The following is a 72089-nucleotide window of genomic DNA, read 5'->3' on the forward strand; positions in this document are numbered from 1 at the left end:
AGTTTTTTTTGTGTGTTCGATTTTTTCAAAAAGTGTTTTTTTGTGAAGGAGAAAAAAAGAAAAAAAAAAAAAAAAAAATGGGATGGAAGGAAGACCGAGAGGTGAAGGACAGGGAGGAGGAGTGTCTCCTAATGGCCAGAAACCCAGGGAGATATAGCCAGCCATCGGAGTTGTGCCCCCTCTGCGACCAGAAGCATTGATTTGCCAACTGTTCCTTCCGCTATTATGAAGAGGAGGAACTAGTGCTCAGAGGGGGGGAGCATCCAGCGCCCAGAAGGGGGGAGCCCGAGCATCCAGCGCCCAGAAGGGGGAGCCCGTGCATCCAGCGCCCAGAAGGGGGGAGCGCGAGCATCCAGCGCCCAGAAGGGGGGAGCCCGTGCATCCAGCGCCCAGAGGGGGGGAGCGCGAGCATCCAGCGCCCAGAAGGGGGGAGCCCGTGCATCCAGCGCCCAGAAGGGGGGAGCGCGAGCATCCAGCGCCCAGAAGGGGGGAGCCCGTGCATCCAGCGCCCAGAGGGGGGAGCCCGTGCATCCAGCGCCCAGGCCTCCAGTAGCAGAGGAAGAATACCTGCTGCCTCTCCCTCCGCCACCTCCACCAGCAGAGGGTGAATGCCTGCTGGTTCTGCCTCAACCGCCGTGGGAGGATTGCTTGCCCCTCCCACCTCCGCCAGCAGAGGGTGAATACCTGCTGGTTCCGCCTCAACCGCCGTGGGAGGACTGCTTGCCGCTCCCAGCTCCACCAGCAGAGGGTGAATACCTGCTGGTTCCGCCTCAACTGCCGTGGGAGGATTGCTTGCCCCTCCCACCTCCACCAGCAGAGGGTGAATACCTGCTGGTTCCGCCTCAACCGCCGTGGGAGGACTGCTTGCCCCTCCCACCTCCACCAGCAGAGGGTGAATACCTGCTGGTTCCATCTCCACCAGCAGAGGGTGAATACCTGGTGGTTCCACATCCACCGTCATGGGAAGGACTGCTCCTGCCCTGCTACGCACCGCCCAAGGATGCCTCTTGCTCCGCATCGCCTGGAGCTGCCTGTTGCTCCGCATCGCCTGGGGCTGCCTGTTGCTCCGCATCGCCTGGGGCTGCCTGTTGCTCCGCATCGCCTGGAGAGCCACCAGTTACAGGGTTCGAGGGAGAAGTGGAGCGGATAAAAGCGCCGCGTCTTTTGTTATTGTTTTTTATATTTATAATTTAAAAACCCCGTGAGGATGCATGACTGATCAGCTACTGATTATTTAACTAGCTGACAGTCATGCATCCTTACCAAACACATGCAGACTGTGGCCGAGGGGTAATAAGATAATTAACAGCTAGTTAACCCCTCGGCCAGAGTATAAGAACCTGCAGCTGTCCGTGCTGCAGGGTTGGGGTGTACAGAGAGGAGGTACGGGGAGATAGAGAGAAGACAGAATTTAACAATTGCTAAAACGTGCTGGATTAGCCAGCACGACACTTACTTGTTTGTCTGTTTATTCGTTTGGCCCTCGTGCCCTTTGTTTTGTTGTTGGTTTAAATTTTTTGTTTTTGTTTAGTTTGTTAATAAATCCACGCTGAGTGCCTTTGCATTCAGCTTCACCCGCCCATCCATTGTTTTGATTCAGTTACTTCCTGGTCCGTGACGTCACCACACCTCACCACTGCGAGCCATCCTGCCACAAGGGGTCATAAATGACATCATTAAAAGGGTGTGTTTTGGAATCTACAAAACTGAAGTGAATGCATTGTCTGATGCTCAGTTCTATCAATCTCACTGCAGCCCGGAGTGACGCGACACTGTACAATAGTTCTATTCTTGTATGACAGCAATAAGCATATTTTTGACTTTCACTAATATTGTTTTCACTAATATCAATTTTTCCTTACAGTACTCTGCCAAAGTTGAAAGGTGAGCAACGATAGTGTCTCTCACACAGTCAATTGTCATGCTGTTAGTATCCAGAAAATCAGGAGCATAAACATATCCGAGATTCCACTGCTCAGTCTAGTTTTCCAGATCTCTGCTTTCTTCCGAAATGCTGCAATCTTGTCACTTACCTCAAATATGGTTGTATTACCCCCTTGTGTGGACAGGTTCAGCGCATTCAAAAATGTCTGCGAGGTATCCAAGCATTGTGATCCATATCGTGTCAGAAAAGTTCGCGGTAAGAATGGGATTGTGCACAGAAAGAAAACCCAGCAGCTCATTGCGAAGCTCAAAAACTCTTTCCAAGACTCTGCCGCGAGATAACCAACACACTTCCGTATGAAACAATAATTTGTCATGTTCTGCACCCATTTCTGAACACAGCTTTGCAAACAGGCATGAATTCAACAGTCTGGACTTTCAACAACATTCACAGCTGTCACAGTTGCATTTAGTACAGCATGTAATTCGGGTTCCATTCTCTTCGATTAAGGGCCTGGTGATGCAACATGCAGTGTGTTACCTGTTTATGGCTCGTATTCGTGCTACAGCACCACTCCTATTGCCTGTCATACCGGCAGCACCGTCTGTGCAAACAGCAACACGCTTCTGCCAATACAGAGATTCAGCTTTCATGAAATCATCCAATAATTTGAAGATTTCCTCACCGGTTGTTCGTTCTGGTGACTCCTGACAAAAAAGAAAATCTTCCAAAATTTCCCCCAGCCAAACATAACGAACATAAACTAATAATTGTGCTGCATTACCCTCATCAGCTGTCTCATCAAGCTGAATTGCAAACTGCTCACATGTATGTAGCCTTTCAGTTAGTTGGCATTTTATATCATTTGAAAGCTCTTTAATTCTCCTACTAACTGTGTCGTTAGAAAGTGGTATGGCCTTCAGGTTCTTCGCTGCATCTTCGCTTACCATCACTTCACACATTTCTACAGCAGCTGGAAGAATCAGTTCTTCTCCAATTGTATGTGATTTTTTTACTTTTTGCAATCCGAAGAGCTGTTAAGAAGGATGCTTTCAGAGTTCCGTGAAGCTAGCAACAATAAGCAACAATAAGATGATTACTTCCGGTTTTCAAAACGGCTCAGCACAGGCAAGGTATCAAAATAAAAGTCCCGTATCCAGCACAAAAATATAGTTTATATACATATAGAAAGTGGGGTGAAATGTAATGTAGACACACTGGGGGTACAGAAAATAAAGTTACTTACTTAAGATTTACGTCACTGTAATAGCAACACTACTTTTTATGTCAGGTGTCTAGTTAAAACAGCCGTTTTCCCTGCATTTTCGGGTGCTGGGCACACTCAAGACCCACTCCTGACAAAACTAAAGATTGTGCATCTTTGAAAGTGGGGTGAAATGTAATGTAGACACACTGGGGGTACAGAAAATAAAGATGACACCACACTTTGAAATTGAATTACCTGTGCTTTAATTTGTAAAGTGAATTTTAAGCTAACTAGACTACTGTTAACAGCACTGGGGGGAGAAAAAACCTCATTTCTAATTTGAGGAAATCTCCAGAAGTCCTCGGCTCTCAACAGCCCCCTTCTTCAGGGCATTCTAAAAATATATATAAAAAAATATTTGCACAGGATCAAGTATAACACTGAAGAAGATCAGATCCACGATGTCCTAAAAAACAAAACACTATGAGAACTAGAAAAAACTAAGCACTTGAAATATTAATTTTGAGATATGGAACACAGAGGAACATAACTTTTGATTAATTTTAAATTTATTTATACAGGAATAATTCCTTGGGGGGCTAACTCATATATTAAAAGTTCCCTCATTCTATTGCAACACAGTGCAGTGTGATTACCACCAAATAGCAATGTTTTTGCAAACAAACATACATATACTCCACAACTACGACTGTCAGACTGTTTTTGAAAATGGGAACACCTATGACAAAATTCTAAAGAAAATGTTATGTTAGGAACAACACCATATAGTGCCAGGTATTGCATGGTGACGTATCTTTGTAATGAGGGAAGTATATTTTGAATTTCCTTTTCATACGTCTTTAATGAGTCCATTATATATATTTTTAATGCTGTACATTTCGCCTTGTTTGCATCATGCTTCATATCGATTGCAATAAGTATCCAGTGGGATGACTTTATATTAACAGGAACAAGAACAGTTTTGAAGCACCACCAATTCCTATCATTTTGGGGGGGTTTTGGCAGTACTTCAATGTCATCACAATAGACACTATTCAAATTTTGACTGACAAATGTGGAAGGAATAGTTAACACACTTTTGTTTGTGAAATTACTACTTAAAAGGCACAGGTATGCATCTATAATGTTGTCGTTTAACCAATTTCCATTACGTATTATTTCTATATCCTGGAAGTGGTTGTATTAAGAGTTATTATTAATGTTTTTGGGAGATGCAATACATGGAATGTTTTAAGATCAACATTTACATTCCCACATTTTTGGCAGGCACCATGTTCTTGTTCAGATATATGGGATAATATATATTTTTTAATCCCGTCTTCGGATATTTCTTTTGGTTGTATTAAAAGTAAAGATTTATATTTAACGTGCGCAATGGGCTGTCCTTTACATTTCTTGCAATTATACACAAGCAAAATGTTTAAGTGAAGCAAGTCACTAGCTAAAAAGTTAGCCAAAAGGGTGTTATTTACAAAACATTCTATGAAATCTACTATTTTATCAAAGGGGATATGGTTCAAGGATGATTTTGAAAAATGTTGAGCATTAATTTTTTCTAAGTTAGAAATTGCATCTTTGAAATGACGAGATGCAAATGTTTTGTTTGCGATTATTAATCGGTGATAAGATTCTTTAAATGCTGTTGTGGAATTAAGACACTTTAGCAAAGGCACGTATTCATCTTCTCTAATGTTATGCATGCCCGGTAATTCAGGATCAACATCGGCTACTTTATTAACATCTCCATTACCAGAAACATCGTATTCTATATTACCTGTAGTGGTTTGTTTACAACATTTTAATTTATCAAAAAAATAAATACACGCGCAGTTTTCCTCTTGCTTACTAGTTGGAGAGTCATATGATATATTTAAATCATTCGCACAGATTTTTTATTTATTGTCCGTCATCAGCAAAGCCCAGTAGTGCCCACCTGCTCCGGAACCTCCTGTGTGACACACTATTGAATTGAGATTATAATGTTCTCTCTTTCCATCACTTAAAACTATATGAATAATACCAGAAGCTAGAACCCGGGTGCGCAGTACATTTCTAGGCTGAGCTCGAGGGACATATACCACAATAATGTCGGGAGACGTATTCCACACAGTTTCCCTTTTTAATTTCCCATTGCAGTTCATGCATTTCTGTGATGCTTCCCCGTTCTCCATTTCCTGTTGGAATAATGTATATAGAGAAGTAGGTACATCACCTAATGTGACCCTTACTATGGAATTAAAAAAACGCTTTCCGTGCATAGTTTTGAATAACTACATGTTACACATCTATCAATATATTTTACAGTAACATTGGTTTTTATTTGCAGTGTATTTAACCATGACATTAATGGAAAAACTAAATCCAAGAGGTCGTTTTCTTTTTTAAATGCTAAAGACGAAATAGACGCGCTTACTCCTGTTAACACATTGTGTAGGTCACTGCTGGAGAAGGTACACCCTGGATTTAATGTTGCAAATTGTAATAAATATGCTAGATTACTTGGTATCTGTGTGGTACCAGTGACATACGATTCAGCATATTTTTCCAGTTTTTTCATATTTTTTCAATGTTTAGAAAACATTGTATAGCTGAATTAAACCAACAATTAAGATATTGATTTTGAAATTTACAAACATCAAGTATGCGCTGGGAGTTTAATAAGTTAATTGACCCACATTCTGTTAACTTTGTTTCAACTTTAGAGCAAGTTGTTTGCTAATGAAATGTATTAGAAAATTGACGAACTCTTTTAATTTGCGTTGGTCCTCCTCGTGAGGACGCGTCCCGCTTACATTGCGCATCTAACGCATTTTTACTGTTTTGTGTACCCCTTTCATTAAGGTTAAATACGTTCGTATTCTGAGAAGGTGGATTTTGAAAGGAACGTTTAAGGTTTTTTGGAATAGGTTTCTTTTTATTTCGCCACATTCACACGTTTCTAAATTGCATTGCGCTTTCAATTTAATGTTTTCAAAATGTTCAAGAAGTGGAGATTTAATTTGTGAATTACATTCTAAATCCTCACCCGGAATGCTTCTATTAGAATCAATCACATGTTCTTGTCTGTTTATGTTTTTTACTCTCTCTTTCAGCTTTAATAGACTTTCTGTAACTAGCGGGTTATAGTACCTACTTCCCAGGAGTATACAGATTTCATAAACAACAGCAGAGACCTCAACGAGACAACTGGAATTAGCCAAAATGCTAAATATATACATTCCTACTTTATAACGCTCATCTTTACCGCTATACTGTTTTTTGCAAAATCCACTTGCTTGTTGCATTAAATGACTTTTGCAAGACCTAATGACAGTAAATTTAAGATTGGTGTCATTTGCTGTTCCATTTACAATTTTCCAACAGCGACGAAGGTAACTTTCCATATTTTCATTATTGAATACTTTAATTGATGCCTGAAGCAGTACAATGGACCTGTCGCTGTTTATTTGCACAGGTAACGTATTTTTTTGGAAAATCTTTCTTTCATAATCTCCTATTGTTGTAAGAAGATATTCCACTGCACTTTGTGTGTGCTCTTCGCTGATCACACTATGTAACACAATTTTTGTTCCTGGGTAGTAAGTGTTATTTCCTAATTGCTTATGCCTCAAAAGTATAGAAAATGGCTATTATTCACAACAAACTTTGCTTTTGTGACCAGGACAGTGATATTTTGAAATTTACCTATTTCCAATGAGAAAATGGGCGAATTTGTGTCTTTTCGTTCACATAAAGTCAGAAAAAAAACAACATATGAATCCAAATTAACATGTATTTATACTAAAGTAATACAAAAATGACTACAAAAGATTTAGAAGTGAGTAGTTTTTCGAGATTTACGATTATACTGTAAATCACTTTCACGAATCAGCCCCCAAATGTAGTCTCCCATCATGTTCTCGTTATACTGTCCTTGGTAGCGGCGTTCAAAGTCCAGTATATCCTGGTGGAAGCGCTCGCCTTGCTCCTCCGAGTACGCTCCCATGTTCTCCTTGAATTTATCAAGATGAGCATCAAGGATATGGACTTTGAGGGACATCCTACAGCCCATTGTGCCGTAGTTCTTCACCAGAGTCTCAACCAGCTCAACATAGTTTTCGGCCTTGTGATTGCCCAGGAAGCCCCGAACCACTGCGACAAAGCTGTTCCAAGCCGCTTTCTCCTTACTAGTGAGCTTCTTGGGGAATTCATTGCACTCCAGGATCTTCTTTATCTGTGGTCCGACGAAGACACCGGCTTTGACCTTTGCCTCAGACAGCTTAGGGAAGTAGTCTTTAAGGTACTTGAAGGCTGCCGACTCCTTAGCTAGAGCTCTGACAAATTGTTTCATAAGGCCCAATTTGATGTGCAGTGGTGGCATCAGCACCTTCCGGGGGTCCACCAGTGGCTCCCACTTGACGTTGTTCCTCCCCACAGAGAACTCGGTCCGCTGTGGCCAGTCCCGCCTGTGGTAGTGCGCCTTGGTGTCCCTGCTGTCCCAAAGGCAAAGATAGCAGGGAAACTTGGTAAAACCGCCTTGGATGCCACCATTTTGAAGTCTCCTATGATCTCCCAGCCGTACTCATCATATTTCAAGGCGTCCAGCAAGGTCTTGATGCTGTTGTAATCCTCTTTGAGGTGCACCGAGTGAGCCAGGGGAAGAGACGGGTACTTGTTACCATTATGGAGCAGCACGGCTTTGAGGCTCCTGGATGAGCTGTCAATGAAGAGGCGCCACTCATTCTGGTTACAGGCGATTCCGATTGCCTCGAACAGACTGGTCACATTGTGGCAGAAGCAGAGCCCATCTTGACGGGTGAAGAAGCTGGAAAAAGGTTGGTGACGCTTCCTCTGATCTGCGACTTGCACACTTTCATCCAACAAGTTCCACTGCTTGAGCCTAGACGTCAAAAGCTCGGCATTGGACTTGGTGAGACCAAGATCTCTAATCAAGTCGTTGAGGTCTTTTTGGTTGGGGTAGTATGGGTTTCTCTCCTCAGCTCCACCTCTGAAATTGTCATCTGGATCTACAACGTCTTCCTCGCTCTCTGACTTGCTGCTCTCTTCTAAAGACGGCTGCTCTCTCTCCGGAGGAGTGGGTACGGGGAGCTCATGGCAGTGTGGCACCGGGGCGATGGATGAAGGAAGGTCCGGATACGTGATAGCAGGTGCATTCTTGCCAGTCCGACGTTTGGAAGGGTCCACCATGCAGAAGTAGCAGTTGCTTGAGTGGTCAGTGGGTTCCCGCCAAATTGAACTGAACTGAACCGGTGGGCTTAAGGCCCCTGTATTTATACTACTATTTATATTACTGGAAAGTTCTAGAAAGTTCTAGAAGTTACTCCAAGTTTACTCAGCACTGAATCTATCTGGAATGTTCGGGAAAATAGGTAAATTTCAAAATATCACTGTCCTGGTCACAAAAGCAAAGTTTGTGGGGAATAATAGCCATTTTCTATACTTTTGAGGCATAAGCAATTAGGAAATAACACTTACTACCCAGGAACCAAAAAAAAAAAAAATTGTTACACGGTGTCATAAAAGCTACAGGCACGGACAAATGAGGAGTTACCGGACTACATACTAACAATTCATAATATAAGATTCTTTTCTTCGTAAATTTTAATTTAACAATGCCACCTGTGGCATCCCAGAAAGCAGGACTACTGCGTGTTAATTCATGCCATAACCGTATACCCCCTTCAGTAAAACATATTACTTTAAGTGGGCCCGCTTGTATAATTTGTACAAAGCCTTTAAAACACATGCTACTTACATCACTATCCTCCATTCTTTTTTTAGCATTGTGTAGTATCCTTGATAATACCTTAAAGGATTTACTCGACACGGTATTGCATAAACACAACGTGGTTTATTTTCTGGTGATCGCCATCTTAACTCTCAGTAAACTGAATACAACCTCCGGAACCCCAGGCTAGTAACCCTTGACTCTAACTTACATCTAGTAACCACTAGATGTCAGTATCTAACCATTACAGCCTAACACTGTTCAATTATAATGTATACCCAATACATTACACATTGTAAGTGCTATTATTTCATCGTTATCAGTTAATGTGTTGCTACGATACTCTGATTTAATTTTTCTTAAGACAGCGGTATCTGAACCAATCCCTGTTCTATTTAATGCTGCTAAGGCGTTTGGGTCTGCGTTTCCTAGCAACTTGTTATATAATTTGTAAGACTTTACATATTGTAAAGTGATAGCCAGGTTGTTTCTCTCGGGACCCGAATGGTCTCGCTTTCAAGGCATCTGAAGTGTGCAATACTGTGCCCCTGTACCGCACGTTAAAACGCAGTGTTTTAGGATGCGATAGTGTTATGGTGAAGTCCATTTTACACGATCTATGCTTGCAATATCCATTTATTTGAAGATAAGGTTTATTTGGTGTATGTTGTTTCTATTTTCTTCCCATATTCTAGACAGCAGTACTTGACTCCTTCTGCAAGCTGCAGGTCGTGTGTGTGGCCAATTCATAGATTTTGCTACTAATTGTCAAAATTCCTTGTTATTTATGCCTATATCAGTAGTTTCCTTTATGTAATGTATTGCATTTGCTATTTGTTTGTAATCCAAATTATTTTTCTTCCCTTTACATTTCTAATGTTTAATACCACTGCCTCCTTTTAGTTTCAGACAAAGTCTAGAACAAAAATCTGGATTATTAATAGAATTATAGTTTGTTTTACCATCACATCTTGCCTCACCTCTCTCTCCTGCCTCACCTTCTCTCTTTCCTGCATCACCTACTCTTTGTCCTGCCTCACCTCTCCTTCCTAACTCACCTCCTCTCTGTCCTGCCTCACCTCCTCTCTGTGCTGCCTCACCTCTGCATCCTGCCTCACTTCTCCTTCCTACCTCACCTCCTCTCTGACCTGCCTCACCTCTCTGTCCTGCCTCACCTCCTCTCTGTCCTGTCTCACCTCTGCATCCTGCCTCACCTCTCCGTCCTTCCTCACCTCTGCATCCTGCCTCACCTCTGCATCCTGCCTCACCTCTCCTTCCTACCTCACTTCCTCTCCATCCTGCCTCACCTTCTCTGCCTCCTGCCACACCTCCTCTCTGTGCTGCCTCACCTCTGCATCCTGCCTCACCTCTTCGTTCTGCCTCACCTCTCCATCCTGCCTCACCTCTCCTTCCTACCTCACTTCCTCTGCATCCTGCCTCACCTCTGCATCCTGCCTCACCTCTCCTTCCTACCTCACTTCCTCTCCATCCTGCCTCACCTTCTCTGCCTCCTGCCACACCTCCTCTCTGTGCTGCCTCACCTCTGCATCCTGCCTCACCTCTCCGTCCTGCCTCACCTCTCCGTCCTGCCTCACCTCTCCGTCCTGCCTCACCTCTCCATCCTGCCTCACCTCTCCGTCCTGCCTCACCTCTCCATCCTGCCTCACCTCTTTGTCCTGCCTCACCTCTGCATCCTGCCTCACCTCTCCTTCCTACCTCACTTCCTCTCCATCCTGCCTCACCTTCTCTGCCTCTTCTCCTCTCTGTCCTGCCTCACCTCCTCTCTGTCCTGCCTCACCTCTCCATCCTGCCTCACCTCTCCTTGCCATCTTACCTGCTACTATCCCTTCACATCTACCTGCCTTTCTCTGAACTGTCACACTTATCTTTTCCTCCTTTCTCTTTTCCTTTTCCTTTCCCTTTCTCTCCCCTCTCTCCTGCTCTGGCACCTCTCTCTGACCTGGCCTGTATGCCTTAGGGTAGCACACGACATCTACGTCAAGGATGCGGCAAACATTGCCACCATTCACATCCTGAAAGTGGACGAAAATCAGAACTCTCAATGGTAAAAACAAAAAATAGATATAACACACTTTAATTAAAGTGAGATTTATATCAGACACACTTTTAATTAATTAAAAAAAGACAATAAAAATATATTACTGATAAGCATTTTTATTGATGGCATTTACCATGAAAAACATAACAAGAAAAACAAATAGCACAACAAATGTAAAAGCTGTAGAATTAAAGGATGATAAAATATATTTCCTGTTATTGTTAAGTATTGGATTTTTTTCGATGAAACGAATGTGTGCAGTTTAACTTTTGTATCACAAAAACACAAGTTAATATTAATGTTTTTATTATAAAAAATATTACATAGTAATCCAATCAATTAATTTATTTTAGCATGTGGTATGTAAAAATGATTAATTATAATTAACGACATTTCAACTGACATAAATCTTTGTTAATACAATATCTTAGTGCAAAGAAATAGAAAAAATGTATGTTATACTTACAGAGTGGAACCGTCTGCAATTACTATTCGACGTCTTCTTACTCTGACCTCTTGTCACCTCAGCCCATGAGTAAGGATCTCGTCTCTGTGGTGGTGCAGCTGGTGTCCCTCTCACCACCAGCCATGGGGTCACTCTGCAGAATGCACGTCTGGGTGCAGCAGGGGTGGTCTTGATCCCCTGTGGAACGTTCAGCTGAAAGTAAGCTGCACTCCAGATCAGTTGGGCAAAGATGGGCATTCCATGGTCAGGAAGAGTTAAACAGGTTTTAATGGACAGTACTAATATCATGCTAATATCAGAGATGTCACAAAAAAGCATGATCTAGTGATTAAACCGATAAACCACCAAGAGAAAGTGGGTAGCTGGGTATAATCCAAACAACAAAACCATGAAGAAAAAAAAAAATGATTATCAATAATAACCATAATTGCTAATTGGTGTGGGTTATTTAAAACGTCAAAAATATTCACAATTGCTCCTACATACCTTACATTCATGCTGGCTGCAACTCGATGGTACTCTTGTCGCAACATGTCTTGATACGGGAACTCCACTGTCAGCCGGTTTGGAAAATCAATTACCACTACCTTTTAAAAACAGAATAATAACATTGTATGTATGTATTTATTTATTTTTAAAAAATGAATTAATAAAATAAAGTGTTTAATTTATGACCTTATTCCATCTGCCCTGGGCTGAACGGATAAGGCTGGCAAACTCCTTCCCTGCTTGTTGGATGGTGTTTTTCGAGAGGTGGTTCCCTGGTGCAATAAGGCACACCAGGTCCGGCTCTTCAGGTAGGGTTTCGTTCAGCACCTCTTTACGGAGTGCAGCTGCACAAGCGCCTGCAGTGCTGCTATATCCAAAGCGCAGGTCACCCTTGAGCATCTGAACGTCACCATCTACCAGGCTCCTCAGATGCGAGTCGCCAAAAACCAAAACAAACTAAAAAAAAAAACACAAAATGGCTAGATCATTTTATTTAAAAACAATTTCTAAATAAAAAAATGAATTGATAGATTATGCTCGTTCTTTACAAACCTTTGAGTTCTTTCCTGCATTCTCAGGGAAAGCTGTCTTGTGGTAGTGGCTGGTCACTGCTGATCTCGGCCACACGTTGGTCTTGTGCCATTTACCATACAGCTGATGAATATCCATAGCTAATAAAGTACAGAAAAAGTTAGTTCTTTATTAGTAGCATTAATTATACAATGCAAAAATGGGTGGATAAAAAGAAAATAAATAATAAAATAAATTTGATGTACACAAAGTTTAATTTATGTATTTAAAATATTATCATATTTTTTGTACTGTTTTTTTATTGCATATACATATAATCACATACAATTAATACAATTTATAGATATTTAATGTAGATTACAATATAACAATGAAAATAACATTATATATATATATATATATATATATATATATATATATATATATATATATATATATATATATATATAATGTGTTTAATTTATTTATATAATATTTTATATAAATATAAAATATAAAATATACAATTAATACAATTTAAAGTAGATATTTAATGTAGATTACAATATAACAATGAAAATACTATAATATATATCACATATATGTAAAATATAAAAGGTCGTTTTAAAATAAGTAAGTACCTACGTATATTTATTGTAGACCTTCCACGTAGATTGAAATATTGCTATTTTTGTGCTGTTTTTGTGCTCTTCCAATTGGTAAGTGTGCTCTTCTGTTTGCTGCTTCTTTCTCCTCTAACCGTTAACTGAGATTGACAGGAGTTAAAGACAACCGTTATATCAGAGCAGCGAGACTTTTATCTGGGGGAAAAAAACGTCGCTTCCGGAGTGAGATGCGGAAGTAAGTTTTACCGGAAGTTGCTGTTGTTGCTTTTTGTGCTAGCTTCACATTGCTTGCTTTCAGAGCGTTTTCCGGAACCGACGTTATGTTTGTCATTTGAGTTTTCCGTTTACTTCCATCCGCCAAAGACGTCTCAGAAAAACGAACGTCACTTCTGATTCGCTATCACAAAGCAGTTCCTTCTTTTTACGTTTTTTTTTTTACGTTATCGCGGTGCTATGGAGTCATATTGTCATCCTAAATGTGATTATTATGTGGTTGTTCATGCACCATGGAATACTATGTTGTGCAAACATAAAGCATAGTTTTGTCCGTTTTACTCAGACATATCGACTCTTTAAAAAAAAAAAAAAAAAGGTTTTAAGAAAGAGTTCGTATATTTTGTGGGCCCCAGTTTTAGAACCGCTGCTCGAACCCTCGCCCCCCGTCCCCCTCCAATAGGATAATCACAACTCATATACCCTCGAACTCACAGAGTATCAAGAGAGTTGCGTATTACATTGCTATTTCTTAAAGGTACAGTGCCCCTATCTAATACACGGGGGTCATCACATTCCCCCCAGTGAGAAAAAGTGCTGTCTCCAGCCCATAAAAAGGCGAAGGAACAAACAACAATTCCATACATAGAAAGTGTACCTAAACTCCATACATAGAGAGAATAAAACAATGCAATGATCCTAGAGGTGAGTGGGTTGATATCATGTATACATACAGATACCGGCACAGTGATATTGAAATAGAGAAGGAAAATAAATAGATTGTCATTACATAAGCAGTCTGGAGCTCAGTGTTCTATGTCAGGTCTGCGTGTGTGAAAGGTGTCTGTCCAGTGAGTGGTGGACCACTGGGCTGGAACACGTGGGTCAGCATTAGGATGTAAATTGTAGGAACGTGTAGCTTGCTCAAGAGGTTCAGAGGAACCATCTAAAGGATCAGGATGTACAGTGACCTGTAGTGAAGCGTCTTGTGTGATACAGAAAGCAACACACTGTGTAATGTGTCGTCAGCCACACCATACTCAGGGCAGAAAATGTCAGATACTCTGACAGAAATGCTATGCATTCAATATTCAAAAACCACAGTAATATTATCTCAAGAGAAAACGGTATAACCATAAAGCAGTTTATCAGTTAAAATAAATTGTAAAATAAACTACTAGTATAAACCACAATAGATTTTTTTCTCCCAAAACAGTACTAGCAATATTATCATTTGAAATATGCATTGGCATGAAAAACAATTAAATGCAATGTACACAAGTTACATGTCAAGATTTCCATTACACGAGAGTAGATGTTAATACTTCATGCTGATTTGAACTCGGCTCTCGCCAAGATAAGCACCAACTAAGACGTAGCTTTACAGTAAACTAATGTGATCCATCTGTGTCTCCATCCATTTGCGCTTCCTTCCATATGATGATGTAGATATCCTTCTGTCTGGTGTTGATGGCTGAAGTGCAATGCTGGCTCCAGGGATCAGCTTATTGCCTCCCTAGCGCATCAGCACACACAACGGCTGTGATGCTGGCTCCGGGGATCAACCACAGTGCGGTCTCCCCAGCGCATCAGCATGACAACCGTCTGGATTGAGCTAAGTAGGGTACATCTCTGGGGTCTTCAAGTGGGCACCTTCCATTCTCGGTGTTTCGTCGACTAGCCCACGACACCTCAAGAGGGCTCGACAGTGATTCTGGCGTCCCAGCATCACCCCCCTCCGTCCCCCACTCAACTCAGCCCAGCTTACTCACCCGTACATCAGCGTTTCTTTCATTCTATTGTGCTTGAGATCCCCAGCCAGAATCTTTCCGTCTCAACCAACCAGTTGCTGCTCCTCTCTGCTGCTTCAGATAAGTTCTTCACTGTGCGACACAACTCTTGACCACTGAATCCGACGTCTCTGAGAAACCGGATTCTAGAGTGTGCCACAAATCCTCGACAACCCACCTCCACTGGGTAAACCCGGACTCTACATCCTTGCTGTTCTGCTTCAGTGGCTAGTTGAGCATACTGCAGTTTCTTCCTCTCATACGCCTCATCTACAGCATCCTCCCATGGCACTGTTAACTCTAGCAGGTGAACAAGGCGTGCTGATCCAGACCACATGTCAATATCTGGTCGAAGGTTAGTGGTGACAATCTCAGGTGGAAAAATAAGCCGTTGACCAACATCTGCCAGCATTTTCCAGTCTCTAGCAGCTTCCAGTTGTCCTGGTCAAGGATTGGTTTTAACACCTTGGTGGTTGCTTTCCTGGGCGGAGGAATGTTGTCTTTTATGTGTAATGTTTTGATGGAACAGGTGGCAACTTATTGGTCATGTTACGCATGTCTTCCAATGCTAGGGCCAAACATCGCAGCACCTGGTCATGACGCCAAGTAAACGGTCCTTGGCTAAGAGCCACCTTACATCCTGTCAAAATGTGCCTTAATGTTGCAAGTGATGAACACAAAGGACATGAGGGATCCTCTCCTACCCAGAGGTTTAGGTTCTGTGGTGATGGGAGAACATCATATGTTGACCTGATGAGGAAACTGATCCTGCTCTGTTCCATATACCATAGGTCTTGCCAGCCAATCTTGTGTTGTTCCACACTCTCCCATCTCATCCATTCTCCCTGCTTGGCCTGGGAAATGGCCTTTATGCACCTCATCCTCTCCTCCTGCTTTTGCAGCTCGTTGATTACCAGCTTCCTCCGTTGAGCTGGTGCTGCCTTGTGCCATGTAGGAGGAGCTGAACTGAGACCAAGACCCCCTCTTCCATGCTGAACTTGCCCCATGATATCACCAATTCGAAGGGCAGACTTTGCATCCTCCACAGCTTTCTTTGCCGCCCACTTTCTTCCAGTTTTCAACACAGGTGCTGCCTCCCTAACGCATTTGTCACATGGCTCTACTAATGTCATTTCCAGTCTGACCTTGGCGCACTTAAACTCCTTGGTTAGAGCGGAGACTGGTAGCTGCAGTATTCCTTTACCATAAAGTCCCACTCTGCCGAGGCAGCGTGGAACTCCCAACCATTTCCTGATGTATGAACTGATTAAAGCTTCCAGCTTCTCTACTGTTGTCAAAGAAACCTCGTACACAGTCAGTGGCCACAGCAACCTCGGCAGCAGACCAAACTGAAAGCACCAGAGTTTTAGTTTGCCTGGTAAAGCGCTGCTGTCTATGCTCTTCAACCCTTCCACTGCTTGTTGTCTAACTTCTCCCACACGAACTGTGTCCTTTAGATCCCCGTCGTACCATCTCCCAAGACTCTTCACTGGCTTCTCAGACACTGTTGGTATTGCCTCACCATTAATGAAGAACATTTTATCTACTACTGTACGTTTAATTATAGAGATGCTCCTTGATTTAGTGGGCTTGAATTGCATTCGTGCCCTTTCAATTTATTGGTTAATTTGCCCAATAACCGATTAGTGCAGGCTACTGTTGTAGTCATGGTTGTCATGTCATCCATGTTTGCTCGAATTGGTGGTAGTCGCATTCCAGAAGCCAAGCGCTCTCCTCCCACTACTCATTTTGATGCCCTAATGATTACTTCCATTGCCATGGTAAAAGCCAGTGGAGAAATGGTGCATCCTGCCATTATTCCAACCTCTAGGCATTGCCATGTAGTGCTGAATTCTGAAGTTGAAAAACTAAATTGCAAATCTCCAAAGTAGGCTTTCACTAAATTTGTTATTGTCATCAGTACACTGAAAAAATCAAATGCTGCCCAAAGTAGTTCATGTGGCACTGAACCATATGCATTAGCCAAATCCAGGAATGTCACATGGAGCTCCTTCCTCTCCTTTTTAGCTGATTGAATTTGTTGCCAGATCAAACTGATGTGTTCTAAGCATCCTGGGAAAGCAAACTCCTGAAGCACTCTTGTACACTCTGTACGGAACTCCATTAGGCCCTGGAGATGATGAAGCCCTTGCTTTTTTCACAGCTCGCTCTACTTCTTTCTTAGGTGCACAGTCCTCCATTTGGTATTCTGATGGATTGATAGGTGGGATGTCTGAAGGAATTGACATAGGCTCCTGCCTTTTTGAATCTGTATGTGTTTCCTCCAAATATCTCTCCAGCTCAAACTTAGATGCTTTTAGTGTGCTATTCTTCTCACTGGTGAATAACTTCTTTACAAATTTGAATGGGTCTTTATAAAAGTTAGTTCTCGCACGCTCCTTCTTTTTTTAGCATTTCTGTAAGCGCTCAGCTATGCGCAATGTTGCAAGCTTATCTTTTATGACCCTTTGTATGAGATTGAGTCCCTCCTTCTGACTTTGTTCTGCTCTTCTCCATTGCTTCCTCAGCTGTCTCCTTTCTCTAACTAAGCGTTCAATCTTCTGCTGCCGTCTAGACTTTCCAGGAATAGTTTGTACTTTTTCCTTCCTTTTTTCAACTCCAAACCTCTCGCTTCCATATGCGTAGATGATGTCCCCAAATTTATCCAGCTTCTTTTCAACTGTTCCACTTACCCTTTCCAACGCAAAGCAGAGATCTGTGTTTACTGTGTCCCATGCAGTTTTCTCACAAGCTCTTGGCCATTTAACTCCAGGCTTGTGCCCGTTGAGGTTCTTTTCTCTCTTATGCTGGTTTGTCTGACCAGGTTCACAAGGATCATTAGGTTCATCACTAACTGTGTCCATGCAAGTCCTCCTCACGTCTATGACAGGGGTGCTGATATCCTGCGAACTGTGGTTTGCTTCCTGTCGCTGGATTTCATTCGACTGACTTGACTGACTTCGTAAGAATTACTGATCAATGCGAGGCCCTTGTCCCTTCTCCCTCAAGCATTTCATTCTCCCTTGATGAATCTTCAAACCCCTGACCGTTGTCGCCTTGCTCCAACCGCAGACACAAACCTGGAGTTCCATGTCTTTGCTAACTGCAGATCTTGAACTAGTCTTTTGTGAAGTACTCTCCATACTCATATCCGTTTCCGTTCCTAAGTTGTTAACCGTGTTGTCCAACGTTGAGTCACCTTCCGCCCCCGCTCTCACAGACTCTAGGGGTATTTTTCTCTTTCATTTCTTAGAAACCTTGGGCGGGTGTCTCCAGCATCCTGTAAACACAGATCTGGATACTGCCGACAAGGGTAGCTAACCCTTGCCAGCCCCCATAGTATTCAGATGTAGTTTTCTGTCCAGACAGCACAATGTTCACAAGGAGCCGTGGAAATAGCAGGATCGCAGTCCGTTTAGGCAAACGTATCTGAAGAGGCTGAACGGGTTCATAATTGTTCGTATACAGCAGACACTTCCACGATGTCAGGGATAGTTTAACAGTCACTGTCGCATCCCCATACGTTTCAAAAACAAAAACCATACACACAAAAAGAATAGACCTTGATATTTTATTCATACATTAATATACAATAAATAAATCTCAGAGTTGGTTCCCTTTCTATTCACACTGCAGCCCATGACAGATATGTGCAATCCCTGCACTGATGGAAATTCACCAATGTTAAAATAAATATTTCTTGTGACGCTGGTGTCAGTGCAGACAATATTTATAATTGACTGGCTTATGAAGTAACGCAGCTGTTACTTGATACAGGACACAGGGAATCATCTCTCTTTAACTATTTGAAAAGACCCTGCTGTTGCATAAAATCCCCACAGATCATTCTTATTTTCATATACAATGGTAATGCCTGGCTTTGCAAGTCATTCAAACAAGCAATTGCAGTAACTAGCTAAATAAGTTCACATAAAATAGTAATAATACTTTAACAGTACGTTGCTTGTCGCTTTATTAAAAGCAAAAGTGGCAGCATTAGGTCCTACCCATATACCTGCTACAACACGAGCACAACGGCACAAATCCATGTTTACGGGGACAAAATACCAGTTCCTATGAACAGGGCCAGCATTAGCCTGTGTGGGGCCCTAGACGGGGGCCCTAGGAGGTGACAACCCCCCCCCCCCCTCCCCCCCAAAAAAATAAATAAATAAAAAACCTCACACATTACATCAATAAAACGGTAAGCTACTGCTCACCTTCAGAAATCAAGTAGGCAAGCCATACTGCATGTGTGCTGTCACTTAAGTGAAATAAAAACTGTTTGCAAACGTTATCCTTTTTATATAAATCTAAAATGATATTTGACCGATCTACTTATCAAATCCACGTGTAACATTTCACATTACTGCACATTCAGCTGCAGTTTTGAGCTGCAATTTTTGCTGTAATTTGCTTACACTAAAACAACATGAGCAACAAAACATCATGACATTTTTATCTGAATATCCTAGCCAAGAAGCAGATTTATTTTATACCACGCTGCATTTACGAGTGTACTCCCATTAGCCTATCATAAGAAGATAAGAACATAAGAACATAAGAAGGTTCACAGACGAGAGGAGGCCAGTCGGCCCATCTTGCTCGTTTGGTTGTTAGTAGCTTATTGATCTCAGAATCTCATCAAGCAGCTTCTTGAAGGATCCCAGGGTGTCAGCTTCAACAACATTACTGGGGAGTTGGTTCCACACCCTTACAATTCTCTGTGTAAAAATGTGCCTCCAATTTTCTGTTCTGAATGCCCCTTTATCTAATCTCCATTTGTGACCCCTGGTCCTTGTTTCTTTTTTCAGGTCAAAAAAGTCCCCTGGGTCGACATTGTCTATACCTTTTAGGATTTTGAATGCTTGAATCAGATCACCGGGTAGTCTTCTTTGTTCAAGACTGAATAGATTCAATTCGTTTAGCCTGTCTGCATACGACATGCCTTTTAAACACAGGATAATTCTGGTTGCTCTTCTTTGCACTCTTTCTAGAGCAGCAATATCCTTTTTGTAACGAGGTGACCAGAACTGAACACAATATTCTAGGTGAGGTCTTACTAATGCATTGTAAAGTTTTAACATTACTTCCCTTGATTTAAATTCAACACTTCTCACAATATATCCGAGCATCTTGTTGGCCTTTTTTATAGCTTCCCCACATTGTCTAGATGAAGACATTTCTGAGTCAACAAAAACTCCTAGGTCTTTTTCATAGATTCCTACTTCAATTTCAGTATCTCCCATATGATATTTATAATGCACATTTTTATTGCCTGTGTGCAGTACCTTACACTTTTCTCTATTAAATGTCATTTGCCATGTGTCTGCCCAGTTTTGAATGCTGTCTAGATCATATTGAATAACCTTTGCTGCTGCAACAGTGTTTTTCACTCCTCCTATTTTTGTGTCGTCTGCAAATTTAACAAGTTTGCTTACTATATCAGAATCTAAATCATTAATGTAGATTAGGAATAGCAGAGGACCTAATACTGATCCCTGTGGTACACCACTGGTTACCTCGCTCCATTTTGAGGTTTCTTCTCTAATCAGTACTTTCTGTTTTCTACATGTTAACCACTCCCTAATCCATGTGCATGCATTTCCTTGAATACCTACTGCGTTCAGTTTGAGAATTAATCTTTTATGCAGGACTTTGTCATAAGCTTTCTGGAAATCTAAATAAACCATGTCGTATACTTTGCAATTATCCATTGTCGATGTTGCATTCTCAAAAAAATCAAGCAGGTTAGTTAGACACGATCTCCCTTTCCTAAAACCATGCTAACTGTCTCCCAGGATATTGTTACCATATAGGTAATTTTTCATTTTAGATCTTATTATAGTTTCCATAAGTTTACAAATAATAGAAGTCAGGCTTATTGGTCTGTAGTTACCTGGTTCGGTTTTGTCACCCTTTTTGTGGATCGGAATTACGTTTGCAATTTTCCAGTCTGTTGGTACAATTCCTGAGTACTATTGGGAGGATCTCATACGGCCCAGGGGATTTGTTTATTTTAAGAGCTCCTAGTCCCTTTAACACTTCTGCCTCTGTTATGCTAAAGTTATTTAAAACTGGATAGGAACAGGTCGACATGAGAGACATGTTGTCCGTGTCCTCCTTTGTAAAAACTTGTGAAAAGTAATCATTTAATATATTTGCTATTTTTTTTTTATTCATCTATGATTTTGCCATTTGTGTCTCTTAGACATTTAACCTCCTCTTTGAATGTTCTCTTACTGTTATAATATTGGAAAAACATTTTGGAATTTGTTTTAGAACCCTTAGCAATGTTGATTTCTCTCTCTCTCTCTTGGCCTTTCTAACTTCCTTTTTGACTTGTGTTTTCAGTTCCAAGTACTCTTTCTGTGTGCTTTGTTTTTAGTCCCTTTTAAACGCTTTGTAAAGTGCCTTTTTTCGCTGAGTATTTTTTTACTTGATCTATTAAACCATTTTGGCCATTTTGTTTTAGATTTAGATTTGTCTACGTTTGGGATGTAATTGTTTTGTGCCTCTAGTACTACATTTTTTCTGTGGATGTTTTCTCTATTTTACTCCAACCTACTTCTGTTAGTCTCTGTTTCATACCTTCAAAGTTTGTTTTTCTAAAATTGTAAGTTAGAAGCAGTTTGAAAGCTTGTTGACAGCTGCAGAAGCTAAACTAAACTTCCAAAAGAAAAAAACAAAGAAAAAATTAAAAAAATTTAAACAACAATTACAACATGGTCTTCAAGCCAGTAATCTGTGACAACTGCATGATGTGGGAAATCTGAGAAAACCCAACAGAGCTCAACCAAGTTTGTGTAAAGTGCTGCACGATCCAGGACTTGCTTCAATGAGTAAGTCTGCTAGAAAAGGAGCTGGAGGAAATGAGACAGCAACAGGAGCTTGAGGAGCTGACACACCCACAATTCATGGAAGTCTGCACTCGTAGCAGACTGAAAGCCACCAGGGAGATGGAAGAGAGTTGAATCAGCTGGGTTCAGATAGGCAGAAGCAGGGAAAATAAAAAACTTTGTCAAACACAACTACCAGAACTCCAGACATCCAACAAATTTGATCCACTTCAACATTTGCATGACTAAAACCAACATCAAGAGAATGAAAGGAACAACATCCAGGACCCTATAAACAGTGCTGACCAGGCAGAAAAAAGAAGGGAGGTCATGATTGTTGGGGACTCCATATTGAGAAACACAGCAAGTTCAGTTCGCAGTTTGGACCCCCTTACTACAACAGTGTGCTGCCTTCCAGGAGTCTCTGTCAAGCACATCACTGAGAACGTGGACAGGCTCCTAGAACGAACAGGAGATGAGGTAGTAGTCGTCCACATCGGTACAAACAATATTGGAAGAGACAGGCCAAGATCCCTGCAAAACAAATTCAGAGAGCTAGGAAGGAAATTAAAAGACAAGACCAAAACTGTGGTATTTTCTGGGATACTGCCGGCACCTTGCAAAGGACCATATGGATAGCTGGAAATACAAAATCAAAATGCATGGCTGAAATCGTGGTGCACACAGGAAGGCTTCACCTTTCTTGAACATTGGAGCACATTCTACAACAAGGACTATCTATATAGGTGGGACGGACTGCACTTAAACAGAAAGGGAACCAATCTACTCAGAGAAAGGATCCTTGAGGAGGTCCAGAAGCATTTAAATTAGAAAGGAAGGGGGGAGAAAACAAAAAAAAACAGAAGGGAGACCACGTCAAAACAAGGGCAACAACTCAGGTAAGACAACAATTAAATGTATTTATCTTAATGCTAGAAGTCTCAGAAACAAAATGTTAGAACTTGAAGCTACTGCACTAACAAGTAACTACAATGTGATAGGTGTTACAGAAACTTGGTTGTCTGAGAGAGATGGAGACGAATATAATATTAGTGGGTACACACTGAATAGGAAAGACAGGCAGGACAGAAGAGGCGGAGGGGTAGCGCTATACATAAGAAATAGTCTTGAAGCCCAGGTGTTAAATCAGGACAAAGAAAACAATGCAGAATCAATATGGGTCAGAATAATGGACACAAATTCAAAGGGCATAATAATAGGAGCATGCTATAGACCGCCAAATTCAGACGCTGAGCAAAATAATCTGTTGTACAATGACATTCGAAATGCGTGTAGAAAAGGAGAAGCCATACTAATGGGGGATTTCAACTTCCCTTGTATAAAATGGGAAAACCCGATGGGGGGCACGACGGACGAAATTGAAATGGTGGAAATGACAAATGACTGCTTCCTAACGCAATTTGTCAAGGCACCGACTAGAGGGGAGGCATGCCTTGATTTAGTCTTTTCAAATAATGAAGACAGAATAACTAAAACAGAGGTCAGAGAGCCATTGGCAAACTCAGACCACAACATGGTCTCATTTGAAGTATTTTAAAACCCCAAAAGTAATGACTAAAGCTAAGGTTTACAATTTTAGAAAAGCAAACTATGAAGGTATGAAACAGAGACTAACAGAAGTAGGTTGGAGTAAAATAGAGAAAATATCCACAGAAAAAGGATGGCTGTTTTTTAAAAATGTAGTACTAGATGCGCTAAACAATTACATCCCAAAAGTAGACAAATCTAAATCTAAAACAAAATGGCCAAAATGGTTTAATAGATCAATTAAAAGAAATATTCAGTGAAAAAGGCACTTTACAGAGCATTTAAAAGGGACCAAAAAAAAGGTACACGGAAAGAGTACTTGGAACTGTAAACACAAGTCAAAAAGGAAGTTAGAAAGGCCAAGAGAGAGAGAGAAATCAATATTGCTAACGGGGCTAAAACCAATTCCAAAATGTTTTTCCAATATTATAACAGCAAGAGAACATTCAAAGAGGAGGTTAAATGTCTAAGAGACACAAATGGCAAAATCATAGATGAAGAAAAAAAAAGCAAATATATTAAATGATTACTTTTCACAGATTTTTACAAAGGAGGACACGGACAACATGCCTCACATGTCAACCTGTTCCTATCCAATTTTCAATAACTTTAGCATAACAGAGGCAGAAGTGTTAAAGGGACTAGGAGCTCTTAAAATAAACAAATCCCCTGGGCCAGATGAGATCCTCCCAATAGTACTCAAAGAAATGAAAGAAGTTATTTACAAACCGCTAACTAAGATCATGCAACAGTCTCTTGACACAGGGGTTGTACCGACAGGTTAGAAAATAGCAAACGTAATACCGATCCACAAAAAGGGAGACAAAACTGAACCAAGTAACTACAGACCAATAAGCCTGACTTCTATTCTATGTAAACTTATGGAAACTATAATGTGATCCAAAATGGAAAATTACCTATATGGTAACAATATCCTGGGAGACAGTCAGCATAGTTTTAGGAAAGGGAGATCGTGTCTAACTAACCTGCTTGACTTCTTTGAGGATGCAACATTGAAAATAGATAATTGTAAAGCATACGACATAGTTTATTTAGATTTCCAGTAAGCTTTTGACAAAATCCTTCATAAAAGATTAATTCTCAAACTGAACGCAGTAGGGATTCAAGGAAATGCATGCACATGGATTAGGGAGTGGTCAACAGGTAGAAAACAGAAAGTACTGATTAGAGGAGAAACCTCAAAATGGAGTGAGGTAACCAGTGGTGTACCACAGGGATCAGTATTAGGTCCTCTGCTATTCCTAATCTACATTAATGATTTAGATTCTGGTATAGTAAGCAAACTCGTTAAATTTGCAGACGACACAAAAATAGGAGGAATGGCAAACACTGTTGCAGGAGCAAAGGTCATTCAAAATTATCTAGACAGCATTCAGAACTGGGCAGACACATGGTAAATGACATTTAATAGAGAAAAGTGTAAAGTACTGCACGCAGCCAATAAAAATGTGCATTATAAATTTCATATGGGAGATACTGAAATTGAAGAAGGGAACTATGAAAAAGACCTAGGAGTTTATGTTGACTCAGAAATGTCTTCCTCTAGACAATGTGGGGAAGCTGTAAAAAAGGCCAACAAGATGCTCGGATATATTGTGAGAAGTGTTGAATTTAAATCAAGGGAAGTAATGTTAAAACTTTACAATGCATTAGTAAGACCTCACCTAGAATATTGTGTTCAGTTCTGGTCACCTCGTTACAAAAAGGATATTGCTGCTCTAGAAAGAGTGCAAAGAAGAGCCACACCCCTTAGGTGTGGGGCCACCTTGCTCGCCTTGCCCGAAGGCCGGCCCTGCCTATGGAGAACGCTAATGTGCCTTTTAGGGCAGACCAAACCTGTCTGTAAATTTTTACAGAAAAAAGTCTCCTTAAACATGACTAAAACTTTTGTGTACCACGTCAAACTCAAACAAATCACTACATGACCAGTTAATGAGACGATAACAAGCCAGACTGTCGGAATGTTGTCAGTCGTTAGAATTGTAAAAACCTGTGGTATTTTTTTCCTTAAATAGTTGGAATGTGGGGAGGAGTGTTTTGAGTATCGCAAATATTCTTTAAACGTGCCTTAAACGTTCCTTATTAAGACATTTTGGTACACACTTAGAGCCCAGTGTCTCGTGAATTTATTCTAATTGATCCATCTTGTAATATCTTTGTTAATTGTTGTTAATTGATTGACCTTGTATCCATCTGTAATTCATGTGTTTGTAATAATGATCACCTAAAGTGGATGATATTGTCATCGCATATTTTAAGGAACACGTGTTCCGCTGCTATCATTCTTTCTTCTCGGTGCTCTGAAGAAGACTAATTTGGTCGAAACGTGTAAGCAATTTTATGCAATACAGAATCTTGTTTTTAACTAAACGAGGTGGGGTAGGGACTTGATTTAAACGGTTGGGAGGTGTCGTCTAGGCTATTCCTTATGTGGTGCTTTTTCCACTAAGGAGACATTGTATGACTAATATATATACAGTGCCTTGCATAAGTATTCACCCCCCTTGGACTTTTCCACATTTTGTAGTGTTACAACCTGGAATTAAAATGGATTTAATTGGGAATTTTACCATTTGATTTACACAACATACTTAACACTTTGAAGGTGCAAAATATTTTTTATTGTGACACAAAAGTTAATTAAACAAAAAAAAATACATTTGTTGGTTGCATAAGTATTCACCCCCCTGAGTCAATACTTGGTAGAAGCACCTTTGGAAGCAATTACAGTTGTGAGTCTTTTTGGGTAAGCTTTGCACATCTGGATCCTGCAATTTCCCAGTCCCTGCTGATGAAAAGCATCCCCATAACATGATGCTGCCACCACCATGCTTCACCGTGGGGATGGTGTTCTCAGGGTGATGAGCAGTGTTGGCTTTGCGCCACACATAGCGTTTTGCGCTAAGGCCAAAAACTAAGCAGTTTTATGCAATACAGAATCTTGTTTTTAACTAAACGAGGTGGGGTAGGGATTTGATTTAAACGGTCGGGAGGTGCCATCTAGGCTATTCCTTATGTGGTGCTTTTTCCACTAAGGAGACATTGTATGACTATATATATATTAGTGCCTTGCATAAGTATTCACCCCCCTTGGACTTTTCCACATTTTGTAGTGTTACAACCTGGAATTAAAATGGATTTAATTAGGATTTTTTGTCACTGATCTACACAAAATGTCAAAGTGGGGAAAAAAATCTACATATTTTTCAAAATTATTTACAAATAAAAAACTGAAAAGTCTTGATTGCATAAGTATTCAACCCCTTTGCTGTGACACCCCTAAATAAACTCCAATTGCCTTCAGAAGTCACATAATTAGTTGAATGGAGTCCACCTGTGTGCAATTAAAGTGTCACATGATCTCAGATTAAATACACCTGTTTCTGAAAGGCCCCAGAGTTTGTTAGAGAGCATATCTAAACAAACAGCATCATGAAGACCAAGGAGTTATCAAAACAAGTCTGGGATAAAGTTCTGGAGAAGCACCAATCAGGGTTGGCACAACCGTGACTCTGCCTAGAGAAGGCCGTCCACCAAAACTCAGTGACCAGGTAAGGAGGGCATTAGTCAGAGAAGCAACCAAGAGGCCAATGGTAACTCTGAAGGAGCTGGAGAGATCCACAGCTGAGATGGGAGAAACCGTCCATGTCTTTTTTTTTTGTTTAATTAACTTTTGTTTCACAATAAAAAATATTTTGCACCTTCAAAGTGTTAAGTATGTTGTGTAAATCAAATGGTAAAAATCCAGACAGGCTGTAACAGTAGGCTTTGGTGCTGTGGAGTTTCAGAATGCTGAAAATGAGACAAGTGCTCCTGGCATTGTGCACAGTCTGTGCGCTGCTCTCCGCAGGTACGTAACAGGAGATTAAAGTCACTTTGATGCAGAATTAAAACATGTTTTAATCATTATTTTTTGTGATATGATATGGTTTGGTTTTAACTGTTTTTTTGAAAATTAGATCTGACTAGATTTTTAAAAAGTCCTAATTAGGAGATTTTTTTTTTCATTGGCACTAGGACGCTACCGTTGAAAACTTTTTATATAAAAAATTAAAACATTCTCTCTGAACCTGCTGCTGCGCCAAGTAATGTATAGATTGATCAGCAGCGAAAGGACAACTGTTAATACCAACAAAAAATGAGATAGTTCAGCACACACTATATATAAAATTATTTCTTAGCATCAATTATTCATATTTTTTATTACATTTTCCTTTTTGTATATATCACTTTCATGAGTCTCATTTTTCTCTCACGCTGTGTATTTCTTAAACAATAATAGCACTTTGAGAGGAAATGAGTGACTTTAGTTAATATAGAAAAAAAGATAAATTCTTGTTCGTGGTATTTTAAATAGCTTCTACACATTTGATATCCCTTCTTCAGGCACCCTGTGGAGGCAGTTTTCCTTAAGTTGGCTGCAACCTCTCTCTGCAGTGATTTACTATTTCACAATGCACAATTATTATTATTATTATTATTATTATTATTATTATTATTATTATTATTATTATTATTATTATTTATTTCTTAGCAGACGCCCTTATCCAGGGCGACTTACAATTGTAAGCAAATACATTTCAAGTGTTACAGTACAAGTAATACAATAAGAGCAAGATAAATACAATGACTTTGGTTCAAGCAAGTACAAGTGTGACAAAATACAATTCAATAATACAGCAGATAACAGTGACAGTGATAGTTACATCAAGCTATGATTAAATACAAAATACTACAGATTAAACACTTGGCAGATTACAGTACTCTGAAGTACAGGATTAAATGCATTGCTCAACACTTCTGACCACGCACCCCTTGACTGCCTGCAGTTCTGCTCTGAGATCTCGTTTCTCAGGCCGCTGTATTATTATTTCTAATCTAATCCTCTAGCTTCCGCTCTGAACTGCAACTCATGCCGACACAGTGGAACCTCCACAGACACCACCATGACCTGTCCGGCCTCACAGCCCCGTGTGCAGACAGACACCACCATGACCTGCCCGGCCTCACAGCCCCGTGTGCAGACAGACACCACCATGACCTGCCCGGCCTCACAGCCCCGTGTGCAGACAGACACCACCATGACCTACCCGGCCTCACAGACCCGTGTGCAGACAGACACCACCATGACCTGCCCGGCCTCACAGCCCCGCGTGCAGACAGACACCACCATGACCTGGCCTCACAGCCCCGTGTGCAGACAGACACCACCATGACCTGCCCGGCCTCACAGCCCCGTGTGCAGTCACAGCAGTCACAACTAGCAGAGGTAAGATAAGAAGGAAGGAGAGCTGTCTAAAACAGTGCTTCTCAACTCTGATCCTAGGGACCCCCCTGTCTGTGTCTCTGCTGGGTTTTGTAACAACTGAGCTGCTCTCAATGACTTTTTAATTGAAGCCTTATTATTATTATTATTATTTATTTCTTAGCAGACGCCCTTATCCAGGGCGACTTACAATCGCAAGCAAATACAAATACATTCAAGTGTTACAATACAAGTCATACAATAAGAGCAAGAAATACAATAATTTTTTCAAGTGTGACAAACCACAATTCAATAATACAGCAGATAATAGTGAAAGTTACATCAGGATATGATTAAATAGTGATAGTTACATCAGGATATGATTAAGTACAAAATACTACAGGTTAAACACTTGGCAGATTACAGTATTCTGAAGCATAGGATTAAATGTAGTAAAATAGGGGGCAGATAAGAGCAAAATAAAGCATATTTAAATGAAGGGTGATAGTGTCCCAGGATACAACAGAGGAGTTCTACAGGTGCTGTTTGAAGAGGTGAGTCTTAAGGAGGCGCCGGAATGTGGTCAGGGACTGGGCAGTCCTGACATCTGTAGGCCTGACATCCTTAATGTAACCCTGCTGATTACAGAGCAGTACAGGACTGTGTGTGTTGTGTAGATCAATTAATATATATATATACACATTTAATAACAGCAAAACAGACCTGTTCACAACCTGATCACTGTTAATTCCATGAGAATTAAAAGACAAAGTACCGAAGTACTGTAAAACAAGAATTTTACGAGCAAGACACTTTTGCTAATTTTGTATTTATTAAAAAAATCTGCAAAATGAATGTGCCCTGGAATGTTATTCATAAAATACACATGGTGCTGTACATTTTTTTTTTAATAAATTTGGAATCGGCAATTATTTTTTACCCCCATTTTCTCCCAATTTGGAATTGTCTTTAAGACCTTGCGCTGCAACTCCTGTATTGACTCGGGAGAGACGAAGACAAACACAAGTGTCCTCCGAAACGCATGCTGTCAAGCCGACCTCCTCTTTCCACACTGCAAGCTGACAGCGACCTGTCGCGTCGGAGGAAGTGCAGTTCCACTGACAACTCTGCCAACCCGCAGTCGCCCGGCCGCCACAGGAGTTGCTGGTGCGCGGTGAGACAAGGATTACCCTGCCGACTTAAGCCCTCCCCACCCGGGCGGCGCTCAGCCAATTATGCACCGCCTCCTGGGAACTCCCGGCCATAGTCGGCGATTATTATTATTATTTGTTTATTTAGCAGACGCCTTTATCCAAGGTGACTTACAGAGACTAGGGTGTGTGAACTATGCATCAGCTGCAGAGTCACTTACAATTACTCACCCGTCTCACCCGAAAGACGGAGCACGAGGAGGTTAAGTGACTTGCTCAGGGTCACACAATGAGTCAGTGGCTGAGGTGGGATTTGAACCAGGGACCTCCTGGTTACAAGCCCTTTTCTTTAACAACTGGACCACACAGCCTCCAGGCGATGGCACAGCCTGGATTGGAACCAGTGATCTCCAGGCTATAGGGCACACCCTGCACTTCTGGTGAAGCGTCTTAGCCGGATGCACCACTCGGGAGCCCCCGTGGTGCTGTATTAGCCGGATGCACCACTCGGGAGCCCCCGTGGTGCTGTCTTAGTCTGATACACCACTCGGGAGCCCCCGTGCTGCTGTCTTAGCCGGATGCACCACTCGAGCCCCCGTGGTGCTGCCTTAGCCGGATGCACCACTCGGGAGCCCCCGTGGTGCTGTCTTAGCTGGATGCATCACTCGGGAGCCCCCGTGGTGCTGTCTTAGCCGGATGCACCACTCGAGCCCCCGTGCTGCTGTCTTAACCGGATGCACCACTCGGGAGCCCCCGTGGTGCTGTCTTAGTCTGTTACACCACTCGGGAGCCCCCGTGGTGCTGCCTTAGCCGGATGCACCACTCGGGAGCCCCCGTGGTGCTGTCTTAGCTGGATGCATCACTCGGGAGCCCCCGTGGTGCTGTCTTAGCCGGATGCACCACTCGAGCCCCCGTGCTGCTGTCTTAACCGGATGCACCACTCGGGAGCCCCCGTGCTGCTGTCTTAGCTGGATGCACCACTCAGGAGCCCCCGTGGTGCTATCTTACCCGGATGCACGACTCGGGAGCCCCCGTGCTGCTGTCTTAGCTGGATGCACCACTCAGGAGCCCCCGTGGTGCTGTCTTACCCGGATGCACGACTCGGGAGCCCCCGTGCTGCTGTCTTAGCTGGATGCACCACTCGAGCCCCCGTGGTGCTGTCTTAGCCGGATGCACCACTCGGGAGCCCCCGTGGTGCTGTCTTAGTCTGATACACCACTCGGGAGCCCCCGTGGTGCTGTCTTAGCTGGATGCACCACTCGGAAGCCCCCGTGCTGCTGTCTTAGCTGGATGCACCACTCGAGCACCCGTGGTGCTGTCTTAGCTGGATGCACCACTCGGAAGCCCCCGTGCTGCTGTCTTACCCGGATGCACCACTCGGGAGCCCCCGTGGTGCTGTCTTAGTCTGTTACACCACTCGGGAGCCCCCGTGGTGCTGCCTTAGCCGGATGCACCACTCGGGAGCCCCCGTGGTGCTGTCTTAGCTGGATGCATCACTCGGGAGCCCCCGTGGTGCTGTCTTAGCCGGATGCACCACTCGAGCCCCCGTGCTGCTGTCTTAACCGGATGCACCACTCGGGAGCCCCCGTGGTGCTGTCTTACCCGGATGCACGACTCGGGAGCCCCCGTGCTGCTGTCTTAGCTGGATGCACCACTCGAGCCCCCGTGGTGCTGTCTTAGCCGGATGCACCACTCGGGAGCCCCCGTGGTGCTGTCTTAGTCTGATACACCACTCGGGAGCCCCCGTGGTGCTGTCTTAGCTGGATGCACCACTCGGAAGCCCCCGTGCTGCTGTCTTAGCTGGATGCACCACTCGAGCACCCGTGGTGCTGTCTTAGCTGGATGCACCACTCGGAAGCCCCCGTGCTGCTGTCTTACCCGGATGCACCACTCGGGAGCCCCCGTGCTGCCGTCTTACCCGGATGCACCACTCGGGAGCCCCCGTGGTGCTGTCTTACCCGGATGCACCACTCGGGAGCCCCCGTGGTGCTGTCTTAGTCTGATACACCACTCGGGAGCCCCCGTGCTGCTGTCTTAGCCGGATGCACCACTCGGGAGCCCCTGTGGTGCTGCACATTTAAAAGAAAAGGAAGCGCAGACATCTGTGCCCTTGCCACAAAAATGTACCTTTAAGCCCATAAGCGAAATTAAGTTGCCGCAAAAAAATCCTGTTTTACAGTATCTGGAGGGATGTCTTTTTGTTTTCACCTGCCCAGATTCGCTTCTCTCTAGTCTTTGTTTCTCAGATTCTTCCACCAAAGCGCTAATTCCCTCAGCACCTGTCCTGGGTGTTACGAAGCTGGGCAGATGAAACACTGCCCCTTGTTTTTCAGCGGGTTTTGCTACAACAACAATCAATATGAAGTAATGCACAAACACTGAATCCTGCAGTGGGCCGGTATCCCTCAACTTTGGAATCAGAAGGACAACTGTGATTGCAAAATGTTGCACCACTGATTTGTGTTACCGAATCATATTTCCTATTACAGCACTTGTACAGCATCTTATCTTTCCGTTTTCCATTCCAGCGTATGTGGACACTACCCCATCTGGTCTGCAGTGTTATAATTGTGTGGGACAGGACTGCACAGACACAAATAAAATAAAGTGTCTTGGCGTTGGAGGACCGTTGTCTGAAGGTTGCAGGTGAGTTAAACTGTAGTTTCTATACTATAGTTTTATCAGGAACTAGCCAAGCCCTTTCTGATTGGTCATAAGTAACACAAAATCAATCACAGCAAATTATTGGCCAAACTGGGGTGGTGGGTGGGTGAGAAATTTAAATTCTGTGCCATTATTGAACTAGAGACCACTTTACATATTCAGCTCTTTGCATATCTCTTCCATTGTAAGTGAAATGGCAAAAAGAAAAACTTTGATCTTTCTTTCTTTCAGCTGAAGCAGGAGGAACGAAATCAGTGATGAAGGGATGCGCTTCCAAAAACGCCTGCGTTTCTCAATCCGTTTATGGGGTAGTCGGAGCAACTTACGGATTCAACCTTATGCTCATAAGGTTGAATCCGATGTAAATTGCTGAATCATTTCTGTTATTTTTTTCTTGTGAGGAATACAAACTGTAAAAATAAATTTGCCATACATTTGTAAATTATTGAGTGATTATTAAGCTTGGTGTTTAAGAATTACCATTCCTCTTATTTGGGACCTAGTCAAGTTTTATACTCAATGTCATAGAAAGTGGCATACGTATAAATTACAAGTGTACATATAAAAAATAAATAAATAAAGTTTTACCTGACCTGGTAATTGACTCATTGGTGCCATCTTGTGGTTTGGAAGAGTATTTGAAGCTACATTAGTTTGCTTTTGTTTCTCTGTTATTTGAACTTTTTGTAGCGTTGTGACAGGACAGTATCAGAGCCAAAACTGCAGTTCACAAATTAAAAGAAAATAAATAATAAAACATAAAGGTGCAATTACACAAGTTTGTTTTATTTGCAAAAAGATTTGTAAGTTAATAAATGCATAGTTATATATGACATTGTACATATGATGTAGCAAATAGCCGTAATTAATATCCACAGAACTGATTTGAATCCCACTGCTCCACAGAAAAAAGTCCCACCTATGATCAGTGCACAGATAAAGATAATCAGATCAACTATAAACTGGTACAATATTACATTGCATACCCATGAAAACAGCCTGAGAAAACTCCAAGATGAATGCTTAATATAGGAAGCAGTATTCAATTTACCCTGTTAGATATCAGTTATGCTTAGAAGTGCTTAATAATAAGTTGCCTCTGATTCATTTATGAAAGCGTTCCCTTTTCCAGGTATGTCAACACTGGACTGTGCTGGATGTTTAGTTAAACACAAACCCCAGAGCTAGGGAAGCAGCTCCAGCTATCATGAACATGTTTATTCCTAGGGGAATAAATCCATTTGCAGAAGCTGCATTACAAGCTACTTGTAAATTACTCAAAAATGGCCAGGCCGTCACCAAAGAGTCTTTATCACACGCAGCTTTGGTGGCACATCCCTTCAGTGTTACTGTAGGAATACCTGAAAGAATACAAAAGCACTGCATTATTGACCGACAAAAAACTTTTATCAATTCCAATGAGCAATGGCAAGCCACAAGCATGAAGTGATTCACACGGCAGCACCCACAAATTCACCAGTGATGTTTATTGTACAAAAACATCCAAAGAATCTCAACATTACTATGAATCCTAGAACCTAAAGCGGAGGCTGTGTGGTCCAGTGGTTAAAGAGAAGGGCTAATAACCAGGAGGTCCCCAGTTCAAATCAGCCACCAACTCATTGTGTGACCCTGAGCAAGTCACTTAACCTTCTTGTGCTCCATCTTTCGGGTGAGACGTAGTTGTAAGTGACTCTGCAGCTGATGCATAGTTCACACACCCTAGTCTCTGTAAGTCGCCTTGGATAAAGGTGTCTGCTAAAATAAACACATTATAAAGCAGGCCGGGGTTGTTGTGAGCTAATGGTGAAGACACAAGTCTTTATCCACTTGTGGGTCGATTTAATCAGTTATACAGGAAAGCACAGTGTTGTTTGTAATGACACACAACAAAAACACATCATTGTATTTCAGCAAATGCATCTTGAATGAAGATTAAATGAGTTTTGTAGTTCAGCCAAAGCATCTTTATAGAAGCAAGTTTCTGTCTTACCTCTTTCTGTCTATAAGACAGAAGGTTTTTCATGGTAAAGTACAGCATTTGTGAAAGCACGACAAAGAACAGGCAAGCACTGGAAAGCACAGAGGTAAAAACATCAAAATTGTAGCGATTTGGTGTAAATATGTAGCCTATCGGGAAAAGCATGGGAAAAACTGCTAAAGTACTGATCCGGTTTACTGTGGTGAACATTCATAAGGGTGTGTGACGGAGATCGAATGATTCTTGGTGTTAGATCTCCCTCCCGACCTGTGAGGGCACTGTATAAAAGGAACAGACTACCCTTAACTAAATGGCATGACAATTTATTCCTTAGGGTAGGTGGAAGTTGGTCATTTAGGAAGGGGGCGGAGCTACGGTATCCAAACTCAATGACTCAGACGGGAAACAGCGTGCCATCCGAGGATTGGAGGATTGGATGCACTCGTTAACCTAGGGGTCATGAGCGAGGGTATAAATAGGGGTCGTAGTGTAAGTGATCTGTTCCTTGGTAAATGGTTAATGTTTCAAACCTACAAGGAGTCTGTGCTGCAGTATCGTGAACCGTGAGTTTTGTCTTGTGTTTGTTAACTATTGCCTGTTTTTTAAAAGACTACCAGTAGCACGATCCGGAGCTGTAGCGAAAGCCAGCATAAACCCAGACATCACTTTCACCCCTGCATTTCACGGAGAACTGTAATATACCACTTGCACTTATTCACTATCACTAGGAAATGTGTTTGTGTTTTATGTTTAGTGTTGGTGTGTAAAACTGGACTTTTGGTTACGGGTCAAACCCGGGGAATTACAAATACCGAGTGATACATGCCGCTGTTTCACTCTATCATTATTATTTACAGGTGTTCGCCATAAGGCTCTGGACATTGTTTAATAAATCAATAATCACCCTTGCACCTGGAAATCATTGTCTGTTTTGTATCCGCTCTGCACTGCACACACTTGTATTCACTCACCACTTTGCCACAGGGTGACATTTATTTTTGATTGCGTTTGACGAGCAGCTAGTGAACTCCAGTCAAAAATGCTTCAGGGGAAATAAAGGAAAACCAGTGTTTTAAGTCATAACAATAAGAAGTTGGGCTCATTTTAATGAGGTACTGTAATACAGAATGGAAAGATGGATTACCTGGTGCAGCCCCAGTCAATGTGATGCATTGATCTTGTGTTCCAAGACAGTTAACCAAGTCTGTCCCGCAGCTACCAGTACCGACACATGAAGGACACTGCTTCCCATTCGAGGAATCCCCAGTGAGAGCAACTAGAAAAACAACACAGGACATTTCAGGAATGAAAGAGGCCAGATTTAAAATCACTTTCCTTATCCTTTTCTCTTAAAGGAGTGCTAATCCTTCCTTTTTTGTGCATCAAATCCTAAGATATATTGTGTGATTTTTTGGAAACATTGAATCCTACAATATATTGTTTGTTTTTTTTGTTTTTGCAAGAATTGTGTTTCTCCCCAATTTAATGTGTCCAAAGATATTTTTCTCCTCATTGTGGTGATTCCACACACAACTGCGGATCAGTAGGAATCCTCTTATCTCATGACCAAGCCAGCTTCCTCTTTTACACCAAAGGTGTTTTCCACCCAGGAACTCGAGAAGGGATGTGAGCAGGGCTGCCAGCCTCTGGAGGACCGAGCCCAAACCCACAGGCATCTGCCCCGCCTGGCCAGCAGGGGTCACTGCAGAGCGATGAGAAGCAGTCCCTACGGCTTTCCCACGTTTAAAATGTGTGCCCTTATGTGTGTGACGGTATTAATACACAATAGATCTGATTTGTGGAATTACAGCAGATCCTGCTTGCTAGCAATCCTGATATAAACTTTTAGTTATTATCAAAGTTTTTGTTGGAACCAATTCCATCCCATAGACTTTAATGCAAATGGATTTCGGATATTGACAACGGCATGCCGCTTTATGACAACTTTTTGCAAAGTTTCCATGGTTACAGAATGAGCGGGAATGCACAACGGGCATGCATTTCAGCCTCCCTGTATACGTCACAACGTACTGAACTCATCCGTGTATTATTACAATTGCAGGTAAAATTTAATAGATTTAATAGATGCTCTGTACATTTATATCTGATTGTCTTGTGTGTAATGTGGCTTCCAAACGTGTTAGACCTGTCTAACCGATAAGTTCACTGAAAGAACAGTTGCAGGCAGTGGACACTTTTCACATGATATGCCAGAATCGTGGCTTTGAAAACGGCAATGAAGCTGCTCAGAAAATTGAGAGGGATTTACAGCTGGAGGTGGCGAATCGTAAAAATTGGACAGCTATTTTTAAAATTGTGCTTGGTTATTAAATGTAAGGTTTCAACAGTTTTCTTTTCTCTAAGGACATTGGCAGTTGGCTACAGTACGTTTTTGCAGAGTACAGTAGCTTACTGATATTACTATAGGCTACTTTTTTAACACTTATAGTTTACAATGGTTTATTCTTGTATTTTGTGTAATAATGAACAGAAACATAACGTCTATGTCAGTGCTCATAAAACGCGTATTCAGTGATGTGCTTTCTAAAAGTATGGTGTATAACGTTCATACAAATAAACTTGAAATTCACCTGAAACTGTGGCGTTTCGCTTATTAACAACTTTGGTTATTAACAACTTTTGGGTGGGAACCAAGGGGTTGATAATAAGCGGCATCTCCTGTATTTAATTAGCTGTATATTCTGTAACTGCTTACTAACTTTAAACAAGATACAAAAAAAGTAAGTTTTGTACATTTACCATTATAGACGCCGGTGTTGCACTGATTCGTGTCACAGCACTCAACACGGGACTCCACTCTGAGTTGATTGGTGAACTTTGCACTCAGTAGCTGACCGCAGGTTTGAAGCTTGGGACCGCATTTCTTAACAAAGCCGTTTTGCGTAAAACCTGTAAACAAGTGTTAATATGCTGTATGTTTTTTCTCATAAAATGTGTGTATTTATTTACATGCACAGTAAATAAAAAGAAAACAAAGTAAAAAATTATACTGTATTAAGTACTGTAGTGAATTTTGAAATAACTTTATATATATATATATAAAGATTTTTTACATGTGCTCACATGCAAAAAGGAAACGACTTTTGACCCTGTGACTTACTGCAAACCATTAAATTATAATGGATTGTAAGATTTGCAGCACTATAAAATAAAATGCATACCAGTAAAACAATTATTTATTCTTTAATCTTACCATACTGCTGAAAGCCAACACTTGTCGATGAAAATGTTAAACACGTCTCGGAGTTGCTGCACGTTTGTGATGTAGCAGAACACGAAGTACCCCCGTCACATTTCAGGCAGTCCAGAGAATTAACTGAAACACAAAACAAACAGCTTTTATTTGTCCAGTGTTAAATGTCGCCCAACTGTGACAGTTCCAGTAAGTGTCATAAATATAATCAAGGCAGGACCAGTAGCAGCTTATTTGTAAATGGTTTACAGCTGTGCCAAGTGCAAGGTCCAGGATAGTATAATAATATGACTACATGGGTTTAGCTGACCTTTAATAGCATTTGATAATCAAATTTGAGTATTGGGATGCATAATCAATTAATTTAAGAACATAAAGTTTACAAACGAGAGGAGGCCATTCAGCCCATCTTGCTCGTTTGGTTGTTAGTAGCTTATTGATTCCAGAATCTCATCAAGCAGCTTCTTGAAGGATCCCAGGGTGTCAGCTTCAACAACATTACTGGGAAGTCCACTCCGTCGTCAACTGCCCCCGCCCTGGAGAGGAGGAGTAGGGACGACGACCGAAGGGCAGCTGGGGATCATACCTCAGTGCACTTGAGGCCGTGAACTGGTACACTGCCTGTGGGGAGTGGGGCCACTTCGTGGTCAACTGCCCCATTCTCCAGGAAGAGAAGGAGAAGCACCGGTTCCCTGCAACAGGAGGAGACTACACGCTGTCCCCACCTCCACCGCTTCCACCAGCAGGAGCAGAGCAGCGGGAACTGCCTCTGTCTCCGCCACTGCTAGGAGCAGAGCAGCAGGAGCTGCCTCTGTCTCCACCACCACCAGGAGCAGAGCAGCAGGAGCTGCCTCTGTCTCCACCACCACCAGTAGCGGAGCAGCAGGAGCTGCTTCTGTCTACACCACCACCAGGAGCGGAGCAGCAGGAGCTGCTTCTGTCTCCACCACCACCAGGAGCAGAGCAGCAGGAGCTGCCTCTCTCTCCACCACCACTAGGGGCAGAGCAGCAGGAGTTGCCTCTGTCTCCACCACCGCGAGGGGCAGAGCAGCAGGAGCTGCCTCTGTCTCCACCACCACCAGGAGCAGAGCAGCAGGAGCTGCCTCTGTCTCCACCACCACCAGTAGCGGAGCAGCAGGAGCTGCTTCTGTCTACACCACCACCAGGAGCGGAGCAGCAGGAGCTGCTTCTGTCTCCACCACCACCAGGAGCAGAGCAGCAGGAGCCGCCTGTCACCACCACCGCTAGGGGCAGAGCAGCAGGAGCTGCCTCTGCCTCCGCCACCTCCACCAGCAGAGGGTGAATACCTGCTGGTTCCGTCTCAACCGCTGTGGGAGAACAGCTTGCCACTCCCAGCTCCACCAGCAGAGGGTGAATACCTGCTGGTTTCGTCTCCACCGCCGTGGGAGGACTGCTTGCCCCTCCCACCTCCACCAGCAGAGGGTGAATACCTGCTGGTTCCATCTCCACCTCCACCAGCAGAGGGTGAATACCTGCTGGTTCCACCTCCACCGTCATGGGAAGGACTGCTCCTGCTCTGCCTCGCACCACCCAAGGATGCCTGCCTCGCACCGCCCGGGGCTGCCTGTGGCTCCGCATCGCCGGGGGCTGCCTGTGGCTCCGCATCGTGTGGCCAGAGCCCCACGGAGGGGAGCTGCCAGCCATGAAGAAGGGGGGGAGGTCTGGAGACCACCCCCAAAATTTCCTTGGCCAGAGGAGCCGGCCTGTACGCAGTCCACCGGGACGCTACGGCTGTTTGGGTGGGAGGAGGACATCCCACCGTGGCCGCCACATTTGGCCGCATATTTGTTATTGTTTTGTATTTATATTTTAAAAACCTCATGAGGATGCGTGGCTGATCAGCTACTGATTATTTAACTAGCTGACAGTCACGCATCCTTACTAAACTCGTGCAGACTGTGGCCGAGGGGTAATAAGATAATTAACAGCTAGTTAACCCCTCGGCCAGAATATAAAAGCCTCCAGCTGTCTGCGCTAAGGGGGAGAGTGTACAGAGGAGAGTACAGGAGAGTGAGCAAGGAGAGCGAAAAACGAGAGTGGAAAACAATTGCTATATTTTAGATACTTGTTTCTGTTTATTTGTTTGGCCATCGCGCCTTTTTGTTTGGTGTTTGTTTTGTTTTGTTTAAACCTTTTGTTTATTTATTATTTAATAAAAGCACTGAACGCCGTAGCATTCAGTATCACCCACCACCATTCCTTCTTTTGGTTCCTGTTTCTGGTCCGTGACGTCACCACTCACATGCCACTCAACAGCACTCGGTCACAAGGCGCAAAACAATTACATCCCAAAAGTAGAGAAATCTGAATCTAAAACAAAATGGTTTAATAGATCAATTAAAAAAAATATTCAGCGAAAAAAGGGACTTTACAGAGCATTTAAAAGGGACCAAAAACAAAGAAAGAGTACTTGGAACTGCAAACGCAAGTCAAAAAGGTAGTTAGAAAGGCCAAGAGAGAGAGCTAGAAATGAACATTGCTAAGGGTGCTAAAACCAATTCCAAAAAGGGTTTTCCAATATTATAACAGCAAGAGAACATTCAAAGAGGAGGTTAAATGTCTAAGACACAAATGGCAAAATCATAGATGAAGAATAAAAAATAGCAAATATATTAAATGATTACTTTTCACAGGTTTTTACAAAGGAGGACACGGACAACATGCCCCACATGTCGACCTGTTCCTATCCAGTTTTAAATAATTTTTGCATAACAGGCAGAAGTGTTAAAGGGACTAGGAGCTCTTAAACAAATCCCCTGGCCCAGATGAGATCATCCCAATAGTACTCAAAGAAATGAAAGAAGTTATTTACAAATCGCTAACCAAGATCATGCAACAGTCTCTTGACACGGGTTGTACCAACAGACTGGAGAATTGTAAAATTGCAAATTGTAATACCGATTCACAAAAAGGGAAACAAACCCGAACCAGGTAACTACAGACCAATAAGCTTGACTTCTATTATATGTAAACTTATGGAAACTATAAGAAGATCCAAAATGGAAAATTACCTATATGGTAACAGTATCCTGGGAGACAGTCAGCATGGTTTTAGGAAAGGGAGATCATGTCTAACTAACTTGCTTGATTTTTTTGAGGATGCAACATCGACAATGGATAATTGCAAAGCATATGACATGGTTTATTTAAATCTCCAGAAAGCTTTTGACAAAATCCCGCATAAAAGATTAATTCTCAAACTGAACGCAGTAGGGATTCAAGGAAATGCATGCACATGAATTAGGGAGTGGTTAACATGTAGAAAGCAGAGAGTACTGATTAGAGGAGAAACCTCAAAATGGAGCGAGGTAACCAGTGGTGTACCACAGGGATCAGTATTAGGTCCTCAGCTATTCCTAATCTACATTAATGATTTAGATTCTGGTATAGTAAGCAAACTTGTTAAATTTGCAGATGACACAGAAATAGGAGGAGTGGCAAACACTGATGCAGCAGCATCTATAAAGCATTCAGAACTGGGCAGACACATGTCATATTACATTTAATGGAGGAAAGTGTAAGGTACTGCATGCAGGCAATAAAAATGTGTATTATAAATACCATATGGGAGATAAGGAAATTTAAGAAGGAATCTATTAAAAAGACCTAGGAGTTTATGTTGACTCAGAAATGTCTTCATCTAGACAGTGTGGGGAAACTATAAAAAAGGTCAACAAGATGCTCGGATATATAGTGATAAGTGTTGAATTTAAATCAAGGGAAGTAATGTTAAAACTTTACAAGGCATTAGTAAGACCTCACCTAGAATATTGTGTTCAGTTCTAGTCACCTTGTTACAAAAAGGATATTGCTGCTCTAGAAAGAGTGCAAAGAAGAGCGACCAGAATTATCCCTGGTTTAAAAGGCATGTCGTATGCAGACAGGCAAAAAGAATTGAATCTGTTCAGTCTTGGAACAAAGACTACTATGCGGTGATCTGATTCAACATTCAAAATTCTAAAAGGTATTGACAATGTCGACCCAGGGGACTTTTTCGACCTGAAAAAATTAACAAGGACCAGGGGTCACAAGTGGAGATTAGATAAAGGGGCATTCAGAACACAAAATAGGAGGCACTTTTTTACACAGAATTGTGGGAATCTGGAACCATCTCCCCAGTAATGTTGTTGAAGCTGACACCCTGGGATCCTTCAAGAAGCTGCTTGATGAGATTTATTTACTATTGTTACCATCTGTGATCTTTTCATTCACCTTTCTTTCTCTGTCTGCCTTTGCATTGATTCTGTGTTTGTGTGTGTGGGGCCCACCGGACACTACACCCATCTCTCCTTTTGTGTTGCTTTTGGCCTTCTGTTTTCCATTTACCAACTTCTCTCTACCACTTGTTCCCTGCAATTATTTGTTTTCCTTCTTATGATTATTTGTATTACTGCTTTCAACCTTTCTTTGTTTTTCTCCTTTCTTTATCTGTTCTCTAATCATTTGTATTTTGTTTTTGTTTATATTTAATTTGTTGATATTATTGTTCACAAAATAAACCAGTTGTTCATGAAATTGACACCTCTGACATCCCTGCTTCTGTCACTCGTGCTGACTTAGTTATAGGAATAGGGCCAGTAGTATCTCCTTAGGGAGGACAGTGCAACTGCTTCTCAGTTGTGCAGAGTGATCATTACAACACTGTGAACAAGTAACTGAACAAACGGCATGATTAGGATTAACACACACTGCAGATAACAACTAGATTTATTTTTAATTACTAAAACTTTTTATTTTATTTATTTTGCTAATACATGTTGAAGCTGACACCCTGGGATCCTTCAAGAAGCTGCTTGATGAGATTCTGGGATCAATAAGCTACCAACAACTAAACAATCAAACTTTCTTATGTTCTTCTTATGTTGCCTGGCCCTGATTGGATACCAGATTCCCCAACCTTCTCAGCATTGACTGGCTGGGCGTTGTCACTGCGCCACTAAACGCGTCTGCTCTGAGTTTTTATTTTGATCAGAATCGTACTTTTGGAGAAGCCACGCCCTACAGGGCAGACACGTTTGACTTTAACCACTACGTCTGCGATTGCACTTGTTTCATCAGAATCGAGCCCGAAAGGGTTTATCGGGCGTGTAATGCACTTGAACTGCTTTCAACAGATTTTAAACACCATAACCTACTGTAACAACGCACCAAGCAGTGACTATATCCACGGTAAAAACTAGTTCAAACCAAAACACCAGCATCACCAAAGAGAACAGTAAAAATAAATTTTTAAAGTTGTTATTGCACAATTTTTGGTTGGGAAACCAAAGGACACATGTGAGGGTGGAATCTGTATCAGACTTCTTTTTCTTTTTTTTATATAAATTTAGTCGTTGCCAATTATTTTTATTATTTTCTCCCAATTTAGAATGGCCAATTATTTTTTTAGCTCAGCTCACCGCTACCACCCCTGCGCTGACTCGGGAGGGCGAAGACGAACACACACTTTTTTTTTCACGCTGTGGACTCACCATGCAGCCACCCAAGAGCTACAGCGTTGGAGGACAACGCAGCTCTCGGGCAGCTTACAGGCAAGCCCGCAGGCGCCCGGCCAGACTACAGGGGTCGCTGGTGCGCGGTGAGCCGAGGACACCCTGGCCGACCTAACCCTCCCTTCCCCTGGGCGACGCTCGTCCAATTGTGCGCCGCCCCCTGGGGGCTCCTGTCCACGGTTGGCTGTGGAATAACCTGGACTCGAACTCGCGATGTCCAGATTATAGAGCGCATCCTGCACTCCACATGGAGCGCCTTTACTAGATGCGCCACTCGGGAACCCCCTATTTTTCTTTTATATATCATTATTTCTTTTATATATCATTATATGTTAATGTTTTAATCATTTAATAACTGTGCATCAACTTATTTATATTTTGAATTGTTTTTTATTCTATCATCTTACTATAGTTTGTAGCAAATGCATCAACAATTGGAATCTGTAGAATTTATTCAAAACAAGATGAAGAAACAACCTAGCATAAAAAAGTTTTGTGCACTTAAAAACAACAATAATAACACATTTTATCTAAATATAACTTTGTTTTTTCTTAACATTGTTTTTAAATGATCACATTTTTTTAAATGCATTTAACCCTTTCAAGGCCGAGCCCGGAACACTTACCTCAGAGCCGAGCCCAAATATTCCAGGCCGCTGTTTCACAGAGCTGCCTGGTTTATTTATCAATTGCATCATTTAAAATGACACTCAAATGTGATCTGTGTGTACTGATAGGCTTAAAAAAGTCATGTGGACTGAAGGGAAAGCTTGATGAACTTTGAACCTTGATGAGATCGTAGTTAGGAGTGAAAGCAGAAACAGCTCATTTTGTGAGGAGTAAGAGATCGGACAAGATAGACGTGCAGGCTGCAATGGAGTTTGTTTTTGAGACTGGGAGTGATTTTAATCACTCCAGGCAGGGAGGATCTATTACTATTTTATGTATTTATTTACAATGTTGTATGTGTGTGTTTTTTTTTATTAAATATCTATTTTTTATTTATGTATTTACGGTTTGATTTATTGTGTTTATTTACTTATTTTACCTCAAGAGGTCAAAGTTAATTCTGTTTCTGGTCTTCATGACAAAGTGAATACATCAATAGTTCTAATAGTAGGAGGATAACGTGTTGTGGGGAAACTTTTTAAGAACCTTTTTTTAAACTTTTTTCTGCCAGCTTTGTACCTTTTTTACATTTTGCCATGTTTTGTATTCTGTAAACAGTTTGAAAATAATATTCTTCACGTTCTAAGCTTTTAAATGATACCTGGTTTTATGGTGATTTAATCAAATGTGAATGACTTATGACCCTTAAACACAAGTGTGTGCATTTTCTTTAAAAATTAAAAACAACAACAAACAACCTGGCTCAGGATTCCAGCATAGCATTCTAAACCCATCTTTGAAAGGGTTAAAAAAAAAAAATCTGTGTCATAGTGACTAATTTTCTCTTACCTGCGGAGAGCAGCGCACAGACTGTGCACAATGCCAGGAGCACTTGTCTCTTTTTCAGCATTCTGAAACGCCACAGCACTTGTACACCAAAGCCTACTGTTACAGCCTGTCTCTCTGGAACTGGAGTTCTCTGGTGTTGGAACTGCAGAGTCGCTTCTTAAAGTCACGCCACCCTTGAGTGTTGGAGTCTCCTGCACGCATTTGGCTGGGTTTATATAGTCTTGTACAGGGGGGTGGGTGTGGTGCACTTTCCAACTTCTAACTGCTTTCTTGACCAATTATGACAGCTTTTTCCAAACCATTTTTTATGGTTTGTTCCATCTACATGTTTACTTAGTTTTTTGCAATTTGGAATTTTACAAAGTGAAAAAGTAGCGAATGGGAATCGGTTAATCAAACACCTGTACACCTTGTGCTGCTCATTAATCAACAAGTTTACTGCAATGTGTTTACTTTTCTTTCTACACAGCTTTAGAAAAGCTTTTGCCTGAAACATCTGGAATATATATATATATATATATATATATATATATATATATATAATTTTAAACTTTGTGTACATCAGTTTTAATTATTTGATTATATCAACCTTTATTTTTGTACACTGTAGTTCAACATCTTCTGAAAAAACTATATACTGCTTACTCCAATTATTCGTATGGGTTTATATCTCTATAACCCTTTTCTTTTATATACAGTATATGGTGATTATAAATGAATTATCACTCATGATCTCTTGCACTCTGTCACACTGTATTTTTTAAAACAATCATAGCACTTTTGAGAGGACATAAAAGTTGATTTACTTAATTATTATTTGTCGTAGTTGCTTACAATTTTTTTGTTTGTTTTAAGTACAGTAATATATTGTAAGTACACACTTCTGCCAAAATAGGCTAGTATAATTATACTAATAGTACATGCTATTTTAGCACAAGTATACTTGAAGTATGAACGGGTATTATTTGAGATGTTACATTTTAAATAAAATGTTGGCTCCATTCCAATAACTGTCTCACATATTTCCTTTGTTCTCATGCTGCAAATTAACATTTTTCTATGTCAGGGAGGTGGGGCTTGAGTTTGGTGTGCTTGAGTTTCATTTTCCAATAACGAAACTTACTTTAAAAATAAGAGGAAATCACAAGGTAATTTAAAACCAGTCACACAAGGTTAAGTTTGAAGCATTAAGGTACGACAGGGGGTGGGTTAGCATGAGATAACCACACTTAGGGCGTTATAAGGCCCGAAGCGGTTATCTCATGTTAACCCACCCCCTGGAGTGCCTTAATGATATTATAAATCAAATTTAAAATTACTATATTTACTTTTTAAATTAACACAGCAAATAAAACATATATTCAATAACAGTAAAAAAAATAGTTCCAATGTAATGTAAACACCATTTGTTTAAACATGTTTATTTTATATATACAGTGTGTGTGTATATATATATATATATATATATATATATATATATATATATATATATATATATATATATATATATATATAATTAACATATGTTTAATTGTAAATATAGCATGTATTTATTAAAATGTTAAGTACATTTCTGTATATCAATTACATGAACATATTATAGTAATTCATTAATGGCCATCTATAACTTTGTAAATTACATAAATAAGCCTAATACGATTGTTTTAGCTTCTCCAGGTCTGCAGGTGTGCTGCTTCGTCTCAGTTTTTAAATTACTGCTACGAATACATTGTTAGCTGTGTTAAATGCAGCATTGTTTGCTAAATTCACTTTTCTGCTGTACAGCGGATCATTCAGAGCGATTGATACGAGCTCGCAGACTGATTAAACTGGAAGTGCTGTACTGCTCTCCATCTGTATTTCTTATGGAAGCATACAATTCTTGAAAGTAAATGAAAGGTAACAGGTTTACTTTTTTCTTGAAGCCAGTTTTTTTTAAGATGTTCGCATCCCAAAAGCTTTTATTGTGTGTGTTTTTTTTTCTGTTTCATTCAAGTTCGAGTTGAGTTAGTATTGATTCTTTGTCAGATTCGGGAAATTGATTTTATACCAATTGTCAAATATTTTTCCATTAAAAAGATAAAAATGTGATTGTGGGTCTGTCATTTTTGATGATCATTTACAGATATTAAATGTTATAGAATAATGGTGTATAAATTTAAATGCAAAGCTTTTTTTGTTTTAAGTACAGTAATATATTGTAAGTACACACTTCTGCCAAAATAGGCTAGTATAATTATACTAATAGTACATGCTATTTTAGCACAAGTATACTTGAAGTATGAACGGGTATTATTTGAGATGTTACATTTTAAATAAAATGTTGGCTCCATTCCAATAACTGTCTCACATATTTCCTTTGTTCTCATGCTGCAAATTAACATTTTTCTATGTCAGGGAGGTGGGGCTTGAGTTTGGTGTGCTTGAGTTTCATTTTCCAATAACGAAACTTACTTTAAAAATAAGAGGAAATCACAAGGTAATTTAAAACCAGTCACACAAGGTTAAGTTTGAAGCATTAAGGTACGACAGGGGGTGGGTTAGCATGAGATAACCACACTTAGGGCGTTATAAGGCCCGAAGCGGTTATCTCATGTTAACCCACCCCCTGGAGTGCCTTAATGATATTATAAATCAAATTTAAAATTACTATATTTACTTTTTAAATTAACACAGCAAATAAAACATATATTCAATAACAGTAAAAAAAATAGTTCCAGTGTAATGTAAACACCATTTGTTTAAACATGTTTATTTTATATATACAGTGTGTGTGTATATATATATATATATATATATATATATATATATATATATATATATATATATGTTTAATTGTAAATATAGCATGTATTTATTAAAATGTTAAGTACATTTCTGTATATCAATTACATGAACATATTATAGTAATTCATTAATGGCCATCTATAACTTTGTAAATTACATAAATAAGTCTAATACGATTGTTTTAGCTTCTCCAGGTCTGCAGGTGTGCTGCTTCGTCTCAGTTTTTAAATTACTGCTACGAATACATTGTTAGCTGTGTTAAATGCAGCATTGTTTGCTAAATTCACTTTTCTGCTGTACAGCGGATCATTCAGAGCGATTGATACGAGCTCGCAGACTGATTAAACTGGAAGTGCTGTACTGCTCTCCATCTGTATTTCTTATGGAAGCATACAATTCTTGAAAGTAAATGAAAGGTAACAGGTTTACTTTTTTCTTGAAGCCAGTTTTTTTTAAGATGTTCGCATCCCAAAAGCTTTTATTGTGTGTGTTTTTTTTTCTGTTTCATTCAAGTTCGAGTTGAGTTAGTATTGATTCTTTGTCAGATTCGGGAAATTGATTTTATACCAATTGTCAAATATTTTTCCATTAAAAAGATAAAAATGTGATTGTGGGTCTGTCATTTTTGATGATCATTTACAGATATTAAATGTTATAGAATAATGGTGTATAAATTTAAATGCAAAGCTTTTTTTGTTTTAAGTACAGTAATATATTGTAAGTACACACTTCTGCCAAAATAGGCTAGTATAATTATACTAATAGTACATGCTATTTTAGCACAAGTATACTTGAAGTATGAACGGGTATTATTTGAGATGTTACATTTTAAATAAAATGTTGGCTCCATTCCAATAACTGTCTCACATATTTCCTTTGTTCTCATGCTGCAAATTAACATTTTTCTATGTCAGGGAGGTGGGGCTTGAGTTTGGTGTGCTTGAGTTTCATTTTCCAATAACGAAACTTACTTTAAAAATAAGAGGAAATCACAAGGTAATTTAAAACCAGTCACACAAGGTTAAGTTTGAAGCATTAAGGTACGACAGGGGGTGGGTTAGCATGAGATAACCACACTTAGGGCGTTATAAGGCCCGAAGCGGTTATCTCATGTTAACCCACCCCCTGGAGTGCCTTAATGATATTATAAATCAAATTTAAAATTACTATATTTACTTTTTAAATTAACACAGCAAATAAAACATATATTCAATAACAGTAAAAAAAATAGTTCCAGTGTAATGTAAACACCATTTGTTTAAACATGTTTATTTTATATATACAGTGTGTGTGTATATATATATATATATATATATATATATATATATATATATATATATATATATATATATATATATATATATGTGTTTAATTGTAAATATAGCATGTATTTATTAAAATGTTAAGTACATTTCTGTATATCAATTACATGAACATATTATAGTAATTCATTAATGGCCATCTATAACTTTGTAAATTACATAAATAAGCCTAATACGATTGTTTTAGCTTCTCCAGGTCTGCAGGTGTGCTGCTTCGTCTCAGTTTTTAAATTACTGCTACGAATACATTGTTAGCTGTGTTAAATGCAGCATTGTTTGCTAAATTCACTTTTCTGCTGTACAGCGGATCATTCAGAGCGATTGATACGAGCTCGCAGACTGATTAAACTGGAAGTGCTGTACTGCTCTCCATCTGTATTTCTTATGGAAGCATACAATTCTTGAAAGTAAATGAAAGGTAACAGGTTTACTTTTTTCTTGAAGCCAGTTTTTTTTAAGATGTTCGCATCCCAAAAGCTTTTATTGTGTGTGTTTTTTTTTCTGTTTCATTCAAGTTCGAGTTGAGTTAGTATTGATTCTTTGTCAGATTCGGGAAATTGATTTTATACCAATTGTCAAATATTTTTCCATTAAAAAGATAAAAATGTGATTGTGGGTCTGTCATTTTTGATGATCATTTACAGATATTAAATGTTATAGAATAATGGTGTATAAATTTAAATGCAAAGATTTTGGTGATGCGTCTGCGTTGAAAGGTTGTGTGGGATTAACGTATGGCTGATAGAACGCAGCTAACCAATCATAAAGCGGGTTTATAATAAAATGTAACATCCTTTGACTTTATACTTCCGACTGCAAGAAAATATACGCACCCGCGGACTGACCAGAAATTAGAATCCCCCCCGCATCCCGACCCAGGATCTTGTCTTTAAATATTTTTGTTAATATTTTTAATGGGGTTGTCATAACTTTTAGAGAAACTGTCTCCTGGCTGTATACACAAAATAAAGAAAGCCAGGTCACAACTAATAAAGCAACATTTAGAAAAGAATTTCTGAAAATGTTTTATTAAAGGATAGGCTCTTTAAATCTGAGGAGCAGCAGAAGTTTCCAACCAAATGAAGGCAACACAGGGGATGGCAGTTAAAAGCTGATCAGCAGCACAAAAACTAACACACAATACAATTTAAAAGATTTCTAAAATTCACAAAAAGTAGCAAAATAAAATAATAAAAAAGTACAAAAAAAAGTCCAAACTCGACAAAGTTGGTTTCTGTCCACGCCACCGAATCCCAGCAGCAATATACCACCCCAAGTCCTGATCGTTTCACTCCAGCCCCACGTATCTTGGCTCAATTCCCCAAGCACAGCAGGTTTCTCCAACACAGTAGACTTCTTGGGTGCTGTGGTTTTTATTTAGCAGCACAATGGTAACTAGCAGCAAAATAAAATAAACAAGAAGGAAACAGATAAACAGCAGGGACACTACTAATCAATGGTAATCCCGACAGGGAGAAAATGTAAACCAGCAATCAGGCAAAGAAGAATTAAAGTATGAATAAACTTAACTTTTGCAAAGGAGCGGTGGATAGCCCAACCAACTCCCTCAGACAACAGCAACTCGTCTGAGGTAATCAAACATGCAATCTTCAAGTGTGAAAAAGTTATTGCCCCTCCTAGTTAACTCAACCCAATTAAAGGGATAATTAGGGTCAGCTGTTTGAGTACTTTGGTTAACAACCAGGCCTGATTTGGGCCAGCCCTGCCCAATATAAATCTGACTAACTTTGGCCCTTACCATCAGAGTGAAGTTGTCAGCACACAGGTTCTAGAGGCAAATCATGCCACGAACAAAAGAAATTCCTGAAGACCTCCGGAAAAAAGTTGTGGATGCCTATCGGTCTGGAAAGTGTTACAAAGCCATTTCTAAGGCTCTGGGGCTCTATTGAAGCGCACAGTCAGAGCCATATTGTCCAAATGGAGAAAGTTTGGGACAGTAGTTAATCTTCCCAGGAGTGGCCGTCCTGCCAAAATCTCTCCAAGAGCAAGGCGTAAAATCGTCCAGGAATTCGCAAAGAACCCTAGAACAACATCCAGGCATCTGCAGACCTCTCTCGCCTCGGCTAAGGTCAGTGTTCATGACTCCACCATCAGAAAGACACTTGGCAAGGCAGAAACCATTGGTCACTAAGAAGAACATGAATACTCGTCTCAAGTTTGCCAAAAAGCACCTGGATGATCCTCAAGAGTTCTGGAACAATGTTCTATGGACAGATGAGTCAAAAGTGGAACTTTTTGGCCGACATGGGCCCCGTTATGTCTGGTGAAAACCAAACACTGCATTCCACAGTAAGAACCTCATACCAACGGTCAAGCATGGTGGTGGTAGTGTCATAGTTTGTGGATGCTTTGCTGCATCAGTACCTAGATGCCTTGCCATCATTGAAAGAACCATGAATTCTGCTCTGTATCAGAGAATTCTACAGGAGAATGTCAGGCCATCCCTCCGTGAGCTGAAGTTGAAGCGCAGCTGGGTCATGCAGCAAGACAATGATCCGAAACACACGAGCAAGTCTACATCAGAATGGTTGAAGAACAAGAAATTTAAAGTTTTGGAATGGCCTAGTCAAAGTCCAGACCTAAACCCCATTGAGATGTTGTGGCAGGACCTGAAACGAGCAGTTCATGCTCGAAAACCCACAAATGTCACTGAGTTGAAGCAGTTCTGCATGGAAGAGTGGACCAAAATTCCACGGCTCTGTGAGAGACTAATAAATAACTACAGGAAGCGTTTGGTTGCAGTTATTGCTGCTAAAGGTGGCGTAACCAGTTATTGAGTCTAAGGGGGCGATTACTTTTTCACACAGGGGCATTGGGTGTTGCATAACTTTCTCTAATAAATAAATGAAATATGTATCAAATTTTTGTGTTATTTGTTCACTCAGGGTCCCTTTATCTAATATTAGGTTTTGGTTGAAGATCTGATAACATTCAGTGTCAAAAATATGCAAAAATGCAGAAAATCAGACAGGGGGCAAATACTTTTTCACGGCACTGTACAACAAAAAGATCTAACAAATAAACAAAATGTAACTAGAGAAAAACTGAAATTACTAGAACAATCAATTAAAGATAACCAAAATACAATTGATGCTCCAATCACCCTACAAGAGTTAACTGAGAAGCTCCAGGCACTTAAACTCAGAAAAGCCTGTGGCTGACAGCATCAGTACTGAGATGCTCTAACACAGCAGACCTAAGTTACAAGAGGTAATGCTTAAATTATTCAACATGGTACTAAATACTGGTTACTTCCCTGACATCTGGAACCAAGGGCTTTTTTTTATTTATTTATTTTTTAGCAGACACCCTTATCCAGGGCGACTTACAATTGTTACAAGATATCACATTATTTTTTACATACAATTACCCATTTATACAGTTGGATATTTACTGGAGCAATCTAGGTAAAGTACCTTGCTCAAGTGTACAGCAGCAGTGTCCCCCATCTGGTATTGAACCCCAACCCCCCGGGTCAGGAGTCCAAAGCCCTAACCACTACTCCACACTGCTGCCCTAGTATAATCAATGCAGTATAATCAATGCCCGCATAATAGCCTTCCTTACCGAACACAGTGTCTTGAGTAAGAGTCAAATTGGCTTCCTACGAAATCACAGCACCTCTGACCATATTTACACCCTACACACCCTAATCGACAAACATGTACACCAAAAAAGTAAAGGCTAAATCTTTGCCTGTTTCATGACTTTAAAAAAAAAACCAAAACATTTGATTCCATTTGGCAGGAGGTTTTATATTGTAGAATTCTTCAAAGTGGTGTAGGTAAAATCTATGATATAATAAAATCAATGAAAACAGAAAACAAGTGAGCATAAGAACATAAGAAAGTTTACAAATGAGAGGAGGCCATTCGGCCCATTGTGCACTTTTGGTTGTTAGTAGCTTATTGATCCCAGAATCTCATCAAGCAGCTTCTTGAAGGATCCCAGGGTGCCAGTGTTCAACAACATTACTGGGGAGTTGGTTCCAGACCCTCACAATTCTCTGTGTAAAAAAATGTCTCCTATTTTCTGTTCTGAATGCCCCTTTAGCTAATCTCCATTTGTGACCCCTGGTCCTTGTTTCTTTTTTCAGGTCGAGAAAGTCCCCTGGGTCGACATTGTCAATACCTTTTAGAATTTTGAATGCTTGAATCAGATCACCGCGTAGTCCTCCTATTTTTGTGTTGTCTGCAAATTTAACAAGTTTACTTATTATAGCAGAATCTAAATAATTAATGTAGATTAGGAATAGCAGAGGACCTAATAATGATCCCTGTGGTACACCACTGGTTACCTCGCTCCATTTTGAGGTTTCTCCTCTAATCAGTACTTTCTGTTTTCTACATGTTAATCACTCCCTAATTCATGTGCATGCATTTCCTTGAATCCTTTCTGTGTTCAGTTTGTGGATTAATCTTTTATGCAGGACTTTTTCAAAAGCTTTCTGGAAATGTAAATAAACTATGTCATATGCTTTGCAATTATCCATTGTCAATGTTGCATCCTCAAAAAAATCAAGCAAGTTAGTTAGACACGATCTCCCTTTCCTAATACCATGCTGACTGTCTCCCAGGGATACTGTTACCATATAGGTAATTTTTCATTTTGGATCTTATTATAGTTTCCATAAGTTTACATATAATAGAAGTCAGGCTTATTGGTCTGTAGTTACCTGGTTTGGTTTTGTCTCCTTTTTTGTGGATCGGTATTATGTTTACAATTCTCCAGTCTGGCAGTAAAAATTGGCAACAAAAGAACAGAATTCTTCACTCAGGGGCGTGAGGTGATACAGGGCTGCTGTCTGAGTCCAACGCTGTTCAATATATACATCAATGAGTTAGCAATGATGCTGGAACAGTTTGCAGCCCTGGCCTCACTCTACATGACACAGAAGTCAAGTTCCTGCTCTACGCAGATGACCTGGTCCTGCTGTTGCCGACAGAGCAAGGGCTGCAGCAGAGGCTGTCACTGCTAGAGCAGTACTGTCAGTCCTGGGCCTTGGCAGTAAACCTTAAAAAGACCAATAGAATGATTTTTCAAAAAAAGGCCAGATCTCAGGGAAACAGATACAACTTCACCCTAGGCAACACCACCCTAGAACACACCATAAACTACACTTACCTGGGCCTGACTATCAGTGCGTCAGGGAGCTTTAACCTGGCAGGAAATGCACTAAAGGAAAAAGCCAGAAGAACTTTTTATGCCATCAAAAGAAGATTCTATGAAATTAATATACCTGTCAAAATATGGCTAAAATTAATTGACAGCATCATCCAGCCCATTGCGCTGTATGGTAGTGAGGTATGGGGTCCACTCAGTCAACAGGATTACACTAAAAGGGACAAACAGAAAATCGAAACCCTGCATGCTGAACTCTACCAAAACATACTACAGGTGCAAATAAAAACACCAAATCACTCATGCAGGGCAGAATTAGGCCGCTACCCAACACTTATAAATATTAAGAAAAGAGCACTCAAATTTTGGATGCACCTAAAGCAGGGGTGCCTAATCCTGGTCCTGGAGGGCCGATGCCCTCCTGGTTTTTGTTCAAACTGTACACTAAATTGATTAATTGGACCAATTAAGCTTCTAATAAGGGCTTGATTGGTCCAATTAAGTAATTTAGGGCACAGTTGCAACAAAAGCCAGGAGGGACATCGGCCCTCCAGGACCAGGATTGGGCACCCCTGACCTAAAGAAAGGTGAGGTAGAATCACTCCAAAATAAGGCCCTCCAAACCCAAGAGCTCAGCCCTGAAAAGAGTCCCCTAAGTTTGCTGGCCCTGAAGCTCACTGCATTGACCCCCACTAATACTAACACAAACCAGCTTCAGGTCAATGCTGCTTATCAGCCCCAATTAGAGTAAACCAAATTATAAAACAAACCAAAAACTCCTCTCTGAAACATTGGGACATAGAAACAAAATCCCCAAATAAACTTGATTGTTATCGGGCCCTAAAAAGAAACTATACCCTAGCACAGTATCTCTCCACTGTCAGAGATACACAGCAGAGACAGATCCTGACCAAGTACAGGCTCAGTGATCACAGCCTGGCCATTGAAAAAGGCCGACACAGGCAGACCTGGCTGCAAGAAATACAACCAAACAAGGGAAGTATTCTTTAATAAAATAGTAAATGCCCATCCACTTTTTCCAAACATGGCGGACCCAGAAAAACTGTCTGTACTCCTGGGGGAGGGACACACAGCCCCACTGTCTGTACACCTGGGGGAGGGACACACAGCCCCACTGTCTGTACTCCTAGGGGAGGGACACACAGCCCCCCTGGGGGAGGGACACACAGTCCCCCTGTCTGTACTCCTGGGGGAGGGACACACAGCCCCACTGTCTGTACTCCTGGGGGAGGGACACACAGCCCCCCTGGGGGAGGGACACACAGCCCCCCTGTCTGTACTCCTGGGGAGGGACACACAGCCCGCCTGTCTGTACTCCTGGGGGAGGGACACACAGCCCCCCTGTCTGTACTCCTGGGGGAGGGACACACAGCCCCACTGGCTGTACTCCTGGGGGAGGGACACACAGCCCTCCTGTCTGTACTCCTGGGGGAGGGACACACAGCCCCCCTGTCTGTACTCCTGGGGGAGGGACACACAGCCCCCCTGTCTGTACTCCTGGGGGAGGGACACACAGCCCCACTGGCTGTACTCCTGGGGGAGGGACTTACAGCCCTCCTATCTGTACTCCTGGGGGAGGGACACACAGCCCCCCTGGCTGTACTCCTAGGGGAGGGACACACAGCCCCCCCTGTCTGTACTCCTGGGGGAGGGACACACAGCCCCCCTGGGGGAGGGACACACAACCCCCCTGGGGGAGGGACACACAGCCCCCCTGGCTGTACTCCTAGGGGAGGGACACACAGCCCCCCTGGCTGTACTCCTAGGGGAGGGACACACAGCCCTGCTGGCTGCCCAATACGGAGCCGCCTGCCACAACCAAAGGGGCACGCAGCGACAATCTGCATGAGGAGCACAACTTGGGAGGAGAGGAAATGTATTACTTGTAGCCAGTATATTCATTATGTTATGTGTGTGTGTATCTATATATATATATATATATATATATATATATATATATATATATATATAGTAAGGCATTGGTCAGTAAAAACTGGGAAAACAATGTAAACACTTCTTATTGTGCAGAGACAATACATGGGGGCATTAGGGCCATGGGGAAGCTACTGGAGTCAGGGTTGGCTCCAGTCCAAATTAATTATTCAATTTAATGTTTTGTCAATTGTCTTCAACGATGTAATTGATTATCATTTAAAAACTCTGTGTTTGAGTGTTGAATGAGGGAGAAAGTGAGGAGTTTGGTTGGTGACTGGTGACTGGTGACTGGTGACTGGTGACTGGTGACTGGTGAGTGAGTGGAAGAAAGTATTTGTTATTTGGTTTACTGGTAAACGAACACTGAAACAGGTATTTGGATTTCGACTTTGGATTGTGATTTGGTTTTGATGACGAGGGAACAGGCTTAGCCTGCCTCGTATTCAGATAGTATCAACACCTGTGTAGACAGGGCCCGAGAACGGGTTAGGCTTTTGTTTTGTTTTTCATTGATTTTGTGTATTGTAAATAATAAACTCACACTACGGCGCCTCACCGCATTCTGGCTGTCAAGTCATTGTTTAAAAGAGAAAAGATCTGTGACCGGAAGGCAATCCATCACTATATATATATATATATATATATATATATATATATATATATATATATATATATATATATTTGTTTTTTTTAAATGTACACCGTTTTTTTTTTTTTTTAAAGATTAAAAAATATTTTATTTTCAGGACGTTTCGGGCAAAAGCCCTTCATCAGCTATTTAAAAAGAAAAGTAAACACAGTGCAGTAAACTTGTTGTTATTCAAGAATTGTAATTATACAAAAATTCTGTGGATGATGTCATGATTATTAGAATAGAATGTTCGTTCCCAGAGGTTCCAAGGTTCCCTGTTTGAAGATAAACTCTCGTTCCTTTTGTTTCTGAGCAACATTTGTTCCATAGCACTGATTGATCACACAGACTGTGATGTCTTCAGCAGTGAGATCATCACTGTTGTGAAATGCAGTGGTGTTAATGCAAATGCTTCTTAAGTGTTCTACAAACCGGTCTGCTAAACGCCTTTTAGTTTCCCCCAATATACAATTTGTTGCATTTCTTGCAGATAATGCAGTAGACTATTCTTTTGAGGTACATGTAAAATGTTCATGAATGTTGAATGAAGATTTAATGCCTCTAATCTCTGTTTCAGAATGAATGTATTTACAGGTATTACATCATGGTCTATTACATGGATACGTGCCTTTCAAAGGTTCCCCAGAAAGACGAATATCACTGTGTACCACATATTCTCTTATACTCTTGTCTCTTCTATATGACATCAAGGGGGGAGTCTTGAAAATAGGCGCTGTAGATGGGTCTTGTTGTAAAATTGTAAAGTTTCTTTGCACAATTGTCTCTATCTTTCTGTTGGTAGGGTGGTAAGTGAGGACCAGAGGGATTCTATCAGTCTTAACAGTTGTGAATAGGTCACAGCAAGCTTTAGGGTGTGAGGAGTCATACTGCAGATATGAATGAGAATCAGTTGGTTTGTAGTAGACAGTGGTGTTAATGGTGGAATTCAAAATAGTGATGGAAATGTCTAATAAAGATACACTGTTGCCATTTTCTGATGTGTTCCATGTGAAATCCAGGGCTGGGTGGAAATTTGTTACTGACTGAATGAACTGTTTTAAATCCTCACTGGAGTTGGTGGAAATCCCAAAGATGCCGTCAATGTACCTAAGATATAGTTTAGGTGTGTTTCCATTGTATTGCTGTAAAAATTTGTTTTCAACCAATCCCACAAAACGGCAAGCATATGATGGTCCCATTTTAGTTCCCATGCTAACACCCCTTACTTGAGTGTAAAAATTACCATCAAAGGAAAAACAATTCAACGTGAGCACAAGTTCAGACAGTCTCAGAAGGATATCTGTTGGAGGTTCTTTCACTATCTGTTCAGCAAGAAAGTGCTTTATTGCAAGTAACCATTCATTTAATAGAGAAAAGTGTAAAGTACTGCACACAGGCAATAAAAATGTGCATTATAAAGATCATATGGGAGATACTGAAATTGAAGAAGGAATCTATGAAAAAGAAATGTCTTCATCTAGACAATGTGGGGAAGCTATAAAAAAGGCCAACAACATGCTCGGATATATTGTGAAGTGTTGAATTTAAATCAAGGGAAGTAATGTTAAAACTTTACAATGCATTAGTAAGACCTCACCTAGAATATTGTCTTCAGTTCTGGTCACCTCGCTACAAAAAGGATATTGCTGCTCTAGAAAGAGTGCAAAGAAGAGCAACCAGAATTATCCCGGGATTAAAAGGCATGTCGTATGCAGACAGGCTAAAATAACTGAATCTATTCAATCTTGAACAAAGAAGACTACCCGGTGATCTGATTCAAGCATTCAAAATCCTAAAAGGTATAGACAATGTCGACCCAGGGGACTTTTTTGACCTGAAAAAAGAAACAAGGACCAGGGGTCACAAATGGAGAATAGATAAAGGGGCATTCAGAACAGAAAATATGAAGCACTTTTTTACACAGAGAATTGTGAGGGTATGGAACCAACTCCCCAGTAATGTTGTTGAAGCTGACACCCCGGGATCCTTCAAGAAGCTGCTTGATGAGATTCTGGGATCAATAAGCTACTAACAACCAAACGAGCAAGATGGGCTAAATGGCTTCCTCTCGTTTGTAAACTTTCTTATGTTCTTATGTTCTTATTATTTGGTATAACAGTGTAGAGGCTTTCCATGTCCATTGTAAAAAGAATAATATTATCACGAGGGTAGTGTTCTTTGAAATTATCCAATTGTTTTAGAAAATGTGTAAAGTCTTTAACATAGGAAGGCAGTCATTCAACAAAGGGTTTGAAGATTTCATCAGGAAATTTGGAGATCAGTTCTGTTGGACAGGAACAGGCTGATACAACTGGGCGGCCTGGATTTTCTGAAGATTTTTTTTATATATGTATTTTTTATATGTGTAATATATATATATTTTTAGTTTTTGCCACTGATCAACACACAAAAAGTCTATAATGTCAAAGTGAAAAATAAAATCTACAAATTGTTCTTACTTAATTACAAATACAAAACAGAAAATAATTGATTGCATAAGTATTCACCCCCTTGAGTCAATATTTGGTAGAAGCACCTTTGGCAGCAATTATAGCCATGAGTCTATTTGGATAAGTCGCTACCAGCTTTGCACATCTAGACACTGCAATTTTTGCCCATTCTTCTTTGCAAAATTGCTCAAGCTCTGTCAAGTTGGATGGGGACCTTTGGTGAACAGCAATTTTCAACTCTTTCCACATATTCTCAATTGGATTGAGGTCCAGGCTTTGACTGGGCCACTCCTGGACATTGACCTTTTTGTTTTTAAGCCACTCCAGTGTGGCTTTGGCTGTATGTATGGGTTCATTGTCCTGCTGGAAGATGAATATTCTCCCAAGTCCCAGGTCTCTTGCAGACTTCAGCAGGTTTTCCTCCAGGATTTCTCTGTACTTTGCTGCATCCATTTTGCCCTCTATCTTCACAAGCTTTCCAGGCCCTGACGGAGAGAAGCATTCCCATAGCATGATGCTGCCACCACCATCTTCACGGTAGGGATGGTGTTCTCAGGATGATGTGCGGTGTTAGGCTTGCGCCAAACATAGCGCTTAGCGTTGAGCGCAAAAAGGTCTATTTTGGTCTCATAAGACCATAGAATCTTCTTCCACTTGGTCTCAGAGTCTCCCACATGCCTTATGGCAAACTGTAGCCGAGATTTGATGTGAGTTTTTTTCAACAATGGCTTTCTTTTTGCCACTCTCCCATAAAGGCTAGTTTTGTGAAGCACCCGGGCTATTGTTGCCGTATGCACAGTGTCTCCCAGCTCAGCCGTGGAAGACTGTAACTCCTTTAGAGTTGCCATAGGCCTCTCGGTGGCCTCCCTGACTAGTGCCCTTCTCGCCCGGATACTCAGTTTTTGAGGACGGTCTGTTCTAGACAGATTCACAGTTGTGCCATATTTTCTCCATTTCTTAATAATGGACTTTACAGTGCTCCGGGGGATATTCAATGCCTTGGAAATGTTCTTTTATCCTACCCCTGATTGGTGCTTTTGAAGAACCTTATTCCGTATTTGCTTTGAATGTTGTTTGTCTTCATGATGTAGTTCTTGTTAGGTAATGTACTAACCAACTGTGGGACCTCCCAGAGACAGGTGTATTTAACCTAAAATCGTTTGAAACACCTTAATTGCACACAGGTGGATACAGGTGGACTCCATTCAACTAATTATATGACTTCTAAAGACAATTGGTTGCACCAGAGCTTATTTAGGTGTATCATAGCAAGGGGGTGAATACTTATGCAATCAATTATTTTCTGTTTTATATTTGTAATTAATTTAGAACAATTTGTAGATTTTATTTTTCACTTTGACATTATGGACTTTTTTTGTGTTGATCAGTGTCAAAAACTCCTAATTAAAACAATTTTGATTCCATGTTGTAACATAATAGAATGTGGAAAAGTCCAAGGGGGGTGAATACTTTTGAGAGCCACTGTATTATTATTATTATTATTATTATTATTATTATTATTATTATTATTATTATTAATAATAATAATAATAATAATAATAATAATAATAATAATAATAATTTAATCCTCTAATTTAACTGTTTTACTGTATTTTATAAATCAGTTTGTTTATGATTATATATATACATATATATAATGGTGCAAATGATTTGTTTGAAAGGTCACTGTGGAAGGGTGGTGGGCAATTCACTGACACAAGGAGACAGTACTTTATTTGTAACGCCGCTCAGGCGTACTGATTTATTTGACGCAGTAGATGGCGCTGTTGTCCGTGTTCTGGATACTGACAACAGTAACCAGAATCACGGCGTTTACCAATACAGGTATAGGCACAACAAGTGCTCGCAAATAATAATGAAAAACCAAAGGCGAAAGAAAAAGGGAAAACAAAACACAGTAATAAAACTACAAACAAAAAGTTCTGCTTACGCAGTGCCCCCACTGCCGCTAAGCCGGTCAGAACGGGCCTCCGTCCTACGCTCAATTACCCTCTATACACTGGGATGGCCGGAGTTCCCCGTACAACTAAGCACGTCCCCTCGGGTACGTGGTGATTTCTGTTATTTCTTTTCTCAACAAATTATGTTAAGGCCGGCTGTTTTTCTCAGCCAGTTTTGCCTCGTTTTATTTTAAAACTGACGTCTTTCGTCAGTGTCACTGGGTATTCCCCAAACACAGCCACCCGAGCGCCCAACCAAACCAGATCTTATGGGCCGAGCAGTCTCCCAAGGCCCGCCCCTCAGCCACTCAGAGAGAGGGAAAGCACACACACCCTCTTCCCCACCTCTCCGTGTCATCGCCATGACCGACAGGCGGATCCCACGAGACTGCTGACCTCTACCTGCAGTAATACGGATGTGCCAGACAGTCAGTCCAGATCTCCCCTGCTACAGTCACAAAATTAGTGAAATGGTTTCAGCCTGTGTATATTCAAAGTGGTTTAATTTGTAGATAATTTCACTCAGGTATATAAAGACTTTCAAGCTGCATATCATAAAGTGATCCAACAAAGCAACCATGATGACCAAGGAGCTTTCAAAACAAGTCACAAATAAAGTGGTAGAGAGGCACCGAGCAGGAGAAGGGTACAAGAAAATTTCAAAGGCACTGATTATCCCTCTCAGCACAGTGAAGTCCATCATTAAGAAGTGGAAGATGTATCATACCATCCAGACACTACCCAGATCAGGTTGCACATCAACAATAAGCAGGTCCCTACACAAAGCTGACCTGTATGGAAGGGTGGCAAGAAAGAAGCCATTACTCAAAAAGCCTCATCTTAAAGCACTTATGGAGTTTGCGAAAAAGCATGTAGATGATACTGCAGACATGGGGAAAAAGGTTTTGAACTTTTCGGTCTAAATTCCAAGCGTTACGTCTGGCGCAAGCCCAACGCTGCACATCACCCAGTCAACACCATCCCATCTGTCAAGCATGGTGGTGGCAGCATCATGTTATGGGGATGCTTCTCTTCAGCAGGGACTGGGAAGCTTGTCAGGATAGAGGGGAGAATGGATGGTGCAAAGTACAGACGAATCCTTGAGTAAAACCTGTATGAGTCAGCCAAGACTAAAACTGAGGAGGAAATTCACATTTCAGCAGGACAATGACCCGAAGCACAAAGCCAAAACCACACTGGAGTGGTTGAACAAGAAGATAATTAATGTTCTTGAGTGGCCCAGTCAAAGTCCTGACTTGATCCAATCGAAAAATTTATGGCGAAACTTGAAAATTGCAGTCCATCGACGATCCCCAACAAACTTATCAGAACTGGAGTAATTTTCCCGTGAAGAATGGGCAAAAATGTCACCATCCTACTGTGCAAAGCTAGTAGAGACCTATCCAAAAAGACTCATAGCAGTAATTGCTGCAAAAGGTGCTTCTACCAAGTACTGACTTAAGGGGCTGAATACTTATGCAACCAGTAAATTTCATTTTGTACATTTTCTTTCCATGTTTTGCTGACATTTAACCTCCTCTTCATATATCAGTTCAGTTTAACCTCTACAGCTTTGAATAAAAAAAAGTTTGTTTGAAAAACTGTGCATACATTATTTGTAATTCAACAAAATGTGAAAACTTTGTAGGGGGGTGAATACTTCTGCAAACCACTGTATGTATTTATGATGCAATGTATATATGCATGTATGTATTGTATAATTGCTTTGGCAACACCTGCTATTGTAAGTCATGCCAATAAATAATTGGATTGAATTGATGAGAGAGAGAGAGAACAGAGTAAAAATAAAACAATACTGATGGCATGAGGAGGTTCTTGGTGCCAAAAGAAGTAAGCAAAGAATCTGCGAGCTCATGCAGTCAGAGGCAGAGAAAAAGAAGTAGAGAGGAGATTGAGTATACTGCAGTTTCTTCCTCTCATACAGCATCCTCCATGGCACTGTTAACTCTACCAGGTGAACAAGGCGTGCTGATCCAGACCACAAGACAATATCTGGTCGAAGGTTAGTTGTGGCAGTCTCAGGTGGAAGAATAAGCCGTTGACCAACATCTGCCAGCATTTTCCAGTCTCTAGCAGCTTCCAGTTGTCCTGGGCGAGGCTTGGTTTTAACACATTTTCTAAACAGTTGCTCTCCTGGGTGGAGGAATGTTGTATATTGTGTGTAATATTTTGATAGAACTGGCGGCAACTTATTGGTCATGTTACGCTTGTCTTCCAATGCTAAGTCCAAACATCGCAGTACCTGGTCATGGCACCAAGTAAACTGTAAAAATGTGCCTTTAATGTTGCAGGTGATGAACACAAAGGACATGAAGGATCCTCTCCTACCCAGAGGATTAGGTTCTGTGGTGATGGGAGAACATCATATGTTGACCTGATGAGAAAACTGATCCTGCTCTGTTCCATTGTCCATAGGTCTTGCCAGGCGATCTTGCATTGTTCCACACTCTTCCATCTCATCCATTCTCCCTGCTTGGCCTGGGAAATGGCCTTTATGCACTTCATCCTCTCCTCCTGCTTTTGCACCTCGTTGACTACCAGCTTCCTCCGTTGAGCTGTAGGAGCCATGTAGGAGGAGCTGAGACCAAGACCCCCTCTTCCATGCTGAACTTGCCCCATGATATCACCGATTCGAAGGGCAGCCTTTCCATCTTCCCTGGCTTTCCTTGCCGCCCACTCTTCAACACAGGTGTTGCCTCCCTTACGCATTTGTCACGTGACTCTGCTAATGTCATTACCAGTCAGACCTTGGCCCACTAAAACGCCTCGGTTAGAGCGGAGGCAGCATGGAACTCCCAACCATTTCCTGATGTATGAACTGATTGAGGCTTCCAGCTTCTTTACTGTTGTCAAAGAAACCTTGTACACAGTCAGTGGCCACAGCAGCCTCGGAAGTAGACCAAACTGAAAGCACCAGAGTTTTAGTTTGCCTGGTAAAGCGCTGCTGTCTGTGCTCTTCAACCCTTCCACTGCTTGTTGTCTAACTTCTCCCACACGAACTGTGTCCTTTAGATCCCTGTCGTACCATCTCCCAAGACTTTTCACTGGCTTCTCAGACACTATTGGTATTGCCTCACCATTAATATAGAACATTTTATCTACTACTTTACCTTTAATTATAGAGATGCTCCTTGATTTAGTGGGCTTGAATTGCATTTGTGCCCATTCAATGTTATTGGTTAATTTGCCCAATAACCGATTAGTGCAGGCTAGTGTTGTAGTCATGGTTGTCATGTCATCCATGTCTGCTCAAATTGGTGGTAGTCGCATTCCAGAAGCCAAGTGCTCTCCTCCCACTATCCATTTTGATGCCCTAATGATTACTTCCATTGCCATGGTAAAAGCCAGTGGAGAAATGGTGCATCCTGCCATTTTTCCAACTTCTAGGCATTGCCATGTAGTGCTGAATTCTGAAGTTGAAAAACTAAATTGCAAATCTCCAAAGTAGGCTTTCACTAAATTTGTTATTGTCATTGGTACACTGAAAAAATCAAATGCTGCCTCATGTGGCACTGAACCATATGCATTAGCCAAATCCAGGAATGTCACATGGAGCTCCTTCCTCTCCTTTTTAGCTGATTGAATTTGTTGCCAGATCAAACTGATGTGTTCTAAGCATCCTGGGAAAGCAAACTCCTGAAGCACTCTTGTACACTCTGTACGGAACTCCATTAGGCCCTGGAGATGATGAAGCCCTTGCTTTTTTCACAGCTCGCTCTACTTCTTTCTTAGGTGCACAGTCCTCCATTTGGTATTCTGGTGGATTGATAGGTGGGATGTCTGAAGGAATTGACATAGGATCCTGCCTTTTTGAATCTGTATGTGTTTCCTCCAAATATCTCTCCAGCTCAAACTTAGATGCTTTTAGTGTGCCATTCTTCTCACTGGTGAATAACTTCTTTACAAATTTGAATGGGTCTTTATAAAAGTTCTCGCACACTCCTTTTTGTAGCATTTCTGTAGGCGCTCTGCACTGCGCAATCTTGCAAGCTTGTCTTTTATGATCCTTTGTAACAGACTGAGTCTCTCCTTTTGACTTTGTTCTTCTCTTCTCCATTGCTTCTTCGGCTGTCTCCTATCTCTAACTAAGTGTTCAATCTCCTACTGCCGTCTAGACTTTCCAGGAATAGTTTGTACTTTTTCCTTCCTTTTTTCAACTCCAAACCTCTCGCTTCCATATGCATAGATGATGTCCCCAAATGTATCCAGCTTCTTTTCAACTGTTCCACTTAACCTTTCCAATGCAAAGCAGAGATCTGTGTTTACTGTGTCCCACACAGTTTTCTCACAAGCTCTTGGTCACTTAACTCCAGCCATGTGCCCATTGAGGTTCTTTTCTCTCTTATGCTGGTTTGTCAGACCAGGTTCACAAGGATCATTAGGTTCATCACTAGCTGTATCCATGGAAGTCCTCCTCACATCTATGACAGGGGTGCTGATATCCTGCGAACTATGGTTTGCTTCCGTCGCTGGATTTCATTCGACTGACTTGACTGACTTCGTAAGAAGTACGATCAATGCGAGGCCCTTGTCCCTTCTCCCTCAAGCATTTCATTCTCCCTTGATGAATCTTCAAACCCCTGACCGTTGTCGCCTTGCTCCAGCCGCAGACACAAACCTGGAGTTCCATGTCTTTGCTAACTGCAGATCTTGAACTAGTCTTTTGTGAAGTACTCTCCATGCCCATATCCGTTTCCGTTCCTAAGTCGTTAACCGTGTTGTCCAACGTTGAGTCATCTTCCGTCCCCGCTCTCGCAGACTAGGGGTATTTTTCACTTTAATTTCTTAGAAACCTTGGGCGGGTGTCTCCAGCATCCCGTAAACACAGAGCTGGATACTGCCGACAAGGGTAGCTAACCCTTGCCAGCCCCAATGGGGTCTCTTTCCTCCTGTCAGCTGTCTCTCCAGGCTGTCACAAGGTCTTTCCCTTGTTGCCAGCTGCATTAATCACAGCAGTCACTGGACGTATCCAGATCTTCATGATTTCCATTACATGAGAGTAGATGTTAAAACTTCATGCTGATTTAAACTTGGCTCTCACCAAGATAAGCACCAACTAAGACGTAGCTTTACAGTAAACGAATGTGAGCCACCTGTGTCTCCATCCATTTGCGTTTCCTTACATGTGATGATGTAGATATCCTTCTGCCTGGTGTTGATGGCTGAAGTGCAATGCTGGCTCCAGGGATCAGCTTATTTTGCCTCCCTAGCGCAACAGCACACACAACGGCTGTGATGCTTATTCCGGGGATCAACCACAGTGCGGTCTCCCCAGTGCATCAGCATGACAACCGTCTGGATTGAGCTAAGTAGGGTACATGTCTGGGGTCTTCAAGTGGGCACCTTCCTTCCTCAGTGTTTCGTCAACTAGCCCACGACACCTCAAGAGGGCTTGATGGTGATTCTGGAATCCCAGCATCACCCCCCTCCATCCCCCACTCAACTCAGCCAAGCTTACTTACCCGTACATCAGCGTTGCTTTCTTTCTATTGCGCTTGCGATCCCCAACCAGAATCTTTCTGTCTCAACCACAGCTAGTTGCTGCTCCTCTGCTGCTTCAGATAAGTTCTTCACTATGCGACGCAACTCTTGGCCACTGAATCTGACGTCTCTGAGAAACCGTGTTGTAGAGTGTGCCACAAATCCTCGACAACCCACCTCCACTGGGTAAACCCGGACTCTCCATCCTCACTGTTCCGCTTCAGCGACTAGTTGAATATGCATACCACATATCCCAGTGATTCTGCAAGTGACTGTCTTTTAGACAGTGAGTGTGATGATGAAACTGTTCCATCTGGACCAGCAGTGGTCCCACCGGATATTGAGACTCCTGTCACAACTGGACCACAGAGTATGTTTTATCATATTTTAACATTAAAGCAATTAAACTAAATAACATATTTATCCATACATTCTAATGTTTTACACACTGTATTGATGCATGGTGAACATTATTATTATTATTATTTTTATTCTCTCTCTCTCTGTCTTTGGAGATTTACTTCAATCAGGTGACTTTTGTTTTCTTTCAGACGTCCCAAAAAAGAATCCAATGGGGACTTGGAGACTGGCGAGGTGCAACTTGGACTGAACTGTATTATTTACTCATATGTAATGATCCCATATATACGGTGTATGCACAAAACCACACATGTTTATTCCAGATGCTTTTTTATTTTGCAAGATTTGTATTATCACAATGATTCGGATAATTAAGAAGCAGTATAAATTAAGCAAAAGCAACAAGACCCTTTTTAATTTCTACAGACGGCACAAGACAGCTACCGTATTTCAGTCTGAAAATCGAAGCCTCCCATTGGCTGAACAGGTTAACAGGTAACAAGGAGGAACACTGATCTCCTTGATGTGGAAGGTGTAGGAATGGGTGGGGCGGATGGGATTGATTGACAGTTTGCAAGTGCATTGCATCGAATAGATAAAAACCACATCGAATGACAAAGTGCATACCGAATGGATAAAAGGCACATTGAATGGATAAAGCACACCTCGAATGGATAAAGCTCATATTTAATGTTTGATGCTAGTTTTTAACATTCGACTGTTGCATTTAACATTCGATGGTAGTATTTAACATTCAATACTTGCATTTAATATTCGAAGTTGAATTTATTATTTGATGTTCAAATTTAACATTTGATGTTGAAATTTTACATTTTATACATGAATTTAATATTTACTGCTAGTATTTATTATTTGATGCTAAAATTCAACATTCGATACTTGCTTAAATTTAACATTTAATGAAGTGTCATTATTTAATTTTTGTTACTTTCACCTCCCATAACCCTTTGACATCTCTGGGTTCCTCAAGAAGAGCAAGGGAGTTGCCCTCCAGGCCTAATCAGCCAGCTTTAGTACAGGTGCTGGCTTCTAAGGAGCTCTGAGATTGGAGGAGTGGATATTTGAATGAGCCAATGGGGAGATAGGATGAATAGAGGGTGGTTGCAAGGAACTTTGGGAAATGAAATTTTAACCTGGCCAGGCTACTGACCCTAATTAAAGGGACAGGTGGGTGAGACTTACACCCACATTATGTAGCATGGGAACAGATAAGGGACCTTAACTATTACTCTAAGAAAATATAAGCACCATGCATTAATTTACATTCAAAACATTTATTTGACCTTGTGACAGAAATCCAATGATTCTTGGTTGTAAATCTCCCTCCCGACCTGTGAGGGCACTAAGCAGCGAGAACAGAGTTCCCTGGACTGACTGGCCATACAGTTCTTTCCCAGGGTTCAAGGGAAGTCTGCCAGCTAGAAAGGGGGCGTGCAGTATTGTGATAACGTATCGTGAGTGTTTTGTCTTGTCTATAATTGTTGCTTGTTGTATATGGGGAGGGGCGGAGCCAGCAGAAAACAGCAAACAAACAAAAGCCAGCCAGTGTTCACAGCGACAGCGTGTGGAAGCGACAGCGTGGGAGAAGTACTCGTGGACAAGTACATCACAGTTAGAAGCAGTAAGGAGAAATTACATCTTTAATTCCTTTAATCAGAAAACACTGCAGCTAAAGTCTAACAGCTGTGTGTCTTTTTCTGATAACAAGCTGAAACTCAGAACAGCTGATTCAAATTTGCCGCTGTTCTGATACACAGGGGAGGGGCGGAACCAGCAGCAAACAGCAAACAAACAAAAGCCAGCCAGTGTTCACAGCGACAACGTGGGAGAAGTACGAGTGGACAAGTACATCACAGTTAGAAGCAGTTTGAAAGCAGGTTGACAGGTGCAGAAGCTAAACTAAACTTAAAAAAAAAAAACAACACGGTCTTCAAGCCAGTAATCTGTGACAACTGCATGATGTGGGAAATCCGAGAAAACCCAACAGAGCTCAACCAAGTGTGTGCAGTGCTGCACGATACAGGACTTGCTTCAACGAGTAAGTTTGTTAGAAATGGAGCTGGAGGAAATGAGACAGCAACAGGAGCTTGAGGAGCTGACACACCCACAATTCAAGGAAGTCCAAAACCAACATCAAGAGAATAAAAGGAACAACATCCAGGACCTATAAACAGTGCTGACCAGGCAGCAAAAAGAAGGGAGGTCATGATTGTTGGGGACTCCATATTGAGAAACACAGCAAGTTCAGTTCGCAGTTTGGACCCCCTTACTACAACAGTGTGCTGTCTTCCAAGAGCACATCACTGATAACGTGGACAGGCTCCTAGAACGAACAGGAGACGACCTGATAGTAGTCGTCCACATCGGTACAAACAACATTGGAAGAGACAGGCCAAGATTCCTGCAAAACAAATTCAGAGAGCTAGGAAGGGAATTAAAAGACAAGACCAAAACTGTGGTATTTTCTGGGATACTGTCGGCACCTTGCAAAGGACCATACGGACAGCTGGAAATACAAAATCAAAATGCATGGCTGAAATTGTGGTGCACACAGGAAGGCGTCATCTTTCTTGAACACTGGAGCACATTCTACAACAAGGACTATCTATATTGGTAACTACGATGTGATAGGTGTTACAGAAACGTGGTTGTCTGAGAGTGATGGAGACGAATACAATATTAGTGAGTACACAGTGCATAGGAAAGACAGGCAGGACAGAAGAGGCGGAGGGGTAGCGCTATACATAAGAAATAGTCTTGAAGCCCAGGTGTTAAATCTGGACAAAGAAAACAACGCAGAATCAATATGGGTCAGAATAATGGACAAAAATTCAAAGGGCATAATAATAGGAGCATGCTATAGAACGCCAAATTCAGACGCTGAGCAAAATAATCTGTTATACAATGACATTCGAAATGCGTGTAGAAAAGGAGAAGCCATACTAATGGGGGATTTCAACTTCCACGGTATAAAATGGGAGAACCCGGTGGGGAGCACGACGGACAAAATTGAAATGGTGGAAATGACAAATGACTGCTTCCTAACTTGTCAAGGCACCAACTAGAGGGGAGGCATGCCTTGATTTAGTCTTTTCAAATAATGAAGACAGAATAACTAAAACAGAGGTCAGAGAGCCATTGGCAAACTCAGACCACAACATGGTCTCATTCAAAGTGATTTTTAAAACCCCAAAAGTATGACTAAATGACTAAAGCTAAGGTTTACAATTTTAGAAAAGCAAACTATGAAGGTATGAAACAATGACTAACAGAAGTAGATTGGAGTAAAATAGAGAAAACATCCACAGAAAAGGGATGGCTGTTTTTCAAAAATGTAGTACAAGAGGCGCAAAACAATTACATCCCAAAAGTAGACAAATCTAAATCTAAAACAAAATGGTCAAAATGGTTTAATAGATCAATTTAAAAAAAAATATTCAGTGAAAAAGGCACTTTACAAAGCATTTAAAAAGGACCAAAAACAAAGTACACAGAAAGAGTACTTGGAACTGCAAACACAAGTCAAAAAGGAAGTTAGAAAGGCCAAGAGAGAGATAGAAATCAATATGGCTAAGGGGGCTAAAACCAATTCCAAAATGTTTTTACAATATTATAACAGCAAGAGAACATTCAAAGAGGAGGTTAAATGTCTAAGAGACACAAATGGCAAAATCATAGATGAAGAAAAAAAAATAGCAAATATATTAAATGATTACTTTTCACAGGTTTTTACAAAGGAGGACACGGACAATATGCCCCACATGTTGACCTGTTCCTATCCAGTTTTAAATAACTTTAGCATAACAGAGGCAGAAGTGTTAAAGGGACTAGGAGCTCTTAAAATAAACAAATTCCCTGGGCCGGATGAGATCCTCCCAATAGTACTCAAAGAAATGAGAGAAGTTATTTACAAACCGCTAACCAAGATCATGCAACAGTCTCTTGACACAAGGGTTTGTACAGACAGACTGGAAAATTGCAAACGTATTACCGATTCCACAAAAAGGGAGACAAAACCGAACCAGGTAACTACAGACCAATAAGCCTGACTTCTATTATATGTAAATTTATGGAAACTATAATAAGATCCAAAATGGAAAATTACCTATATGGGAACAATATCCTGGGAGACAGTCAGCATGGTTTTAGGAAAGGGAGATCATGTCTAACTAACCTGCTTGATTTTTTGAGGATGCAACATCGACAATGGATAATTGCAAAGCATACGACATGGTTTATTTAGATTTCCAGAAAGCTTCTGACAAAGTCCCGCATAAAAGATTAATTCTCAAACTGAACGCAGTAGGGATTCAAGGAAATGCATGCACATGGATTAGGGAGTGGTTAACATGTAGAAAACAGAAAGTACTGATTAGAGGAGAAACCTCAAAATGGAGTGAGGTAACCAGTGGTGTACCACAGGGATCATTATCAGGTCCTCTGCTATTCCTAATCTACATTAATGATTTAGATTCTGGTATAGTAAGCAAACTTATTAAATTTGCAGACGACACAAAAATAGGAGGAGTGGCAAGCACTGTTGCAGCAGCAAAGATCATTCAAAATGATCTAGACAGCATTCAGAACTGGGCAGACACATGGCAAATGCAGCAAAGCATCCCCAAACTATGACACTACCACCACCATGCTTGACCGTTGGTATGTGGTTCTTACTGTGGAATGCAGTGTTTGGTTTTCGCCAGACATAACAGGGCCCATGTCGGCCAAAAAGTTCCACTTTTGACTCATCTGTCCATAGAACATTGTTCCAGAACTCTTGAGGATCGTCCAGGTGTTTTTTGGCAAACTTGAGATGAGCATTCATGTTCTTCTTAGTGAGCAATGGTTTCTGCCTTACCAAGTGTCTTTCTGATGGTGGAGTCATGAACACTGACCTTAGCCGAGGCGAGAGAGGTCTGCAGATGCCCGGATGTTGTTCTAGGGTTCTTTGTGACTTCCTGGACGATTTTACGCCTTGCTCTTGGAGAGATTTTGGCAGGACGGCCACTCCTGGGAAGATTAACTACTGTCCCAAACTTTCTCCATTTGGACAATATGGCTCTGACTGTGCGCTTCAATGGAGCCCCAGAGCCTTAGAAATGGCTTTGTAACCCTTTCCAGACTGATAGGCATCCACAACTTTTTTCCGGAGGTATTCAGGAATTTCTTTTGTTCGTGGCATGATTTGCCTTTAGAACCTGTGTGCTGATAACTTCACTCTGATGGTAAGGGCCAAAGTTAGTCAGATTTATATTGGGCAGGGCTGGCCCAAATCAGGCCTGGTTGTTAACCAAAGTACTCAAACAGCTGACCCTAATTATTCCTTTAG

The 72089-nt window shown here is 41.2% G+C and overlaps 2 protein-coding genes across 2 annotated transcripts; one reads left to right on the forward strand and one right to left on the reverse strand.

Annotated features, from left to right (window-relative positions):
- The first annotated feature begins 27179 nt into the window (after positions 1–27179).
- LOC131699579 (PGC-1 and ERR-induced regulator in muscle protein 1-like) lies at positions 27180–29039 on the forward strand. The gene is made up of 2 exons (XM_058996634.1): positions 27180–27252; positions 28293–29039. Exons 1-2 carry the CDS (start codon positions 27192–27194, stop codon positions 28616–28618), a joined length of 387 nt encoding a protein of 128 aa, XP_058852617.1. The 5' UTR covers positions 27180–27191; the 3' UTR covers positions 28619–29039.
- Positions 29040–33227: 4188 nt separating this feature from the next.
- LOC117964038 (phospholipase A2 inhibitor NAI-like) lies at positions 33228–44814 on the reverse strand. The gene is made up of 5 exons (XM_034906257.2): positions 44629–44814; positions 37658–37780; positions 37204–37353; positions 35588–35719; positions 33228–33823 (listed from the first exon to the last, which is right to left on the reverse strand). The coding sequence occupies exons 1-5, from the start codon at positions 44687–44689 to the stop codon at positions 33624–33626; spliced, it is 666 nt and encodes a 221-aa protein (XP_034762148.1). The 5' UTR covers positions 44690–44814; the 3' UTR covers positions 33228–33623.
- Between the last annotated feature and the right edge of the window lie 27275 nt (positions 44815–72089).

Source organism: Acipenser ruthenus, chromosome 23, assembly GCF_902713425.1.
Source record: "Acipenser ruthenus chromosome 23, fAciRut3.2 maternal haplotype, whole genome shotgun sequence".
Taxonomy (NCBI): Eukaryota; Metazoa; Chordata; class Actinopteri; order Acipenseriformes; family Acipenseridae; genus Acipenser; species Acipenser ruthenus.

Bases quoted from the DNA above. Each gene is read 5' to 3' on its own strand.
- LOC131699579 (XM_058996634.1), top strand. From the start codon at position 27,192: ATGCTGAAAATGAGACAAGTGCTCCTGGCATTGTGCACAGTCTGTGCG. The intron at 27,253-28,292 runs GTACGTAACAGG...CTAATCCTCTAG, and splicing joins CTGTGCGCTGCTCTCCGCAG to CTTCCGCTCTGAACTGCAAC.
- LOC117964038 (XM_034906257.2), bottom strand. From the start codon at position 44,689: ATGCTGAAAAAGAGACAAGTGCTCCTGGCATTGTGCACAGTCTGTGCG. The intron at 37,781-44,628 runs GTAAGAGAAAAT...TTTGTGTTTCAG, and splicing joins CTGTGCGCTGCTCTCCGCAG to TTAATTCTCTGGACTGCCTG. The intron at 33,824-35,587 runs GTAATCCATCTT...GTATTCTTTCAG, and splicing joins ATTGACTGGGGCTGCACCAG to GTATTCCTACAGTAACACTG.